Raw genomic sequence first — 72,089 nt, forward strand, 5'->3', positions numbered from 1 at the left:
AAAAACAAAAACCATTTGTGTCAGTGGCTCTCAACCCTAGCTGAAGTTCAGGGTCACTTGAGAGTTAGAACACAACAAAAATAAACAAAACAAGAGCAAGAAACAACGCCTGGGTCCCTCAGCCAGAGATTCTGATTCAATAGGGCCCAAGCATCAGTATTTCTTAAGGCTCCCTACGTGCTCGTAACGCGCACCTGAGAGCCACTGCTCAGTGGGGAAAAGATTAGTACGTCTATCGCCTCTGGGAAAGAAGAAAGCAGCTCTTACTTTTCTATAATCTCCACCACAGTGGCAGAGGGGACAGGACTAAAGATTATAGTTGCATGATTCCACTTATAATGTGAACAAGGCATTCTTATTATGAACTTGGATAAATGACTCATCATGTTAATCCTTTGGTTAGTGTCTTGGTTTCTCCTTTAGAGGTGTCTCATGAGAAGAGGAGTGATTAGAAATGCTCTAGGACATGAAAAAAGCTAGTCTGGAAATACCCAGTGAGGGATATATGTTGGCTTATAGGTATTTGTTCTGTGCCAGCCCTGTGCAAGCTTGCACACTTTCGGGCTGGTTGCTGATGTCAGGTGAATGTACTTTGTACTTTGATCCAGAGCAAGTGAAATGATCCCTGCTTTGGCATAAAATCTAGCTAATACCTAAATACTAGAGATAGTTGGTGACAGCTGGGAGTGTGCTTGGACATAAAGTACTAGCCTACCTCATTTTACTGTGCTTCACAGATATTGCTTTTTTTTTTTTTTTACAAATTGAAGGTTTGTGAAAATCCTGAGTTGTCAGATGATGGCTAGTATTTTTTAGAGAGAACATATTTTTTAATTAAGGTATGTGCATTTTTTAGACATAATGCTATTGCACACTTAAGAGACTGGAGAAGAGTATAAACATCAGTTTAGACACTATTGGAAAAGCAAAGAATTTGTGTGATTCAGTTTATTGTGGTATTTGTTTTATTGCAGTAGTCTGGAACCAAACCCATAATATCTCTGAGGTATGCCTGTACATCTAAAAACTGTAACTTTTTCCCCATTATTAAAGTGACACAGAAGCTCCTTCCGACGCCTTGGATCCGTTTCCATCGCTTGTGCCGTCAGGTCGTTCGTCAGACCCCCAGCTGCCAAGATGGTGAAGCAGATTGAGAGCAAGTACGCTTTTCAGGAAGCCTTGAACAGTGCAGGAGAGAAACTCGTAGTAGTCGACCTCTCAGCCACGTGGTGTGGGCCTTGCAAAATGATCAAGCCTTTCTTTCATTCTCTCTCTGAAAAGTATTCCAACGTGGTGTTCCTTGAAGCAGATGTGGATGACTGTCAGGATGTTGCTGTAGAGTGTGAAGTCAAATGCATGCCAACCTTCCAGTTTTTTAAAAAGGGACAGAAGGTGGGTGAATTTTCTGGAGCTAATAAGGAAAAACTTGAAGCCATCATTAATGAATTAATCTAATCATGTTTTCTGAAGACATGGCCAGCCATTGGCTGTTTAAACTTGTAATGTTTTTTTATTTACACAAAGGAAAGATCAAGTATGAAGATTATATACCTTAGTGCCATCTGATAAGTGACAATAAAATATTAACTCTAAAAAAAATAAATAAATAAAGTGACACACAAAAGAAAATAAAGAAGAGTACTGTGCTAAGTCACTTCAGTCATGTCTGACTCTTTGTGGCCCTATGAGCCTGCTAGGCTCCTCTGTCCATGGGATTCTCTAGGCAAGAATACTGGAGTGGGTTGCCATGCCCTCCTCCAGGAGATCTTCCAGACCCAGGGATCGAACCCACGTCTCTTATGTCTCCTGCATTGGCAGGTGGGTTCTTTACCACTAGCACCACCTGGGAAGCCCAAAGAAGAGTGGAGAAACAGAAAAATACAATAAAGCCAGTAGAAACTAATGATAGAATTACATAGCGTTACAAGGTGCAAGGCATGGTTCTAACCCTTTACTATGTAAATGCATTTACTCCTCTCTACAGCTCTACGAGGTAAATAACTATTTGTGACTCCACTTTACAGATGAAGAAAGAGGATCTGGTGCTGTTAGGTGACTTGTCCAAGGTGGCACAGCTAGTAGAGGGAGAGCCATGGTCTGGACGCGTGTTGCATTCACAGGGCATGGTCAACCTCAGAGACAGCGCATAATATAAGCTTTATTCACGGATTCAATACCACTTGCTAAAGTTTAAAAAGTTACTCTCAGTTGCCATTCACTCATCCATTTATTTCACAAATATTTATGGAAGGCATCTATGGGCAGCATACTGTTCCACACTGGATTATCAAGATATTGAAGAGTAACAGAGGCTAATCGTCCAGTCATCCCTATAGCACTAAACTCTCAAGTGTCTCCCCAGAATAATTACACAGTTATAATCAACAGAAGTCTTAAGATTAGAAATGCAGTAACTATTCCCTGAATACAAAATCCAACACTGATAACTTCAAAACTTTTGGAGTGTTACTAGATGGAATGTTTAGCTTACTAGATGGAATGTTTAGCATGACCCTCTGTATTTTCATCAATTAATAAGTACACCTGGGACAATAATTTAAGTTGAATCTCATAAATTTCACTTTGGAGTAACATGCTTAATATAGCAGTAGTGTCTTCAACTCAGAAATTTGATGCTTTTGGATGGATGGATAGATGGATGGATGGTTAGATGGAAGACAGATAAGTGAATTGTTAGGTGAAAAGGCATGGCAATGTTCTAGTTGCTTAAAAATTGCATCTTTAAAAATAAAGATGCGTTTTCCAGTTTTGTTAAACAATAACTATTACTCAGGAGAAAAATCAAGATTTCTGCCCTTTCCATGGACTAAACATGTAATTTCAAGCAAGTCATTATGGTGCCAATTCCATCAGATTGTTGTGAGGATTAAATGAGCTAACTGAAATGAATTATGTAGCACCTAATTCATGTTAAACAGCATATTTTAAACTGCCTTTAAAGTGAGGTAATATAGGTGAAAAAGCAAAAATTCAAATGACATGAAAAGCTATACAATGCAAAATAACTTTCTTTTGGCAAAGTTTTCCCACTGTTATTACTATTACAATACTATTATTAGAGATCTCCAAGCAAAAATAACACCCTGTTGACTGAGAAGGGAAAAGTTTACAGACCAGGAGATAACATCCTTTGAGTCAGAACCAAGTGAAATAACACATGTATTCTGGCTAAATTCCAGCATGAGTGATTAACATTCTCCAACTTCAAATAATTTTTATTATTAGCCAACACTTGTCCATCCCCAATAATACACACGTTGCATAAAGGCCACAGAATGAGGCAGCCTCTCTTGGCATGTTCACAATCTGTGCATACTTTCCACTGAGGGTTTCCCTTTCTTTTTGATTGCTATTCCATAGCTGAAAACTCCCACTGCTTTCACCCCTGGGATGTTTGCCGACACTGACTGCCAAGTAGTTCCCAAAAACAAACAAACAAACAAAATATAAGCACAGGTACAATCACAGAGAGTGAAATAAGTAATATACATTTTAAACATATTTATTAATAGTTTTGATGTTTGTGAAGCGATTGATATTTAACTTTGAGGCTGGAATTAACACACATATTCTTCACTACAAGTCTTGATGATAAGCAGGGAGAAGAGGACTGTTCTGCAATTTAGTTTCCCAGTCTATGTAAGTGGGATCCAGGCCACAAGAACGACAATAGCCGCGGTGTGTCTCGGTCCTTTAGTCCAGTCCTGAGTATTTTGAGCACTCAGGCCCTCCTGCCTTTTTTTCCGCCTTCTTCCCAGTAGAAGGAAGGGGTTGGGGAAAGGGAAACAATTCAAACCCTCTTTGTAAGCGTGTGAATGAATTTCAAGAATGCTAAACACCTCAGTCTTCCAGCCTAATTAGAACACGTAGAAAAGAGGCATTTTTAGGACATTTAAAACTTGCAGCATAATAACCCATCTGGAGAGCGCCACAGTGCGTCCCAGTGGTTGGGGGCGCCCAGCAGGTCTTTCCGTGGGCTCCCGCTGCGCTGTGTGCCCCGGATCCCCGGCGGCGAGCGGCGTAGCCCGGGGGAGCGACCGGGGCTGGCGGGGTGGGGGTAGGGGGTACAGCCCCTGCCCATTACATTGCCCGGAGCCAGTGTTGCTTTTCTCTGCAGGCAGCTTCGGAACTGCCTGGATTTTTAACCCGATAAACTGATAAAGGACTAACATGTTTGGAGTCTTCCAAAGACGGAAAGAAAATCACTTTCTTGTTGCAACAGTAAGATTTTGTTACGAAATGCAAAAGTAAAGGTTAAAGCCTGGGAGATAACCGGTAGAATATGAGGCGGGGGGGAGGGGAAAGAGGTGGTAGAAATTGTGGATGTCGCGGCCCAACTATCTCGATTCGAATCCCGGGTTTCCCATTTGAGCGCCTACTCTGGGCCAGGCGCTCGGAATACCGTGCTGAACAAGATTATCTACGTTGTGGTTTTCTTGGGGGGCATTAACATTAGCTCGGTTGCCTTGGTCAAGTTTCTAAACTGTTTCTTCACCTGTAAGGAGTGTCTGATTCATAGAATTATTTTAAAGATCTGAGACATCCTGTATTAAGATGTGAATGACTAACGCGCTGTCCGACACAGTAAGGACTCGGTAAGCATTTGTTCCTCTCTAAATCTGAGCTCACCTGGTGTGAGGGCGGCGCAGAGCGGAGACAGGTGCCACGGTTAAGAGTGATTCTTTGAGCAGTCTTTTAAACAAGCGCTGGACTGTAAGGATACTTAGCTGCTGAGAAGAGATCTGGTAGGTGCCCTGGAAGCAAGCGTTCATAAGCTAGAACATTACGGGAAAGTGAGTCCCGCATAAGCGGGGATCAGCAGAGAACTCCGGAGGGACTTCTAGCCAGGGTTTCCCGCTCAGGGTCTCAAGAAGGCGTGATTAGCATTCGCCCCGCCCCCCATAGCTTCCCGGCCGGCGATTGGCCCGCGCTCCTCGGCTACCCGCTCCGGGCTGGACCCGAGGGCTCCTGGGGCGAGGCCGAACCGGCGGGGCAGTGGGCGGGGACGCACGGAGAGTGTGGCGGGGCGGCCCACCAACCGAGCCCCAGCGCGAAGGGGCGGGGCCAGGGCGGAGTCTCCCGGCGGGCATTAGAAGCAGGTGACCCGGGCGGGGCGGGAGAGGCCAGTCCGCCCGCGACCGTGACTCTGCTGTGGCCACCGCCGCCGCCGCCGCGTGCAGTTCAATACCGGGCGGAGGTGGGCGAAAGGGTGTTAGAGTGCGGGGGAGGAGCCGAGCCCGGCGCGTCCCGGGAGCGCCGCCACCGCCCCCAGGAGTCCGCTTGGAGCGCGGAGCCCCCTGCAGGGGAGGAGGCGAGCGGCGGGCGGGCGGGACGCGGCGGCGGGCGCGCACCGTGCAGTCCCGGCTGGGCCAGCGCTGGCTGCTCGCGGTGCTGTGAGGCGGCGGGATCCGCCAGTCGCCTTCCTCTCGCCCAGGTGCAGCCAGGCGCACTCGCCCCTCTGTCCGGCTCCCGGACCCTGGTGGAACGCACGGCGTGTCCCCGCCCTGCCCCCGCCCGGATCATGCGGGGGACCCCGGAGGAAGAGAGGGCGAGTGACCGGTCTGTGGCGACCTCGTTCAGGGGGCGACCCCCTCTCTGAGACGCCCCCACCTGCTGCCATGTGCTGCTTCCTCGGATACCCAGCCTCTCGCCAAACTTTCCCGATGCCAGACCGTCTCTGAGAAACGCGGAGTGTCCCAGAGACGGGGGACCCAGGCTGGCTACGGACTATCTGCTTCTCTCGGGATTCTCGGAGGTGAGAGCCCGCGCCTTTCCCTTCTCCTCGTTCTTTTCCTTCTCCTCGTTCTTTTCCCTATCCCTCAGCCCTTTTCCTGGGGGGCTGAGCGCTATGACCTCGGCAGGCCCAGGGAAAAGGGAGGAAGGGTGAGGGACGGGGAGTCTGTAGTTGTGTTCCAGGAGGTGAAGGGGAGGGAAGGGAGAGAGGTTAACTTAGAGATTTGGAGACCGCTTGCGGGATTGTACCGTTGACGCCCCTCTAATTGGGAGTGGTTGCCATTTTTCTTCTCCCCCACCTTTTTTTTTTTTTTTTTTTAAAGAGTACTTTCCCCAGAATCGGAGCCTAACCGTCCCTCTCCAGCCCTGTCCAGCGAAGAGCTGAGCGCTCCCTGCGGAGGCAGCGTCCTCCCGAAACAGTTGGTCTTTGGACGGATTTCTTGAAAAAGAAACCAACAGGTTGCCAGCCCCGGCGCCACACAAGTCCGCGGAGAGGGAAGCTCCGATCCCGGTTTCCTCCTGCCTGAGCTGGCCCCGAGCGGGCTGCGGGAGACGCGGGGAGGGAGGGGGCTATGGCTCGGCCTGACCCGTCCGCGCCGCCTTCGGTGCTGCTGCTGCTCCTGGCGCAGCTGGCGGGCCGGGCGGCCGCCGCCTCCAAGGCCCCGGCGTGCCAGGAGATCACAGTGCCCATGTGCCGCGGCATCGGCTACAACCTGACGCACATGCCCAACCAGTTCAACCACGACACGCAGGACGAGGCGGGCCTGGAGGTGCACCAGTTTTGGCCGCTGGTGGAGATCCACTGCTCCCCGGACCTGCGTTTTTTCCTGTGCTCCATGTACACGCCCATCTGCCTGCCGGACTACCACAAGCCGCTGCCGCCCTGCCGTTCGGTGTGCGAGCGCGCCAAGGCCGGCTGCTCGCCGCTCATGCGCCAGTACGGCTTTGCTTGGCCGGAACGCATGAGCTGCGACCGCCTGCCGGTGCTGGGTCGCGACGCCGAGGTCCTGTGCATGGATTACAACCGCAGCGAGGCCACCACGGCGCCCCCCAGGCCCTTCCCGGTCAAGCCCACCCTCTCCGGCCTGCCTGGGTCGCCGGCCTCGGGGAGCGACTGCGCCGCCGGGGGCCCGTCGGTGTGCAAGTGCCGCGAGCCCTTCGTGCCCATTCTGAAGGAGTCACACCCTCTTTACAACAAGGTGCGGACGGGCCAGGTACCCAACTGCGCGGTGCCCTGCTACCAGCCGTCCTTCAGCCCCGACGAGCGCACGTTCGCCACCTTCTGGATCGGCCTGTGGTCTGTGCTGTGCTTCATCTCCACCTCCACCACAGTGGCCACCTTCCTCATAGACATGGAACGCTTCCGCTACCCGGAGCGCCCCATCATTTTCCTGTCAGCCTGCTACCTTTGCGTGTCGCTGGGCTTCCTGGTGCGCCTGGTGGTGGGCCATGCCAGCGTCGCCTGCAGCCGCGAGCACAGCCACATCCACTACGAGACAACGGGGCCTGCGCTCTGCACTGTCGTCTTCCTGCTGGTCTACTTCTTCGGCATGGCCAGCTCCATCTGGTGGGTCATCCTGTCACTCACCTGGTTCTTGGCGGCCGGCATGAAGTGGGGCAACGAGGCCATCGCGGGCTACGCGCAGTACTTCCACCTGGCCGCGTGGCTCATCCCCAGCGTCAAGTCCATCACCGCGCTGGCCCTGAGCTCCGTGGACGGGGACCCGGTGGCCGGCATCTGCTACGTGGGGAACCAGAACCTGAACTCGCTGCGCGGCTTCGTGCTGGGCCCGCTGGTGCTCTACCTGCTGGTGGGGACGCTCTTCCTCCTGGCGGGCTTCGTGTCGCTCTTCCGCATCCGCAGCGTCATCAAGCAGGGCGGCACCAAGACGGACAAGCTGGAGAAGCTCATGATCCGCATCGGGATCTTCACGCTGCTCTACACGGTGCCGGCCAGCATCGTGGTGGCCTGCTACCTGTACGAACAGCACTATCGCGAGAGCTGGGAGGCCGCGCTCACGTGCGCGTGCCCGGGCCCGGACTCCGGCCAGCCGCGCGCCAAGCCCGAGTACTGGGTGCTCATGCTCAAGTATTTTATGTGCCTCGTGGTGGGCATCACGTCGGGCGTCTGGATTTGGTCCGGCAAGACTGTGGAGTCGTGGCGACGCTTCACCAGCCGCTGCTGCTGCCGTCCGCGGCGGGGCCACAAGAGTGGCGGCGCCACGGCCGCGGGGGACTACGCCGAGGCAAGCGCCGCGCTCACGGGCAGGACCGGGCCCCCCGGCCCCGCCGCCGCCGCCGCCTACCACAAGCAGGTGTCCCTGTCGCACGTGTAGGAGGAGGCGGCCAAGGGACGGGGAGCCGGGCGGGAGTTGAGGGAGCTAGGTTGTTTTCGTTTGGTAGCTTTGCCAAGGTCACTTCCGTTTTACCTTCATGGTGCTGACGCCCCCTCCTGGGGCAACTTGGAGAGGAGGGGAAGGGGCTGTTTCCAGGGGGGCACCTGTCCCAGGACTTCTCAGAAGGGCTCAGCTGACGTCTGCTCTATCTTCCTGCCTTTTCGAGGGGAACCCTGTTTTTAATTTATATGTCGTTTTCTTAATTTTTAACTTTGTTGCATTTTGGCAACAAAATTTACCTTTGCTTTGGGGGGGGGGGGCTTTACAATCCTGAGGTTGGCATTATAATGAAGGTCCACTTGGTTCAGGGTTCTGTGAACTGTGTGGTCTCAATTGGGAAAATGTATTTCCTATACTTGTGTCTTTAAAAATAATGTGAACAGTGAAAGTTTAGGTTGCTGTGAGCGGGAAGTTTCCCGTGGGCTTCTCCAGCTTACTTCTCCTTCCACTGCTTAAAGTGTCCCAGATGCTTTAAGATGAGCTGCTTGGCCCTTTCCCTAACTCTGGGGACACCCTAAGTCATACTGAGGAGGGGGAGCATAATGGGTTTACGCCTCCGGAAAGTGACAAGGTTAGGAAGTGTTTGGAGTTTCTGTGTGCGTCCTAGCTTTGTTTAGCAAGCTTGGGTTTCTTTTCTGTAGTCCTTGTAATCATTCTCATTCTTAACGGTGCCAGCTTTGCTTGAATGACTTAGAGGTAGCATTGTAAGTGTCCAGAATAAATGTTTGGAATAGTGCTAACCTAAGGGATGGCGATTGGTTGAACTTCAATTCCAGACTGTTAAGATGGCAGCTTTGTGCTGGAGGAGTGGGTGGTTCTTAATAGACTCCAGTGATCTTACTTAAAAAAAAAAAAAAAAACTTGTGTTATAGTTTGGTAAAAATGAACCCACTTCCTTCTTCTGAAAGTACTTAGTGATAGAGCTGAAAGGGTCTCCTTTTTACATTTAAGGACTAAACTGGATATACCTCCTGTAATTAAGTAAATTTCCAACACTTCTCTTATCTGCTCCACCCCCATCCCACCTCCTTTATCATGTTAAACAGTCCTTTTGCTTTTCTTATTCCTCCTCTCCTGGAGAGCTGTGATTAGAAACCACACCCATCCTTGAATGAGGTGCTTGAAAGGGGGGTGGGGTGGGAGGGAGGCTGGCTACCTGCGAACAAACATTGGCAGCAATGAGGGAAAATGACTGTCCCTGGACTTTGGACTAGATTACAGCCAGATATTTCAAAAGCAGCGAGACACTGCTCTCTGCAGCCTCTGACAACAAATGAGACCAATAACACACTTGCTTAAGCTTTTGAAACGTGAATCAGTGTAGCAAAAGGAAAGCCGTTTTCCCCACCCCACCTCAATATATTTTTCTTTTCCTCCTCTTCTGAGAAAGCCTGTATATTGGTGAGCACACCCTCACACACTTTACTGTTAGAGAATTCTGTTTGCTTTTCTAATCTGTTGAACCATTCCCTCATTCATATATGAAAGCCTGCGTATTGTTGAATACATACGTACACACACTACACACACACACTTTACTATTAAAAATGCTGTTTGCTCTCCTAATCTGTTTAACCATTCATTCAAGAGGAGTGTGAGGCTATAGTTGGGGAAGGGAGTGACAGTGCATTTTCCGGTAAAATACTGGTGACTAGATTTAAGAAGCTAAAATGGCAAATGCAATTAAAATTTGGGAAGGCCTCTCTAGAAAAATGACAAGTATAACGATTTGCACTTCATTTATACCAAAGTTGGAAAAGTAAGATTTAAGCCCAGGTCAGCTTCTACTTTATGGATATTAAGTAAACAAGTGTGTATTTTCCACAGTGGATTTAAGCACTATGCTGGTGGAAAGAGGCATGATGTTAATAGTTTTCATGAACTTTCAAAGGCTGTTCATGTTTATAAAAATGCACTGCTCTTACGCACTCATCTAAATCAAAATTAAATTTCAGTATATTTGACAAAACCTGGTACAGCGAGCTACAGAACGTTCTGCACATCTAATTTGTCTGCTTATTCTGCAGCTGCTTAGAACCTTGAAATAGATCCCCTGCCTGCGGGCCAGTTCCTCTCCTGTTTTTCAAATGAGGACCTTTTCTGATCACCTTGACCTCTTCCCAGAAAGTACATAGATTATTCTGCTGCCTTCAGTCATTGTGTCTAATTTGGGTTGTTCCTTTTCCTTTTTTTTTTTTTTTTTGTGCAAGAGTGTAAAGATGATGCAGAATTTATCTAAAAGTTGTGAGAGGATGTGGTTGAAGTAATTTAATTCTTACTTTTAAAACAATTATTTTTTTATTTCGGCAACATACCAAACCTAAAAAGAGCAACCAGTTTACTTTAAAAACTATTTAAGACAGTTAAGAGAAAGGATACTAAGGCAAAGAGCAGTAATAGAGGTAATGCACTGGAGGTTTTTTAGGTTCATCCCAGTTCTTAGCGTTGCCTGTTTTCAGTCTCTCTCTCACCCCTGCTCTCCCTTCCCTCAAAGATTAAGCCCACCTGCTTCCTGAGGTCTTGCATCAGCCACCCCTCCCCCTACCCAGGCAGAGAAGCCCATCTATTTATGCTCACCCCCTGTTTCCATCTCATACTCAATTCTCTCCTGATTTTTATTTTCATTAGGCAGACAATCCATACTCATGAAAGCAATTATACAATGAAAGGTTGTGAGGTAGTTTAGCAAGTTCTTCACAGCTAGCTCTGATTTTAGTGAGGATTTAAGGCCCAGTTTAGTCTCATACACAGCTTTTGGGCTGTCCCTTTCGTGGTTCAATTTTAAGCAATGTCTCTCCGCATAGATAGGAGGGTGAAGATTTAGAAGGAACTAATATGTGACCTATCAGTGAATCAGCTGACAAGAGCCTTAGGAAGTCTTTTTACTATGTATTATTAACCTCACATTCTGAAGGTGTCTAAATTGACTGGAAGAAAGTCCTCTTGGTGCCTTATTGGTTTATCCGTGCAAACCTTTGTCATACTTTCTTGCCGTTGCTTCCAACGACGGGCCCATGTGTGTGTTGTGTGTCACTGTGCGCATGTACAGGCTTAAATAATGTGCCAGCAGCCCTGTTTCCAAGTTGGTATTCATTAGGCCCTTTCCTCCTGGGCTAGGGCTGCACTAATCCTGACACCGGCTGCCAGGAGAAAACCTCATGGATCCCACACGGAACCTTAGTAACAGCATCCGTGACCCGCAGTCTCAAGTACAGAATGGGAACCCCAGAGCTAGGAGACGTAGTTGTATATTTTAATGAACTGCCACCCCTGCTAAAGAGGCTTCTTTCACTTTTGTGCTCTACAGAAGGACCAAGGGGGGTAGGAGGGACAAAGCTTTGAATCACTGCTTTCTAACACCGAATGGGGCCAACAGGACAGAGAACATCACAAATCTAGGCAGGTGTGAGGTACAGTGGCTGAGAATTGCCTGCTCCCTCAGCGTGCCCTTTCTTGCCTCCAAAGTCCAATCAAGTGATCCTGGGAAAGAAATCTGCCTGGGTTGAGGAGGGTGGTTCTGAAAGAAAAAGCTACCAAGACATGAAAGCAGGGTGAAGGGTAGGCAGGATGAAAGCAACTAAGTAACCCGACTCAGAACTCTCAAAAGCTTCTAGCAGCTTGATGACAATTACAGGATTTATTTCAGCCAGGATAATGTCTGTGGTACATCATTTGAAGACAATATTACTTCATGTTGTTAAAAACTGTATGTATAGTATGTATGTGTTGTGGGTGTATATAAATAATTTATATATATGGGAGATTTAGTGACTTTTGATACGGGTTTGGTGCAGGTGAATTTATTACTGAGCCAAATGAGGCACATACCGAGTCAGTAGTTCGAGCCCAGGGCATTCACTACTTTTTCTGATTTCCACATATGTGTATTGCCTGTCCCATGAGGTATTGTCGATGTCACGTCAAATCCAGAACTCATAAAGCAATGCCAGTGGTATTTTATTTGTAGACAATCAACTCAAATCTATAAATTATTACTGGCAGATGATTATAATATTGAATCTCCTAACACTAACAAAAGGAAACCCAGAGCATCTTGATAAAAAGTTTTTTGTTTTGTTCCTGGAAGTCAGTAGAACAGCAGTTGTATGTGGTTATGTTAGTGTCAAGGTACTTAATTTGCTGACACTATTTCAGATAAAAAATCTGTATGTATTATATTTGTGGGAAGCTAAAATAATGGTTTGAGATTTTTATCAAATATGGAGAGTAGTTATTTATGAAAAACAAAGAAATGTCTATTTTTGTTTCTTTGTTCCCAATTAATGTAGATAAATTTTAAAGTGCATTAAAGCAATGGTAAAGTAAATAAAAAGATGCTATACAAGTATTTTTCTCCTCATGCTTTTACAAAGAGACACACTGCTTTCTAAGTGATTCCCTGGAGTAGGAAATGGCAAACCACTCGAGTATTCTTGCCTGAAAAATTCCAAGGACAGAGGAGCCTGGTGGGCTACAGTCCACGGCATCTCAGAGTTGGACATGAATGAGCATGCGCTGGCTGAAGGCGCTATGTGGATTCTAACTTAATTATCAGATTTCTCAGATATGAGTGGCAACCTTTTTATTGATAATGCAATCAAGCAAATTCCAATCACAGAAGCAGAACTAATGAAAACATGTTTTACTTGAATATACTTCTTAGGTTTCTCCTGCCAATCCTGTGATTGTTTTATGATTCACTTGAAGAAATGAAGGGAAATACACAAGAACAGAGACACTGCCTGACACTGTGTTCTGTTTCGTCGGCTCTGTCTAGACTGGTGAAGCAGTTTGGATGGAAGCGGTGCTGTTCTGTATGCCTGCTTGGCAGTCATGAGCTCCCCAAACTTGATCATTCAATTTACAACTTGGTAGTAAGGCCTCCCAGGTGGCTCAGACGGTAAATTATGTGCCTGCAATGCTGGACACCTGGGTTCAATCCCTGGGTCTGGAAGATCCCCTGGAGAAGGAAATGGCAACCTATTCCAGTATTCTTGCCTGGACAATTCCATGGACAGAGGAGTCTGGCGGGCTATAGTCCACGGGGTCACAAAGAGTTGGACTTGACTGAGCAACTAACACTTTAACTTTCATTAAGGTCTAAACACCAGTCAAGGAGCCCAAATAAGGGGATATATATTCTTCCTCTGTATTTGTGGAGAATTGGTTCTAGGAACTTTCCCTCCCGCAAATACCAAAATCCACAGATGCCCAAGTCCTTTATGTAAAATGGTGCAATATTTCCATATAACCTACACACAGTCCTTCCATCTTCCCCCTGCATCCTCCCATATACTTTAAATCATGTCTAGATTACTTCTAATGCCTAATACAAATCCTCAGTTAAGGAGTTGTTTTTAAGTATAATGCAAATGGTTGGTGGTATGCAGCAAATTAAAGTTTTGTTTTTCGGGACTTTCTTAAATTTTTTCCCCAAATATTTCCAACCCATGGTGATTGAATCCACTGATCAGAACCTGTGGATACAGAGGACCTATTGTAAGTTGATTTAAAGTTGCCACTTCCCTGACAATATGGACAGATGCTTAGCAAACCTGAGAGAACGTAGTGTCAAAGTAAGATGAGCATTGTTAGATTGGCACACATTGGGGCATTTGAGAGAATAGAAAATACAGCAGTTGAGCTGGATCCTGGTAGAAGAGCTACTGTGCCTTCCCCATACAGGTCTCCATAGTTGACACATCTTCCTGATGCTTTCTCATTGCTTATTCCCCACCAGTAGAAAAGGGGCCTGTTAGACTTGGGTGGCTAGAGAAGTAGGTCATGATGCATTTTTAGTGGCTTAGTTGCACAGCTCTTTAATTGGTCATATCCAACAGCAGGAGAGGCAGTCTAATTGTTCTATGCATAGATCTGGGAGCTAGACTGACGAGGGACTCAAATTCCAGCTCCATCAATCACGGGCTGCTTGATCCTAGACAGATTGTTTAACCTTTTAGTACTCTCATCTTAGTACTTTCTCATCTGTGAAAGGGCGATAATGATAGTATTTATATTTTAGAGCTGAGGGGATCTGAAGGATTAAACCAGGTTAAGGTAAGTATCAATAAAATGAGGAGGAAGCAGCCATTCAGGCATGGGATGGGAGAGAATTGAAGACTAGTTTTCAAGTTTGTGTCTGTGTAAGAATCATTGGGGGTTCCTATTAGAAATGTAGATTTCCTGGCTTCGCTCCAGGAACTGAGATTCGTTTAGTCTAGGGTCCAGGAAGTGGTTCTTTTTTTGTTTGCTTGTTTTAGTAAACTTTTAGAATTATTTTAGGTTTACACAGAAGTTGCAAAAATATATACATCTTGCCCTAATATTAACATATTATCATAGCACTTTTGTTAAACTGAAGTCAAGATTATCATATTACTTTTAACTCCAGACTTCATTTGGATCTCACCAGATTTTCCACTAATGTTTCTTTATCTGTTCCAGGATTCCACTCATCTCTTACAGGCTTTCAGCCCATGAGAGGCAGATGGTCTAGGGACCACATCTTGTGAAATACTAGGACACGTAAAGGACCAAGCAAGGTCAAACTGCCCTATCCTCATGTTGGGAAGATGAATGAAGGGAATAAACTGGCGAGGCTTTGGAGGGGATGGGGGTGGATATAGAAGTTTGATTTTAAGCCTTGGGATGGAATTGCCTCTGTTGGATGAGAGGGGTTACCTTCCTAACGCCAGGTGAAACAAGTTGTGGAGTTTGCAACGTAGGGTTGCTGCTTAGCCTGAGGACACACGTCTAGAATTGTGGGCAGGTCAGGGGACTGAGTGCAGCAGATGGGGAACAAGCACCTTGAGGAGGGCCCAAGTAGTTGATTAAAGGGGATCACAGGGACCAGTTAGCCTGTGAGCCATATAAATCCTGTACTTCCTGGAACCTGCTGATAAGGCTTTGGAAGTCGATCACAGTAGTAACCAGCATCAAGCACTGCCACATTTGGCACTAGCAGAAAGTCAGAGGGTGAAGCTGAGATGATCGTCTTGAGAGAGGCCAGTGGGAGGTGACCAAACACTGAATCTCTGCCCTTGGAAGAGTCAGTTCCCACAGGGAGGAAATACAGGGCCACCGTCTGGGGAGCCAGAAGTAAAGGCTGGAAATGAGAATGCTAGGATGAAGGAATAGATGTTTTAAGAAAAAGTTAAGAGAACAATCTGAGTAGGTATGAACACATTCTTGAGTACCTTAGGTTCTGAGGCTGTCACTGAATTTTCCTAGTATTCAAATTACTAGCTCCCTTCACATTCACCTGGGCCTTTTTTAAAGAATGTTAACCACTTTTCATTTGACTCTGGATTCCTCTTAATTTCTATTTCACTTTCCTAGTTCTTTCTGCATCCTAGAGATCCCTAAACCACAAACTGGTATTCTTAAAATTTGTTTCACATTAAGTAAATTTTTCTCTCATCTGCCAAACCCATTTAAAATAGACTAAATTGCCTCAGAAACCAGACTGCACCTGTGTACAAGGGACCAGACTTTGCTGAAGGGCTCCTGGATTTTTATTTTTGTTGGCAGTGTCAGGCTGGCCAGGGTGGTAAGTGGCCAACAGTTAAGATCTTAGGTGATCTAATCCTTGGTAGATGCTGGGATAATCGACAGATTCTGCACAGAAACTAGCGCTTGCCTGAGAGGCTCTGCAGCTGTCAAGTGCTTAACCAAGTAACTCTGAACTCACAAGACCACAGCTTCTGGGTGAGGAGCAGTCCTAGTCACTCTGCACGTGGTTAGAAGGCTTGTGTGATCAAAGAGTTCAGGTAACCTACATGCTGTAGGGAAACACTTCCCAAAACATTGCATAACCTGAAATATAGAGTGAATGATTTTCCAGTAAATACTGACTTCATCAGCACTTTTAAAAAATCAATGGTATATCTTATAGAATGGGAAAACTAACAAATGAAACATGAGCTGTTATAAAACCAGGATTTAGTAATGTTGAATTTCAATAATGGGCATACAGGGTACTTTAGATGTGATAGAATAGGGTCATGATAGAATCTGATACAGAATGGAAGAAACTTCTCAGAAACCCTGGGCCCTAAGTTGTCTTAGGGTGAACCACGTGAATTTAATGTAGAAAAATGACAATTTCATTTGGTTCAAACATAGATTTGAAACCTTTGTCTTTTCCTTATAAAGTTCAGTTCACAGTACTCCAGTTAAAATTGCACCGTCAGTATATTCCAAAAACTAAAAATGAAAATAATCTTGAGTTGAGGTATTCTTTTATAGTCTTAGTACTTTAGGGAACAAACCCTTCCTAGGTATGAAATCTCAACACGACCCTATTGCCCCTGCTAGGAGCTAGTTTTCCTGCCCTATAGTATTTATGAGAACCTGTAAGTTTTCCATTTATCAAAATGGCTGTAACTGTCTCTAGAATTAACATTGAAAGAGCAATTTTTAGTGATTCTAACTTGTCTTCAAACTACAGTCGTGTCCAAGCAGTGTTCCTACCCCCACTTTTTTTTCACCTTTGACCACTCAAGATGTGACAGCATTTCTGCTTAGTAACTGGCATATTATCACATGGTACAAACTATCTTAGTAACAATGATTTGTCATAGTTTTTCTCTCCTTCTGCACTAATTCAGATTATTTCTACTAATCAACAACTTACCAAGAACAAAGTAAGAAGTTCTGACCTTAGGTCGTGAATGAAGGTGGGTGAAGACACAACAGCACTACCAGGAGTGATGGAGTACTGCGCGAGTGCAGTGACCGGGGTCCCAGAGAAACCTGATGGTGGTCTGGTTCATCACATGCTTGTTTAACATCACCCTCTTCATAACACCGCAGTTCTACCTCCTCTTATTCCATCTTCTTTCCTGTTCAGTGGCTTGAAATCCTCAAGTAACTCATGTTCTGATTCAATAGCATTTCTGTAACTCCTTTCTGTGTTTTACCTTTTATCTTCCAATGTGCTTTTTTCCCCTGTTGGTACACCACCACACAATTCCAAAAGTGCCATCTAATGCACCATGCCACTGAGCACCACAGCCAGTGATTTTAAGTGTACTAAACTATCTTCTGGTTGAAAAGAACATAAGCCGAAGAAATAAATGCCTCTTAACTAAAGGCAACGGTCAAAGAAACTTTTGAATGGGTAGTCGGAACATGCTTTCAGGCCTGCCTGTCAGAGCGGAAGGAAACATTTGCGCTACGCAGAGCCGTGATGTTACGTGAGCAGTGAGAAGGTGCACAACAGCCATGTATTTTAATTAAAATAGAGTTTATTAGCTTTTCTTTTAATATAAACATGAGGAAGAAAAACCACATAAGTTGTAGCATTCTTTTCAAAATAAAACTGCAATCAATACTTGAATCTCCAAGCTCCATAAACAATATTTTTTGAGGTGGTAGATTGTAATATTTTATATCCATTATTTATCATTTATGTCTCTGTCCTTTAAAAATGATGGAACCTGTGGCACTCAATATAATGTGAAGCCTTGCTATAAACAGAGAAAGTATTTCTGGCCCAGAAATGCTTTGTTTACAGGCAAAATTCCTAGGATTACATTTGAGAAGGAAGGAGAAAGATTTTACATAGTTGAGAACACTTTTTTAATGTTTCAAGTTTAGGTGACATCATTATCAATTTCCTAAAAGACTGATTACTGGACCTCCCTGTCTTTTAATGGGCTTCCTGGTGGCTAAGTGGTACCCTGTGTTTTAAAAAGCCTGAGGTAAGGGTTCCTAAGATTTATCTTTCCTCAAATAACAACTTGAAGTGACACACCTACAGCCAGGTTAACACGCAGAACAGAAAAGCTGTTTCATGTCGCTTACTTTCCTGTCACTACTACTAGGGTCCAATTCCTTTCAATTTATTATAGGAGAACTAATGCTATTCATAATTCCTTTACCAAATCTAGAAAAAAGAAACTTCAGTGCTCAAGCAGATAAACAGCCCAGCCAGGCAAAGGACTATCTTAAAAACAGGAGGCCAGGTCTATAAAGATACAAGATATCCTCCTGAAGTCTTTGTGCAATTTGAAGCTTTGATACTTGTAGAAATATAAATGCTACAAACTTACAAAACATCACCTGAGAGTTTACTTGAATTTCTTCTAAACTCATTTAGTTTTGTAAATTTTAAACATTAAGCTCTTAATTTTAATCTTTTGTTTCAGCCTATTGTTTGCCATCTTCAAGAGGGACTGAAACAAAAAATTCAAATTAAAAGCTTAACATCTAAGATTTACAAAACTAAATGAGTTTAGAAGAAATTCAAGTAAACTTTCAAGTGATATTTTGCGTCTGTAGCATTTATACTTCTGCGGCAGTGTCCTGGAGTGTCCAAGCACACTGTATTAAAGCTTAAAATTGCACCAAGACTTTTGGGACACCTTCTATTTCACTATCTGCTTATTCCTGGACTAACAGGTTGGCTGGAATTATGAAAATATCCTTTAATACAAGTATTTAACAAAGAGGACAATCATCAGAAAATGAGAAGCACCATTAGAGTTAACAAGAAACGCAGCACGGACCCAATAGAAGTAGGTAACAACATACTTTCTCTGCTTATGATCCCAAACATGCTAATATGCTAATAAGTAGTGCTTGCAAAAAATCTGAATGACAAGTGTTATTCAGCAGCTTTTTGGTTTAAACTGATTGCGAAAAATGACTAGCAGCTTCAATGAAATAGTAGGGAGGAAGAATCCTTCAAAACCTAACAATGCTACAACAGTCTAAGTGGCTTTATGGGTTGTCAGGAGTCCCATGTTTGAATGGCAATACTGCAGTGATTCTAAAGGAATATGCAGCAATATGGGCGAGAAAAATAGGAAAAAGTAAAAGTTATATAGTTAGTGTCTTTAAAGTCTAAAAATTTAAACTATTAAAAAAACCTCACATAGTTCACAGTTATCGGCCTACATAGTAAGCAAATAATCTGTGGGTGGGTTGGGAGCTTTTAGCTTTGGAGTGGTTTTTGTAACTCTGTTTACATTAAAAAGGACAGAAGAGTGTGTTGCCTTGACAAGGTCCAGTTTTTTCCTATGACCATAATCTTTGCTGTCCGCAAGTCTCTTGAATTCAGTGTCTTTCTTCTAGGTGAAAATACTAGTGTTGCTGGTTTCTGAGCAGGAGAGGTGGTATTTCTCCAGTCCTTGTTACGAGGGGTTCATGATGTTACAACCCCTCACCTCTCTCTGTTTATGAGAGGATGGCATTGGAGCGCTGAATACCAATGAAATTATCAGCGCTGAAAGACCTTCTCACAGCAACTCTGCACAAGTCTTTGTATTTGTCTTCACACAGTCTGGAGATGGCCTAAGAAAGTCAATCAGACAGAACATAAGTATAATTGGGGGAAAAAAGTTCCAACCTTAAAGAAAGCTGCATTGATAAGCCACACATCTGCATTCATTTAGGTTCACAGTTGCTGCTACTTTGGATAGCTCATATCTACACTGCTGATTCCCTAAGATAATATTCTTCAAGGGCTATGATGAGATTGCTGGGGCAGGGAGGAACATATTTAAAAACTGGGTTCCCAAAATAGGCCCCATCTAACAGCAATATGATGTTACCTACATACTAGATCCTTAAACATAATGAACACACCTGAGCAAAATCAGTGTTTACCCAGCTATTCAACTTCTATTCAGTCTTCATTATTTACTACACACTCTAAGAAAATTTTAACGAGGTAGGTGTGTGTTGAAGGCAAGAAAGGTCTAATGATGAAGCACTACAAGGTGCTATTTCACATGCATGTAAATTATCATAGAAAAATGTCTTATTTCTAAAGTACCAAGGTACCAGAAAAAGTGTCAACTTTATATGTATTCATTTCAGTTGTAAATTTTGCTGTATACCCACCAGAAATCACAAACTACTTCAAATTACTCTTCAAATCACTACTACGAATTACTTCATCCCATATATGTTACCACTTCCATTAAAAACCCACCTACACTACCATCCAGTTTCTGAACCCACATTATAATTTCCAAGTATAGGTCTCACAGGTTAGCCCCTGATGCTTCTGGTCTAATAAACTCATGGGGCTGAACTGTGATACACACACACACTGCAAGCTCAGACAGTTAAGAGTGGTAAGTAATTATCAATGTACATATGATTGGGGATACAATTATAAGAAATTATTTCTGTATGGTTATATACATATATATAAGTGTGGAGGTTCAAATAGAAAACCATTAAGAACAATTAAATCTGATTTAAAATATTCTGAATTATGGTTACATAAGAGATATCTGTAACTTTTTTTTTTTTAAATAATGTGAGATCCCTGTCTAACCCATAAAAGACACAGGGAATAAGATGCCAGTGGGTTAATAAGCTCTTCAAACTGTTAATTTAACAGCTTTCCATTTTCCTAGTCACTGAATAGTGTAAGTTAGCCACAGATGCTGGCTTTGGTGGCTGACAGAAAACCCAGTTAGTGAATCCACAGTCTTACCTCTAGGTTCTGTGCTCTTTCTTTGCTAAGAGGAGCAAATAGAAAACTCAGGTTGTTGTCATCTGCTAAGGAGCGAAGGTCAAAGTAGTATTTGGCATAAACACTGGCGGGAACATTAATATTAAACTGAAGGAGCTCCAGAAAGTGCCTTTCCATCTCATTCCTGGGGGAGGAGGAGAAGACAAAACCGACATAGGACAATTTTAGTCAACTGGGTTATCTTCAGAAACCCCATTCTGTGCCACGACAGCTCTAAATACAGTTTTGAAACAAATAATGGCTCCCCAGCTGGATTAATACACTAATGTTCAAACAAGGTGCAGCTATTTGTGGTTCTTCCTGCGTCCTGGCACTTGGAGTTTGGGACAAGGGAGGGAGGTTACGGCCCTCTTATGCACCCGTGCTGCTGACTCGGGGGCTCATTCTTCAGAGTTCCATTAGTGCAGCCGTGCATTCATGCTCCACGCTCACTCACAAGGCCCCGCTATAGTCATCAGATGAAAGGAATGATGTATGCTGTTTATTAGCTCTGGAGAACTTGCAGACATTTTCACCGGGCGATAACAGGAAGGGGCTTATTGAAGTAGAGACACGCCAACAAAAGGAGTAGGCACATCACCACGGCAACAAATGGGGCCATGGAGAGCCACTGCTATTATCTCTGAGGGGAGAAGACTCTTGAGGCAACAAGGATTCATCTCAGATAAATAAATAAATAAGCTACACTCGATGCGAAAGGGAATCCCCTCCCCCCGCTCCAGTGCAGGGGACTGCGGCAAAGGGCAGAATGCAAGTTTCTGTTCCTCTTAATCCCAGTAGGACCAGAAGGTGTTCCTGGGACAGGATGGGATACACTTTTTAAGCTATGGGAGGCAGTAGGATTAAGGGGAGACGTCTTGGCTAGACTAAATGCACCTGAGCAATGACCCCGATGGAGCAGTTCCCCCTGTGCTCCGTCCGCCAGCCCTGACTAGGACAGAAGGTGCATACGCACGCAGGGGGCGAATTCAATGAAGTGGGAAAGTAGGGTGCTGGGAGCAGGTCTTTCCTATGGGACCATACACAGTCATTAGCTTGTCTAATGTTTAATAAACAAAATCACAGTAAGTCTTACCACTTTCACAGCAATCACTTTAAAGAGTTAATTATATAAAAATGATAAATACACAGACAAATGAAAGTGACTTATTTTTCAAAATATTTGTTTCCTGGTTTTAAAGTGTTAATATTTTATCCATTGGTAAGTCATCAAATGTTTGATGTTCTCCTGCATGGAGAGCAGAGTGTGAGCAGAAATGAGGTTTCTCATTTGTTGAACTTTAAACCTAACTGAACCTACCTCCAAAATTAATTTCCTGTTCATATGGCCGTAAGTCTATAGAAATGTAAATCAGATAATGTTTTGATAATCAGCTAATCAGGACTTAATTTACTACGGGAATAAATGCACTTCACTATCCCTTTTATATTCTCTTCCACTAATACATTTTAATTGTGTGGAAATACAGTACTTCATAGGATTAACATGTCTATTAACAGAGCTTTACTTACTGAAGAAAAAAGCATTAGGACTACAGAATACGCTTCTGCGTTGTTTTTTTTTTTAAATGACTAGATGACTGAAGAGCATGCCATTTATAGGCGCAGCAAATTTTCTGAACAGCAGCTGCTCAATATATTCAAACAAGATACATGGATGTTAGAAAACTTTTAAGGAAAAGCTGATAGATGCCAATTTTTCAATTGAGACTCAAAATGAGACCATTACAAATAGCAGCCAACAGCAGGGGGATGAGACAAATGTGACTTGAACACTTGGTTGTAATGCTTTCCAGTTTCCAAAGATCATAAACAAAAGCAGCCTATTATGAACACAGCTCCTGGTGATTCTGTTTTACACAGAAAAGTGCTGTTTACAATTAGCTTCTTCCTGTAGCTAGACACTGCCATCAGTGCTATTGGGCTCACATCTATGAACACCCACACACCTCCCTGCATGTTCTCTGATGCTGTAACTGGACCCAGAGCCCCCGTCAGCTTAGTTGCAGGTTCTGAGAAAATTTCAGCTGCCATCATGGCAGACCTGGTGTTTATAATTACACATTTTCCTTCCTTCAAGGAACCAGTTTAAAGATGGATGATAGTGGTGCTCAATGTCACTTTAGTTTCTACAACTTCCAAAAGTACTTCTACTTATCTCGAATTATCTGCCGTAACACTAAGGTGGCTACCAGCAATATCACCATGACACTTTTTATCATCAAAGTGGACATTTTCACCAAAAGCCACTTAGACAGCTACCAACAATCACTGGTCCCTTCTCTTAGTCACAAGCTTCTTTGCTTCAGTTGTAAATATGCACTTTGGTAAATCTGAATTAAGAGTCAGGGGCAAAGGTAACAAAAACAAACTCTTGCCACTGCTGCCTGCCATGACCTTGATCGTCCTCTGCTGTTCACTATAATAAAGAGGTACCCCTTTACGTCTTCCTAAATGCCACCCACAAGGACATTTTCGCTGTCAAGTGACCACTTCTAGAGTCTGCTGCAAATACCTCTCTGGTTCCTGCTGCCTCCCACCCTCGGGGCCCTTCCCCGCAGCCAGACTGCAAGCCTGATGTTTCATGCCTGTGTAAGCGTGCCATCTGTGAGGAACCCCCCAAATTAACTCGAGGCCCCACCAAGTACCGCTGTGGTTGTTGAGTGCCCTGGGTGAGGCCCCACTGACACTTCCTGGGCTACCTGAGACAAAGGAGTTTCCTAACTCACAGACCTATTTCTAAACATGGGGAACACTCCTGACAGTGGAGGAGACAGAACACTGAGATCTGAAACCTTTCTGTTTGGTCACCTGTACCATCATGGTTTCCGTAACAACAGAACCTTAGAGACAACCTCAGATTACAAAAGAAGAAAAGACCTGAAAAAACAAATATACAATGTGTGACTCAAGTTGAAGTTATAACCTCAGTAGTCTGGAGGTGCTAAGACCTCAGCAGTGACCACTTAACTTCCAAGGCCAGACATGTGTCTCTTAAAAACAGACTGGACCTGGTAGACAGCTTTAAGAAAGACGTGAAGTTATTTACTGCATCATGTTGTTCTGGTAGTGAGCTTGTAAAATGGCAAAAACCACCAGAAAAGTAATTTCAATTTATCAAGCAGAATATTACAACAATAACACACCAAGATTTAACTAATTAATGATGCGAAATACAAATGGTTATACTACAGCTAGACAGAAAGAAGTCTAATTTTATATTTATACCTAATTCAGCTCTCTGCGCAATGTAACCTTTCTTAAAATGTAACATTTCTTAAGATGTAAACTTTATGGGAGCAAATAAGGTATTGGAAAATGGTTAGACAGTTCACCGTAACCTTACAAACTCACATGTCCTCAACTGTAATGTCCTTGAGGATCTGGCAGTAGTCCACATTCCAAACAGCCTGATCGTCCCAAACCTTGGAGGCAAGAAGAATGGCTCCCAAAACAATTCTTTTCCAGTTAGTGGGGCAAATGTCGATCTCAGCATAAGTTAAAAGCCTCTCTAAGTAAACCTGCAAAAGTAGAGGACTGGTCTTTGATTTTAGTTCCGTTTAAGGGCGGTGATAGAACTGTTAGGAGCGATAGGTTTCATCTGTTTTTAATAAGCCTTTTATTCTTTGGTTCTGCAGAGACTTTTGCTTGGCCAGCCAAGGCCAAAGGCCAGGTCACAGTTGTAAGGCAGATATTTCTGTTAGTCTGGTATTTCTACTCTGCCCATGTGAATTTCCAACCCAATTCTGGTCGCAGGAATGAAAGGACATCTCAGCATTCTAAAGACAGGCATTGTGTTATTACCTTCCCACTTGTAAAAGGCAGCATGTATAGCCCAGCATCGATTCAACCGTTCAGTAAATGCTTGAGTGCCTACCGTGTGCAATGTACCTACCATACTGGTGGTGGGTACGTGGCAATTTTACATAAAGCTTGAGTATGTAAAACTCTGGTAAGACTGAGCAGTTCTTTATCTTCTCTTCAGAGGATGAACTTGAAGATAATAACTGGTGGTCAAGAGAGCCTCCCAGTGGCTGCTGCGTGGCACAGCAGGACAGGCGGTACAAAGCAAGTTTTACTTTACCACATTTAGTGCCTTTTTAGGGAAGATTCATGCACAAAAAGAGCTTTTTGTTCATATCCCCTATTTTTCACATCTCCATTATTTCATAACTCATTTGTCTTACATATTCTGCAACTTAGCCAATTTGTTTGGTTCTAAGGTGGTTAAGAGCTGCCGGTGTCTGAATCCCTGGGGCTCCTCTAAATCTGCCAGGTAGTTTGTGGGATGACTTCATGGCTTCTTTTATATGTGTCAAATGGCTATTCTATAAAGAACCAGACCAAGTTAACAGCTGAGTAAAGATTAAAGACATAAGTTGTGATGGTGTTACCTCTGCAGAAGAGAATATATGCCATTTGACAAAAAGAAAAAAGTCCCGTTATCAGACTGACAGCTCCGATCTGCCAAAGCTCTCCAAACTCAATTGTGTTTCAAACACGGTTACTGAGATTATATACCCTTAGTGAACTTCTGCCCCCCACTCCCCAGAGAACTCCGCATGCGCCAGTACTCTCTAAGAACGAGTCTCCCACAGGGTCCGCCCCTCTACTTTATGGCACTGATAGAAGCAGTTCAACCTTAGGGGCATTCCCTCAGCTTCACTAAAGGCAAACCTGGTCTCATTTACACCACTTGCCCTCCTGTCTCAGTGGAAGTGACATCTCTTTCTTTTCCCTGAAGCTAACTCTTCTATGAATGAAGTCAGTCCCACCTCTCATTTCTGCAGAACACTGTTCCCACAATTCATCTCTTCTCGAACAACCCCCCTTCTCTGTCAGAGATTTTCTCCAATGTTCTCTTACATGTTCTCAGCCCATCCGTCACCACCCCTTAGAACACTTCCCTCAGGAAATGTTCTGACACTGGCTCCTCATGACCCATCCTCTCCTTAGCCCACTTTAGTCTGCCCCTGGCCGCCACTGCCCCGCTGAAACTACTGAGGCATGGTCACTGCTGCCTTCATGACAAACAGCCAGCGCTCTTCATTACAGTGCCCCACTCCCCAGGCATGCCCTCAGAGCCGAAAGACACTGCCACACGCCTGGCTGCCGGGACCAAAGACCTCCACTTGAGTTATCTCAGTCCCATCTGTTGGGAATTCTTATCTCCACTTTCACTGGTCACCTGCCGGCTCTGCTCTTCTGTCCGTCACTTCTGGCTTCTATCACTGCCATTGCCTCCTAACTTCTCTGCTTCCACTGACCGCCAACCACAGTCTGTTCTCCCCAGAGCAGCCAGGAGAGCCTCTCAGATTAAGTGCGCTTCACGGGCCTGCTCAACATCTGCCAGGGCTCTCCCATCAAACAGGTCACTTCTGTGGCCTGCTAGCTACGAGGCCCTGTGTGAGATGCCATCGTCCTTCTGTGCCCTCATCACCTGTGCCTTCCCCTCATTCCCTACTCTGATCACAGTGGCACCCTGCTGACCCCTCAGCACAGAACCTTCTGTGGCCTGCTAGTTACGAGGCCCTGTGTGAGATGCCATCGTCCTTCTGTGCCCTCATCGCCTGTGCCTTCCCTCATTCCCGACTCTGATCACAGTGGCGCCTTGCTGATCCCTCAGCACAGAACCCGCTCCTGTCTGTGCCTCGTGCTCTGCCCCCTGCCTGTGCTCTCAGGCCCCTCGTCTTCCTCAGTCCAGCCAGGTCCTGGTTCAGAGCTCACCTCTGTAAAAAGGCTCTTCCTGGTCTTTCTAGCGTGCATGCATTAAGTCGCTCAGTCGTGTCTGACTCTGACCCCATCGACCCGTCTGGCTCCTCTGTCCATGGGGAATTCTCCAGGCAACAATACTGCAGTGGGTTGCCACTCCCTTCTCCAGGGGATCTTCCCAAACCAGGGATGGAACCCGAGTCTCCTGCCCTGCAGGCAGACTGCTTCCTGTCTCAGCCACCGGGGAAGCCCCTCTAATCTCTCCATCCCTCTACCTTGCTTTCTCTTTCTAGCTTTCACTACCACTTCCAACAGTCATCTTTTTAAAAATACTCATTTTAAAAAGTCTTACACTCTGTGGTACACCTGATACTTACACACACTGTAAATCAACCATACTCCAATAAAAACTAAAGAAAAAACAAAACCCTTATGTCTGCTATACTTACCTCAGAAAGGCAAGAACAACTCTCCTCTATGCCCAGCACTTAGAACCGTGACACGGGCAGGCATTTGGTGCCTATGTATGCCCTAAGCAGCTCCTCGGCAGCACTCAGCACGTGCACCATGCTCTCCTTCTTCAAGCTCTCCTGGCAGCTCTTCTGATTCTCTCCTGGGTTTCCTACCACTCCGGCCACTCCTCTGGGGATGTGTCCTGTAAGTGCTGACAGTCCCCACAGATCTATCTTCTCCTCAACTTTTATTTAACGTACTTTCTCTGCATTTGAACAGCTACACGTAATTCCTGCCTCTCGCTCAGCTTCAGGCTCCAATCCCATACAGTCGAATGACTGCTAGACACTGTCACTCTGCTGTCTCACAGGTCCATCGGGCTTAACTTGTCTACAAAGAAATGCCCCTCTTCCAACCCACATACTCTCTCCTGCCTGCATTTCCCAGCTCTCCACGTGCCAGCGCCACTCCCGCCTCTCTCAAGCACATGCTAACTGAGCACTGTAACTGGCTCGCAGCTCCAAGAAAAGGCCTGCGTCTGAGCCGGGGCCCACTGAGGGGAAGCCTCCTCTCCTACACTCTGCCTGCAGGGGGCAGGCAGCGGTGGACGCAGGCCCTCCCTTCAGACCATGCAGCTGACCTTCCCCTATAGGTTTGCTATAGGGAGGAGTTAGGCAATCCCAACTACCTCTCAGCTGAATATGGTATGTTATTCAAATGATAAAATCTTACCACAGGAATTCAGTATGGATGACAGAAAGGTCCTCACATAGCTGGAGCTTGGCAGGCTAACTTGAGTAAAGCCTTTCTAAGCACTACTGAACCCCAGTCCTGGGTACCTTCACACGCCGGCACCAGAGGACAGTAGAGATGGTTAACACTATCGCCCAAGGACAGGGAGGTGAAGGCAGTCGGTCTCAATCAAGACACACATCACAACTGCCTAGGCAACACAGCCTGAGACTCAGAAACACACTGAATCTACACCTGCCGTGGGCCAGGAAGTTCAGTGATCGCCTCCATCCTACCACCCAGCACACTTTGCCGGTGTGCACCTGTGTGCCCTGTGTGTGCATGCGTCCTGAGGTGTGGAAGGAGAAACCAGAAGTTTCTCCTGCTGCCTTTAACACCAACTGTTGTGTGATGAGAAAAGCAATGGCAACATTTTAAATCATGATGATTACTAAAGCTCAAATCTATATTTTACTTCTTTTTGATACATTTCTCTTTAATAAAGTTCTGATGATCATTTCAGGAACCTACTTTCATTTGAAAAACAGGCCCATACCTTATGTACAAGAAAAAAATTTCTAGAGATGCTTCTATTAAGAGAAAAATATATTACCAAAGTCACTATTGCACATTCAGCAGTCAGCTGGGCGGCACTGAAAAGAGTACGAACAAATCTGTAAATGAATTTGTGTTCAGGATCATGCTTAAAGTACTCCTCCGGAACCTTTTCTCGCTGAAAGAAGAAAAAACACATATTAAGTATCCACTGAACAAAAACACTTAAAAGTACCCTCAAGACAGCAATCTTCACACGTGGGCCCATGTGCTACTTAAAATAATTTTGACTAGGTGACATGTCTTGTAGTCTTTTAAATATAAACAATGGGATCCTAAAGTACCATAGTGATTCAATACTCACTACCATTCATTAAAGAAAAATGCAAGCACAACCTCAGAAAATGTATTTTCACCTTCTTCCCCAAAGAATTCTAACCAAATGCAAACTATTTTTAGGCTCAAAAGTCTTGCTGATCATTGTACGTCATCTGCAGTCAACTATGAAAACACCTTTCTAGTGTCCTGTAACCAGAGGTGCTAAGGGTGTGCTCTCTTACACAGCGGTCACCAGTCACATGTGTCTACTGAGCACCTGAAGAAGTGAGTTTTTAAACCCTGTCATTTTAATTAGTTTAAAATTTAAACAGTTTTTAAATTTTCTCCTTAGAGGTCTTACATATTTGTTAGGAAATGTTTATATTGTGTGATGCTATGGAAAATCATCCTTTAAAAAGCTACATTTTCTGTTACTTGGGTATGTTTACTTACCTGCTCACTCGTCATACAAAGCGTAACTCAGTTCTTATCAGTCACACCCCTGACACAACATGCCTTTGGTAAAATGATTAGACATAACATGGGGTGGGGGAAGAAGACTTAAAGGAAGACAATCTTGGCTTTGAGCTGGAGGCAGTAATTTTCTTCTAGTAATTAATTTCAAAGCAAATCAGCATGAAATAAACACAACTGTAATAAGAGAAAAATACACCTTCAATAAAAGTGACACTTACTGTGAGTGGATGTGATCTCTCATCAAAAATGTCCAAGGACCTATTGGCATCTCTATAAAATAAGAATGTGTATTTTAAAAATTAATTCAGGAGTTACTAGCTTAGTAAAGTATCTGCTAAAAGTAGAGAGAGGAATAGAGGAAGCTTAATCTTAATAAAGCAAACAGTTTTACATATTCTCCTGGATTCTGCCCTTAGAAAGGTTTTCTGACCTATTTTATACTCAGCACATCAAGTTGCATAAAATCTCTTCTACAACCAGCCAGAGCTGCCTTTACCCACACAGACCCCTTCTAACAGGCAATGTTCGTAGACCAGTACATTTCCACTTCACTAACCTCACAATGGAATATACAAGAACATTTTATAAAGTGGTAGTAGTAGGCAATAAAGTCTTCTAACTTCAATGAATGTAAATATCAGATTCATGCTTTTTGTCTCCACCCCCTTTTGTTCTTTATATTATATTCTTATTATTTCTTCTTGTCTCTTTTAAATAGTTTGAGTTAAAAATGTTAACTGTCTTTTAAGAGAGACCAGGCTTTTTATTTTAAATTCCACCACACTACTACACTGTGCCCATTTAAACAGCAGTTCTGCAAATGTGGTCTATAGGCCTCTGGGAATCTCCCCTGGCCCCTCTTCAGAAAGCCTGTAAGTCCAAGAGGTCAAAACTGTTTTGTATAAGAATACCAAGACATCACCTGCCTTTACACTGTTTGACACTTAACTATGATTGTATAAAAGCAAAAGTGGGTAAAATTGCTCATTTCTGAGTATGAATCAAGGCAGTGGTATGAAACTAAATTAGAAGTCATTCAGTTATTCCTGGCCAAATGAATGTAAAAAATCTGCTTCACTTAAGAACATCCTTGATGAAAAGAGTAAAAATTAAGTGTTCTTAAACCTTTACTCTTCTTCTTCATATTCTGAGTAAGCAGAAAGTATGCATTAAGCACTTGTATGTACTGAAATATGGCTGTGCTAAGGAAGAGCACTTGTAACTTACTGGTAACCAAGTCACTTTTTTCCCCCTAGAACATCATATTTAAACCACTTTTTTCATGAAACACCAACTGACAGTCATTTTTTCAAAAATGAACAAAGTGAGCCTGTCACTTCAAAGAAAACTCTAAACTATTTGTTGCCAATGATAAAATTCAAACCATCAAGCTAAAAGTATTAGGATTTTTGGAAAACTTGTACCTTCCAGTGTGAGCTTTATTTATGGTGAGCTTGATTTCTCCATACTTAAAGACTTTTCCAATAAGACTGGTAGTGATACTAACAAGAGTGAGTTTTTGACACTGTCTAAAGACATGTGAACCAATACTTTGCAAATGACAATGTATAATATTATAAAATCATGTACAGATAAAAAGATCCACTCAGTATGCATGACAGATCAATGGGCATTAATTTAACATAGTATCTACTTCAAGTTCACTGATAATGACTTAGAACTCCATCTTAACTAATTTAATAAACTAGCACATGTGGATTTTGGGGACAGTATCAAAGAATATGTCAAATTATCTCAAGGCTTTAAAAATTCACCTCTTCCCAACTATATGTCTGCATGTGGCTGGATCTTCATATTGCGTCTTCAAAGCAAATGACTGAAGACAGTGTTGACATGAGAATCAACTGTTTCCTATTAATGAGATACTCTCCTCTCCACTATTTTGTTGTGGAAAATGGTTATTTTTCATTTAAAACATGACTTATGTTCAACACTGGGGTCCCCAGTCAGATGGTGATCTCATCCCTCAGGAGACAGTTTTCCTGTCCTAATGTGGAGAGAAGCACAACACCTTACTTGCACCTACAGAGCAGAGGCCGGGGTGCTGCTAAACACTCTGCGGCACACAGGGTGGCACCCCACACCAAAGCCTCATCCAGCTCAAAACTTCAGCAGTGCTAAGGAAAGCCTGTTTTAACATACAGTGGATTTAATTTTTTAAATTTTCAATTTCAATTTCTAATACAGTAAATATCCATATAAACCACATAAAACTTAAAGAACTAAGAGTCCCAAAATAAAAATAAATGATTCACTTCAATACTGTAATAAAAGCACTCTAACAGTAAAAGCTTACTCTAATACTGTCTATAGTTATTAACACTAAACTTGATACTGTGTAAATTAATTAGCTCGAATAACAAGACAGGTTTTGAAAGAGCTCACCTGTTCTTTATGTGGTAATATATTGCTAAGGTCACACTGTGGAGGAAAAAAAAAAATATTGTAGTAATTGGTTTTTATCACATTAGGCCTGAAGACATTTTAAAGGGTTGGCAGAGAGGTAAGACCTTCCAGATGCCCAGTGGCCCCCACACCCTCTAATTCAGAGCAGTACCCATAGGTGCTATCCCCCATGTTTTAGGTTCTTTGGCTTTTAGCAAAATTAGGAGACCCAAAATGTAGATGTGCTCTTAGAAGACATGTTTAGGTTGATTATTATAATATATAAATTATTATATATTTCCCCGGTCATTTGTCCTCCTATGCACAGAATCTTTCATCCCATACAAGTTACACCATCTATCCACATGGTTAAATTTAAGCCATACAGCAGATTTTGTGTGTGTGGCTTTTTGTTAGGCACTGTATTTCAGTTGATTTAGTTTGGTACCCCCCTAACACATCTATTTTCCATTATTTCTCTAAAAGTAAGTAATACAAGTGCTCCATATCAAATAAAATTGATTTAAAATCATTTTCACACTTAATTAGAAAATTTAATAGCAAAATTTTATAGTCACAAAATTGATGATAGGCCTAGTTATCCTGAAATAAGCACTGCTAATAAGGCAGCACAATACAGCACAGTACACTATTAATGACAGGTATTTCCACATTATTTTTAAAAAGTATTAACTAACCAACAGGAACAAGTCCTCAGATACTTTTTACATTACTATAGCCCTAAGTTATTCACAGATGCTGTGTATCAGGCAATTAAGGGGTTCTCTGGTTAAGTTATTTGCTTCCCTTTGTTCTCAATATCTAAAATGAAACTCAAAATAATAGAGAGAAGGCAAATCTGAATTTTGTAACTTGTCTATACAATCTTAGCATTTGCAGAAAGGCCTGTAACACTGTTAGCATCAAAGATGGATACTTCTATAGTGCTTCAAAGTTTCTTCAAATTGATTTTAAAGTCACAGAATTAAAAGTTACATGATAAAAAGGGCAACTGAACCTAATATGACACTTAACCCATTTTACAAATAAGAGAATCAAGGCTTAAAATTGACTTACTCAAGGTCCCACCAATTATCAGAAGTAGTTCTCTTTCTCCTACCCTCGAAACAGAGAGTGGTTCCCAAGGTCAGCTGCACACTGGATCACCCGGGACGCTTTAAACACTGCCTGGCTTCTGCTTCAAAATGTTCTGATTTAACTGCATTAGGTACGACCTGGGCAACAGGATTGTATTTAAAGCTCCCCAGGTGACTGCAGCGTGCAGCCAAGTCTAGGAATGAATGAGTCAGGGTTAAGATCAGAATCTCTCAGGATGCTTTTGTCTATGAAAACATGCCTCACACATCATTCCCCAGCTTGTCAAAAGGGGTGTGTGTGTAAGAGAAAGAGACAGAGGGACAGACAGAGAAGCAGGTAGACCCACAGACTCTGTGTCTTGGGGGCAGGGAGGAAAGGTGGAATTCATGAATGTGTTCAGAGACATACATCTTGAAAAAGTTGCACAAGTGATTCTAATAAGGCTCACCTACCCCAATGAAAACTAATCCCATGGTATTTTTCAAAATCATTCCTAAAAGCCAATTTGCCCTATTAATTTTCTCAGTAAACCTTTATTTCATCAATAATGAATGTGCTGAATGGTCATTTTTAAAACTTAACGAGAAAAAAATTTACTGTATTTCCAAACACTAAGACTAGGTTGAGAATAAAAAGCATGAAACCTACTCGTCTGAGCAAGGTTAATCTTTAAAACTACCTCTGAATTATATACTGGAACATCAGGCTCTTTTGAATTCAAAAGAAGCTGTGAGTGTAGCCACAGTGAGAGTAGTTTTTAACCCACAGATTTAGAGTCTTGGCTGAATAAAAACACTCAGTGATTACGAGAGAAGTGCCAAAGCTCAGGACTTTAAGGAGCAGTGGGGCTCAGTTTTTGTTGAAACACGATTTGACCAAAACTAATATTATAGGAAAGTTACATACATTATTATGATTGTGAACTGGTTGTTTAAAAGTTAGAAGTTACTGATCATTTAATTAGCTAAAAAATAAAAAGCCTTGCACATTAAAAATGAAATTAAATTTATAAGCTAATTATATTTTTAAGACAGAAAAGTAAAATTAATGATAAGGATACTAATATTTTCAAGTAGCATTTCCCAAACTGTTCTGGAAAGTCAACATTCATATGCTAAGAAGACATTAGTTAATGTTCCATGGACAACCCCAAGGGAGGTAGGAAGGTCTGCATCCTGTTTGGTTTTTAATTTTCTCTCTTAAATAAACTTGAACGTTCCCATCATTAGGGCGTTCTGAACTGTGCATCTCCAATTGTGGAACATGAGGGGCTTCCAGAAATTGAGGAATAGTTTTCGTCATCATAACACTGTTCGTGTCTTCTTAAGTATAAGCCTGACCACAGCCTTGTTTCTGAAACTTCATCTCTTTTTTTGTTCTCTGCTTTGATTGATACAGTGTGTTGGAGATACACATATATAAACAAAAATTAAAAAAAAAAAAATGTGTCTATTAAGTTAAAATCTCAGTTGAACAAATTTCATCTATGGAGAAATTAAGCTTTTGAGAGTATGCCCCTTAAAATGGTTTTGATATATTTTCCCCCTCTTTAGGGGAGAGGAAGGAGAAGTAAAATTTCATACAGAAATATTGCAGGAAAAAATGCACGGTGGGATAAATCTGACCAAGTCCAGTTAAATTTAACTGTAGATTCGCTTTGGTGCCAGTAGGGGACAAGCTGTTCCTTCTTCTAACGGTAGCTTCCAAACTAATATACATTGTTGTAGGACTCTCCCAACTCATAAAGAAATAATTTTTTTCTAGAAACATATAATAAAAAGGTACCTCTGTTTCTCATTATGGTCAACATTGTCTTAACAATAGAAATGCATCAAGTAAGATTTACATCGTTCCTGGGATTTCTCACTTGCTAACTGACTTTCCCTTCTATCATGTACTCTGTGATTAAAATGGAAACTCAAGACTCATATTTGGAGGTCCTTGAAACCAACATAGAGTTGACACCAGTTTCTTAACCTGATCACTGAAAAGGACAAACCAAATGAATGAAATTATGTATGGCAAGGATGCTTTCAGCAAGAAGGGGGTCTGCCACTCAGCCTTGGCAACCTAGTTGTACTCACCATTTTATTGTGGTTCTAAGATTAGGCTGGCTGACTGTGCTGTCATCTAGAAATATGGTTGAGCATGAGCTATACTTTTTAGTAAGCTGCCCTGGAGATACCTGAAGGGGAAGGGAGATAGAAGAAAATGTCACAGTAAGTTAAACCTATAAAAGTGTGTTTTTTCCTTGGTTAAAATGTCAAACGATAAAGCATTAAGATTTTCCTTACACTCCATGAACTGCTGAGTGTTGCATCACGTGCAGCTCCATGGGAAACCTCTGTACTCTAACTTCCACAGGCAAGACCTGAGAAATGTGGTATAAACTGCTGCTCTTGAAAAAGGACCCACAAATGAACCTGGCAAGCACCTATTATAAATTCCCTTTATAGTAATGAGAAAGCTTTTAGTAAGACTTCAGTGTTTCTTCCTTAAGCAATGAAATGCAGCAGAGATTTCTATTTCTATTCATTTACTACAATAAAACACAATGCTTTATATAATATTGATGTGAGAGCATTTCACTGCAGTAAATGAACGCCAATCATAAATGTATTAGTTTGGGAGACAGTGTGAGGAAACAAGCGTTTTTGAATCAGAGGCTGGGCATGCCAGGGCTGCTCTATCACTAGTGACCTGGAGGCCATAGATCTCTTTGAGCCTCAGTTTCCTTATCTGGAGGATGAAAGGGTACAGCTTTAAGATTCTCTCACAGCCAAGAAACAGACAAAGCAGCTCTGAGAATTTAACTTCTCACTTCATGGTTAAGTAAGACAGCCATTATATTATACAAGGGAGAGCCTCAGAGAATACTTTCCACTCATCTCACAGTTTTATTAATTCTACTCTACATGTTATCTGACACTCATCATGGCACTCTGCTGCCTTGTGCATGCTGCTCTCTGCCGGCAGTGGCTTCTTCTTCCTCCTTGTCCCAGCAAGCTTGACCCCATCGACCTCCAGCAAACCTCAGCCAGCAGCCACACCACCAAACTTCTACCTTTCTGTACACTTACACCTGTATTTCACCACCTGCTACATGGTCTCAACTGCTTGCCTGGTATCCCCCTCCTAAGTAAGCAAGCAAGCTCCTCCAGGTTACAGAAGATTCTTACTGCTCCTCCTCCAGCTGCTGAGCACAGAATCTGGGACAAATTAGGACTCAACAAGTGTCTGACCAATTATTTAAGATCGATTACAACTGGAAGGTAATCATGCTAATGATACACATTAGAACTATCTGCAGTGGTGCTGGATAGGTGACAAAAAACTTTGTCAGACCCTCTAGAGAATAAGCTATCTTTAAAACACTTTAGAAGTATCCATTTATTTGTGAAGAGCCCAAAAACACAGCCATAGTCAAATACTAAAACAGCCTGAACTATGTGAGGACAATTCTCTTCCTTTAAGTAAAGGCCAATAATCAAATCCCAGTCACTGTCAGTAGCTCTGAGTAATAGCATTCTTTAATACCACAGAACACAAACAGTTTTAACACTTGGTTTTGTTGGTTTTTGTTTACTAATTCAGATGAGCCTTCCTTCCTATTAAAATAAAGTCGTTTTCACCACGCTGTCACACTCTATCCGTGTCCTCCACAAACGCATCAAAGGTGAAACAAGGAGAAAATCTAGTCAATGTTTTTTTAAAATACAGAGCATTTAAATAAACATTGCCAGTAGCCAATAATAAGAACTATCCAAATGGGTGTATAAGCCACCATTTTGCTTGTTTCAGATATTTTATGGCAAGGCCACTTACTCCTTATTAACAAAAAGTTCTAGACATAACATACCTGAAAAGTACCACTATTTGGAAGAATTTCTCCTTCAAGCTAGAAATGATTTAAACTGAAACTCATATACTCCTTAAGCTATCTGGTTAATGTGTAGTTTTAGAATCTCAAAAGAGACACAGCATGAAAACTGAACATTCATTCAAATAGTTATATTCTCAATGAAGTTATCTTTTAAAAGGTCACCACTATTAAGAGTATGACACATTACACATAGTAAAAGTCAGTTCTGACTATAAAATCTATCTATGAGGGGAATAAAAATAGTAAGAAAATGCACCAAAATATAGACTAGTTTGTAGAGCTTTGGCTTTGGGTAACATTTATCCCATTTTCCTCTATTAAAACTTTTTCTTTATTATGAATTATATCTGCTCATCTTTGGAAATATTAGTGCTGAAACATTTAAGAAGTTTAATCAGACATGGCCCTACAGACTATGGGTGCTCATTTAGTCTATCAGCAACCTACAGACTACTGGCTAGATCCTACCAGAGAAACAGTGAACACTTCTCCAGGCCTACTCCTGAAGCGATTCAAACTTTTGGCATCTACTATTCACTAAAGGATGGCAGAATTAAACCCTCTGAGCAAAGCCTGGATGTATTAGCTGCCAACAGGTTACTTTCCCCTCATCTCACTTTAAAATTTAAGGTAACTGTCCTTTATGATTAAAGCCTTATCATTGCTGGCTCAAAACCTCAATAAACTACACTGACAAAGATTAATGATATAAAATGCAAATACAAAAATCAAACAGCAAAACCCACTGATAGTTTAATGTTCAATGAAGAAGAGTATTTACCTTCATTCAGAGCTAAGGACAGAACAGATGGACTTTTACAATCTTTACAAGAAGGGAAAAGGCTTACTTAGTAGACTTCAGGTTTAATGGCAAAGACTAGAAAATCATCATACTGGAAGACTAATAAGTAACAATCCCCCCCAAAACTTATCATTAAAAGTCAAGCACCTGTTGAAATTCTGCCCCCACCCAGTGAATCTTCCCATCCTGCCTACTGCCTCTGAGTTTAACCCATCAAAAATAATTAAGCTGAAATTCACTTTTTTCCTCCCCTTTCCATAAGCTTTAGATGTGTTTATTAATTATTCAGACTTTAATTTAAAATTTTGTAATACTCTATGCATTAGCGTGGGGCTTCCCTGGTGGCTCAGTGGGTGAAGACTCCACCTGCCAATGCAGGAGACGCAGGTTTGATCCCTCAATTGGGAAGATCCCCTGGAGAAGGAAACAGCAACCCACTCCAGTATTCTTGCCTGAAAAAGTCCATGGACAGGGGAGCCTGGTGGGATACAGTCCCTGGGGTTGCAAAAGAGTCATGTCTGACTTAGCAACAAAACAACAAGAAGTGCATTAGTGTAAACTACTCCATCCACATTACTGCACATTAATGGACAACGTGGCAGGATGAGTAGTTTGGACAGGATTCTCAATCAAGGCCTTAGTAGAAATGTGCAGTATTCTAATTGTAGGTATAATACAAAGTATTGTCTGAATCAGTATCATTAATTATACCGAATTAAAACTTTTAAACTTAGAATTTACATTCAAAGTATAAATCCAACTTTGAGTGGACTAACCACAAATCTACTTCTTTTCGCCCTTCCTTCAGAGATATCATCTCATTGCAATTAAAAGTATTTTTTTAAAAAGCTGTATCCAAGACAGGATAAACTGCAGATGATTTTTGATGTTTGAAAGATGAAAAAATGAGATAAAGGAGTGGTAACTGACATGGCAGAACAGAGGAAGCACAACCTTGGAACCTACAGAGTGACTGGGCCAGGAACAACAAAACCAATCTGTCTTACAGAACCCAAGGCAGGTTCAAAATTCAGAGGCGTGGTTGCCAAATCCGTGCAGTGAGGTCTATCAGTTAATGAGTTAGCAAAGTGATGCTTCCAATTAGATCTTAACAGACAGCAAGGGACCATCACATATTTGAGGGAAACCTCCAAGAAGTCACAGATCAAAGCAGGAAGAAGGAATCGATGGGAATGATAAAAATCAAGGAGCAAATAAAAACTTAAAAAAAAAAATCTTCAACATCTACAGAAAGATGAGAAATTGCATCAGTGAAAAAAAGAATGAAAGGATGGAAGGGAACTCTATAAAAAATAAGGTAGACAAAACAATATATTCAATAGAAGGATTAGAGCAGAGTCAAGGAAACCTCCATGAAGTAGGACAAGAAGACAAAATGGAAAACAGGAGGGGAAAAAAATCTGTGCAGAAATATTGCTCTAAAATTTTCAACATCTGACTAACAGGAATCCAAAAGAAAAAAAGTAGAAAATACCAAAGAAGCACACAAAAAAATTCACTAGAAGAAAAGATGTTCTGCATGTTTAAAGGTCCCAATAGAGTGACAAGGTCTATACCAAACCATGTTATGAAATTTCAAAACCCCACAAGGACAGAGGGTACTACGAGGTTCCACAGGAGGAAGGAATGGAGAAAAGACTAACTTGGTAATATACAATGCATCAAATTCAATAGATTTAAGAGCAACACTGTAAATGAGAAGACAAGAGGGAAATGTCTCTAAAACTGCAAAAATTAGTTTCAACCTAGAATTCTACACTTTATCAAACAGAAGGAGTTTCACAGAGGCTAGGTCTTTATAAAAGTTTTGCCCATGTGCCTTTTTCCAGGAAAATGTGCTCCAGTAAAACAAGGGAGCATAACAAGACAGAGGGAAACAGAATCTAGGACACAGGGGATCCAACACGAGAGCGCAGTGATGTGAGATCCGAGGTGACTTCACACAGATCTCCCAGGAAAACAGGCACAGAGCCAGCCTAGGAAGCATTAGTATGTAGTGGGTAGGAAGGCAAAAGGTTGGCGAAGAGTGTCTCCAAGAAGAAATGGAACAGATGTGGTTTTGTGGATGGTAAATATTTTTGATAGGCATGTGACAAATGTTTCAACATTTGGGGGAAGAAATAGCTGTTAGAAAACAGGCAAGTGAATATAGTCAGGAAATTAATTCTACAGAAAAAAACGAAGAATGTGAAAACAGGGAGACTGGCCAGGGAGCTACTCAACTATGTTTGGCTGTGTGAGATCATGTTTGCTAGAAAAAGCAGAATTGGATTATCCTGAGAAGTGTAGAAGTGCTCAGATTTCATTAATATTGAAGAAAAAGAATGAAAGGCGTACAAGGAGGTAGCACAGAGAACTTATATGGCTCAGCAATAAACAATACTTGCTTAGTCATAATAATGTAAACAGTGATTCTGATTTAATAAAAACTGATGCATGCAGAAGGAGGGAAATAAAATCACAGTGGATGAGGAAGTTAAGCTTTCACCTGTTGTGCCAAGAAGTCAATGGACGGTGCTAAAAATTAAATTATCTATTACACTTTTATTACTTTGGTTAAAAACTAAGATAAAAAATTTAAAGCAAAAGAATTTAAGGTAGATCTTTATACTATAACCATATTATTGAAATTTAACTTAAATGTCAGGACCCTTAAAAAAAAAAAGGGAACTACTAAGTCAAAAACCTTTCTGAATATACTTGATAATTAGGAACTAGAGATTCAGAAAATTTATAAATAAGAGGTTAATGCTAACAGTATGGGATCCATCATACTTTTTAGGAATCATGGCAGACATGCTTTTAATTAATCAAACTATTGATTTCTTAACTTTTCAACTATTTACTTACATGGTTTAAATGGTTGCTCTTCCTCTTTTCTCGCACTAAGAATAAAAAAAATTAACTGATGAATTCTGATACAAATACCATAGAAAAATAAGTCACTAATTATCTGATGGATTACCAATATACACAATGAGTTAAAATTTCATTCTATTTTTTAAAATAATTTCCAACACAATTTATAATTTAAACCACCCAGCAAAATGAATCCTATAAATAATATCTAAAAACTTAATTTTACTATTTGACTAATATTAACAGATGCTCTGTATTAGGTACAAATCAAAGCTCTCCATTTACAAAAGAAAAGGACAAAGCAAATTAGGCCACGTGAGATATTTAGCTAATAAAAAAATTTACCAGCTGCATAGTATGTAGTATTTTCTAGTTCTACATGTACTTTAGTCACCAGGATTAACAGATGACAACTCTAAGAACCAGTTTCTGGTCAAGCACCGTGTCTCTGGAAGCATCCTGAACCACTTATTGGTTACCTACTCAAACACCCAACCTAAAAAATACAGGTTCTTATACACTGGAAAGTAATCTATAAATTTTAACATGTGTGCTGACCTCACTGAACATACATGACAGCACATAGAACTGTTTTGCTCCAACAAAGGCCAGAAGAATATAAGCTCAAAGAGGGTCTTAGGCCACACACTTTCCCACGGCATCAGAAGCACGAATTCCTTCAGACTGAGGAGAGACAGGGGCACGGGAGAGTGTTTCTTTTCCTCTCTCCACCGTCTCTCTACAGTGTGAGCAGCTCAGGAGTCTGGAAAAGACTGAGAAATACAGTAATCCTAACTAAAAATAACTGCCTCAAGACAAAGTACACACACTTTAAGAAAATGCAAACTAGAAACCCCAGGAGCTCCCAGGTTGGAGAACATGTGGTACACTCTGGGCCCTGCCCCCATGCCTGGCCCTCTTCCGTCTGGCTGTTCCTGAGACAGACCCTTTGATAAAAACCAGTAATCTAATGAAAATAAAAGAGGAAAAGAACCCTCTATTTTTCACTGCGCTGCATTACTTCAAATATTATAGAACGTTCACTTCTTGTATTCCTGCTCTCATAAACAACCGAAAAACCTGATCACATATGGCTTTTTAGCAAAGAAACTAGGATTTAACATATATTAAGGAAGACAAGCAGGCAAGACAAGCAGGAGTGCAAAAACTTCTGATTCTCATCTTAAAACAAGCAGGACACTGGAAATTTACACAAGGTTTCCCACACTGAGGATAACCTTCTGGAAAATCCCATATGGCAGGCACATTGGTCTGATTACCCTGACCCAGCACTACATCAGGATGAAAGAACTTTGAAGAGCTAAAAGTTCTTATAAGAACTTTTAAAAGAACTTAAAAATTCACATGAATCTGGATGTGAGAGAGGTTCAGCTGGTTGAGCACTGTGCAAAATGGTGCCAAAATCACAAGCCTCGACTCCCATACATAACAACTGATTATGAAAACCTAACTGTGACCTAAACCGTATCATTCATCTTTAACTCATGTGCTCTTGGAGCGAAAGGAAAAAGGACAAAGTAGCATGGAAAAACAGACCACAACTAAATCATGTGGCAAGCTGACTGCTGATAAAGAAATAGCAAAGTGTATAAACAGATGGTCTAAGTGTTTCTCCTCATTAAAACAGTGACACCTAAATGAAAAATGTATCATCACATATTAAAATAAAACATCACATATTAAAATATTATCACATATGAAAAAAAAATATTTAAACCATTCTAAGTGTTTTTCTGTATCTTCCCATAATACACAAAACAAAAACAGTTTTCAATCTTTTTCTCAGGGGGGAAAAACACTGTCTTACCGTCCGTTTGAGATTTGCTCAGGAAAATTGTGCTTGCCCTTGGGTGGTCAGAAGGGTTTGATTCCAAAGCTAAGTCTGCACAGGAAAAAGAGAAAAAGGTGTGACAATTTAGTTGAGTAGAAAAAGACATGACTTTTAAAACAGCTACATGTTGATTTTAATCAAGTTCAATAGTCTTAAGAAGAACGTTTAGTAATGACAAGAAGGAAACTGTAGTAAAGGCAACAATACAAAAATTCTATTGGGAAACAGAAAAATTGTAGAAATTCTCCATACATGTGGAATAAAACCAGGGCTATGTCTTAGGCTTTTTTTTTTTAAGTTGCACCTAATCTATGCCACTTTTAGGCGAATCATGTATGTGATTCCCCTCCTACTTATTGATTAAAAATTCAGTCAGCTCTCTTTAAGCTGATATTACTAGCACATTTCAGAAAGTCTCAAGAAGCAAGTTATGCTGTAGTCAATTACTATCAGATACCAGCTCAATCAATCAAATATGCTATAACCAAATGAGCTGCTTTTGGCAAACGTCCTTCAGACAATCTAATGGCTAATTCCAACTAACCTCAACAAACGAACTCATTTAGTTGGCTGCCGTTTATCCAGGGGCTATTCATCATGGCAGATTTAAGAGGATTACGTAAGAGTTCAATGTTCTGATCCACAGGAACACTTCCAGGTTAGTGAGTTTTAACTTTGCCCTCTATTTCCAAAGCTCAACTCTCACTTCTTCCTTTCAGGCTGCATGATTAATAGAGGGCTTCAGTAAGAGTACTTCCTGGAGCACATCAAAGGGCTGGTTGAAAAAAATTTTGCCCAAACCTACGTAAAAAAGGTGGGTCTGCTGGCAGTTCACCTTGCACCAAGGTGGGACAGTCTTCTATTTAGGCAGAAATATCAAGCAAGCACAAGCTGCCACGCTGGACAGTAAGGTTGTTGTTTAAAACAAACGTAAAAGCCCTATGGGCAGTTACTCAGTGAAGTCCACCTCAAACCAATTAAACAACCTTTTAAGAAACTGGACCAAGATTTTTAAAGAGCAACAGTTAAGACAGTATTTCCCAAACTACATAATAATTGGCCTATTTTTAAAGGGGACTTTGGTGGTCAACGTGATTTACACATTATCCCTGACAATCAAAAGAATATATACATTGATATATTAGAAACTAACCATGTGTTCCCCATCCCGTATGGCAAAAACTACTACAATATTGTAAAGTAATTAGCCTCCAACTAATAAAAATAAATGAAAAAATAAATAAATAAATAAAAACTAACCAGTCCCCCATAGTGAATTCTGTCTAACCCAGCATTTCACAAATGTTATCTACCTAGAATCCTTTTCTTCCCCAAAGAAAGAATTTTGCATGAACAGTAATTTGGGACTTTCTGGTTTAATGGGAATTTTAATGTTACTGCCAGCACTAGAAATTTACATAGCTAAACCGACTGCTTTGTTCTTCGTGAAAATTCCTTCACTGCATTTGGAGTTTATTAAGCTGTTTTTGGAGAAAATATTCTACTCAACAGTTTTATGTAAAAGACCCATAAAATTATTTTAAAGTTTTTTCCCCCCCTACATATTTGAAAAGTGGGACACTGGGAAAATAAATTATTTCAGTTATACACAAAGTTGACAGGCAGAGACTTTCGACCTAAGGCTTCTGAAAGGATTCATGACTACTTACCTGTACCAGAAAGTAAACAGACTACACTGGAATCTAAAAAATAAGCAGAAGTGCTTGCAAAGTAGCCATATTTTTCATCAGGGTTTATGGAATGGTAAAATTTAACAAGAGTCAATGGAAGTCCAGGAAAAATAAGTGTCAGGATCAAAGAGAAGCAAGCTTTAACATACACATACACACACACACACACACACACACCCCACCCCCTGCCAAAGCAGGGTGTGCTACAGGTATGCCATGATGTGCTACTACAGATCTATACACAGAAAGCAAGAAGGCTGGGATTAAAGAAATGACAACACGCAGGAAAAAAGTAAATTTGCCCAAGTGATCAGAAAAGAGCTGGCATTCCCCCTACCCTACCCTAGAGGTTTCAAGGGTGGGCACATGACCCAGAACTGGCTGATAGATCACAGCTTTCCTGGAACTTCCCAAGAAGCAGAAAAAGGCAGAGCGGTATCCTAGGATCCTTAGCTAGTCTGGAGCTGCTGGACACTCCTCTTGCCATCATGAGGGGAAAGGCTTTTCAGGAGAGATCAATAGAGGAGAGCAGAACTGAGACAGGCTGTGAGGTCATTGAACTCCTGGGTCAAGTACTGCTTAATTTACTCATTCAACTCCAGTTATATAAAAGTCAATATATATTATTTTTTAATTTAAGCTATTCTGAGACATTTTCTCAAACTTGCAACTGAAAGAGACCTGGTTAACCAGCAGTACTGATGATCACAATGAAAGCGGGGAAAGGTAAAAGTCACTTGCTCATTCCTGTAACAAATGTCATGAACAAAAATTTGCATGAGCCAAAATGACCCTATTTAAAAATTAACCCACAGATTTACAACCCTTACTTTTAGTTGTTTTCCTTATACATTAGAAAAAGCTCTAATTAGTGTATAATTTATGTCTTCTTGTTACTAACAACCCTTCTACATCTGACTGTTGCATATTTACTGTTTAATAAATACACAACAGCCCATCAAGCGTTATTCCTGTGCTGTACTTAGCCAATCCCCTATTGCTGGGTTTAGGTACTTACAACGTTCTATTCTTTGATGAGGAAACTTTTCATCTATTGTTATGCAGCTTTTTAAATAAATAATGGTTTTATCTCCTTAGCAAAGATCTTCAAAAGTGGGATGTCTAAGCCAAAAGGTTAGATCATTTTCATGGCTCAAGGTACAGTGCTAAACTGCTTCCTGAAGAAGGTGGGGCCACATTAATGTATAATACTACCAATCATGACAATTTTAGTTCCTACCCCTGCTCTGTATAGTTGAGAGGCGGGGTGGAAGTCCTACTAATAGAAATAAGGAACAGCACTGTAGATCTAATCTGTATTTCTTTCGATTACACAGTTTTTACTACTTTCCCATAATTATCAGCATCATTTCCACTTTGGTGAGCTGCCTATCATTCATACATACTAAACATACCAGGGCCTTACTGCTGTCAATTTGCATGAGGTTTTCAGAAAATATTAATCTTCTGTTTACAGCCTATATAACAATTTTCTATACAACTTGCACTTTTTGCCAGTGAAAACTACATCACTATTTTATAATAGACTTGACAGGTAAGCCATTAGACAGTAAACTCATACATACACACAATATTTCTGCACACTCCATTGACTGTTTTGCCAAGAGTCTAAGGAGACGACGAAAAAAATCTACCGTACTCTTCACTGTCACAAAGGTAAGACTGCCAACTCTGAAGCAAAGCATTACCACCCACACTTCTCCTCATCCCCTCTCCCACAAGCACACACAGTAATGTTAGAGGTATTTTGAGAAATTACTGTGCATTTTATATGTGAATTCTTCCTAAAATTACTTCTTTAGCAATCTTTAAGAATGTTTTAACCCAGGAGAAATATTCTTGAGCTTATGATTAGGGGTTATCATTAAAGTTATATTTTAAGACCCATCACTTTATTATTACCAATTTAAATTGCAACTTACTTGACAGCATGATAGACTTATGTGGAAAAAGGATGACTAAAAGAAATAAAGTTCAGGTCTTAATATAAACACTCCCAGGAAGAAACCTGTAAAATACCAGGTCACTGAACATTACTTTTCCTCCAACCTAACATTCTATCCATCGTGAGATCCATCTCAATTGCAGATGTTAAAAATATGAAAATAAAGGCAACTTATAACAAACAAAATGCATTACTGAATCCTAAAAGTGTTAAAATTATGCTGTCAAACTGTCAATAAATGATTTTTCCCTGTCAAAATATCAGAGAGAGGGTAGTGACCAAGAAATCATCTGACAGGAGGAGACTAATGCCAACATACTGACTTCAGTTCAGTTCAGTCGAGTCTGACTCTTTGCGACCCCATGAGTCGCAGCATGCCAGGCCTCCCTGTCCATCACCAACTCCCAGAGTCCACCCAAACTCATGTCCATTGTGTCGGTGATGCCATCCAACCATCTCATCCTCTGTCGTCCCCTTCTCTGCCTGCCCTCAATCTTTCCCAGCATCAGGGGCTTTTCAAATGAGTCAGCTCTCCGCATCAGGTGGCCAAAGTATTGGAGTTTCAGCTTCAACATCAGTCCTTCCAATGAACACCCAGGACTGATTTCCTTTAGGATGGACTGGTTGGATCTCCTTGCAGTTCAAGGGACTCTCAAGAGTCTTCTCCAACATCACAGTTTAAAAGCATCAATTCTTTGGTGCTCAGCTTTCTGTATAGTCCAACTCTCACATCCATACACGACCACTGAAAAACCATGGCCTTGACTAGACGGACCTTTGTTGGCAAAGTAATGTCTCTGCTTTTTAGTATGCTATCTAGGTTGGTCATAACTTTCCTTCTAAGGAGCAAGTGTCTTTTAATTTCATGGCTGCAATCACCATCCGCAGTGATTTTGGAGCCCAGAACAATAAAGTCAGCCACTGTTTCCACATCTATTTGCCATGAAGTGATGGGACTGGATGCCATGATCTTAGTTTTCTGAATGTTGAGCTTTAAGCCAACTTTTTCACTCTCTTCTTTCACCTTCATCAAGAGGCCCTTTAGTTCTTCTTCACTTAATATATTGCAATTAAACAGGACTGTCAGCATTTTCTAGGCCAACTTCTGGGCTCCAGTTTACTTAAAGGTTTACTCCATTTACTGAACTGCCCTATCACCCCTAGTAGTACAGTATATTAGTTTTATGGCTAATAATACATTTCATGTCTTACAGTCATCCGGTGATTTCATCTGAGTCCACACTTTACATCCTAGCCAAGCGGTTCTTGCCAGCAGATGCTGACCTGGGCTGTCTCACCAGAGGGCACACAGCATGCTCCTGCAACCCCCTCAACTGACCTGCTTCCCCAGCTTCTGACCAACCTGCCTTCCAAACTGCTTCTCAACTTGCCTCTAACTTGGTTCTCAGTCCTGCCTTACCTTAATCCTCAATCAATGCTGTAATGATGATGACCAAGAGATTATGATAGACAGGTAAGTATACCTGGCTTTATGTATTTCTAAAGAGTACTTAGCTCAGGCTTCTTGGACTTTTAAGAACCTTTCTGGGTTGCAAGCTACGGTGATTTCATTTCACGTTATGCAATGTTACTGTTTTAACTCTTCAAGTTTTATTACTTTAATACCCTAAAAATAAACAATTTTTTTAAAGGGGGCGAGAAAAAAGGTAGTATTTCAAAGCAGAGCACAAAATGTCATCAATAAATTTTATTCCTATATGTCATGTATATTGAATTTACAGTCCTGATCTATCAAGGTTTTAAAACTGAGTAAAACCTTGGACAATTCTATACCTCAAAGAAGAATCCCTACACTGCCTAACTCAGAACATGATAAGAATCAAATGAAATTCAAGAGCAATCTATACACTATAGCTTCACTGAGTTACACAAGCCCCTTCACCATGACAAGGCTGCAATCCATGAGGGGATATACTATATAAAGCATAATAAATGACACATCAAAGCTTTCACAAATTAACTCAAAAGCCAAAAGTGAACATTTAGCATTTCATAGGAAAACTGATGTCCACTTGTCACCCTCAGCCAAATAACATCTTAAATAAATAGTGCTTTGTTGTTGTTCAGTCACTAAGTTGTGTCTGACTTTGCAACTCCATGGACTGCAGCACGCCAGGCTTGCCAGTCCTACACGATTCTGTTTGTGCAAACTCATGTCATTGAGTCAGCCCACCCACTAAAGGAAAGAGGATAAGAGTACCCAAGGGCAAGCATTTCTCCTAGTGTTCTTCCTTTTTCTTCTTTAATAAGCAAATACTTATCATTTCTCCTGCTTCTGTCATGGAGATAAGTGTGTATTTTCTCCCCATTTTATTTTCAGGTTAACATCCCCTGGAGATGAAGTCATTAACAGTGGAGAGAGCTCCTTCACAGCTCCCTAATTCTTCAGTGTCTGGATGTGCTAGTTTACCAGTCCCTTACTGGGCATCTGAATTATTTCCAATATTTTGCTACTGAAGATAATGCAACATTTGCAGCCTATACCTTCAGAATAAATTCCTTTAGTAGGATCTCTGGATTAAGTGAGACTGTGCCAACTTCCCCTTCAAGGGGTTGACCGATTTCCCATTTCTACCAACAATATATGAATGTAACTTTCTTCAGTATCACCAAAGAATGCAGTGCCAAGTTTCCGAATTTTCTCCCAACACAAGCTACAGTAGTTGTATTTTCATTTCTCTTATGTGTGAGGATATGTTTAAAAACCATCTGCATTTCTTTTTCTGTGACTTGTCCCATTCATATTATTGTTAGCCTACTTTTAGATTCACTCAGTTTCTTCAAGTCAGCCTATTTTAGGCCCTTATTAATGTTGCTTTTTTGTTCAAACCACTGTTGGCTCTCAACTGAGTGACTACACCAGCCTCCTAGCTTGTCTCCCTGCTTCATTCTACCCCTGCCCACGTTAGAGTAGCTGGTCTGATCTCCCTCCCCTCTCCCCACGCCTCCTTCCCCTTAAGAATTATCATCATTCCCTTGCATATAACCTTTCAATGGTTTCCCATTACAATCAGACTAAAATCCGTATTTTTTCTTGTCAAGGCCTACTAGACACAAGGCCTTAACCCCCTGATATTCCTCCTGGCATTCTTTCACTCAGCTGCAGCCACCCTCTTTCTGTCCTCGGCCTACACCGAGCATATTTCCTTCTGAGGACCTCACACGGCTCCCTCTCACTCCTAGGATGCTCACTGTCACTTAAGGAGACCACCCCCAGTAACACTGCCCCCCTCCCCAGTCCATGACCATCATTTTCTTTCTTCTCAGTGTCTCGCTACTTGACATTATTCCTGTGTCAACAGGCCCCAGGTACCTCTAGGGAGTAAAGACCAGAGTTAGGGTTTGGGTTTTGTCTGTATAACCTCTGTTTGTCCTGCCCCTAAATGGTGCCCAATAATCATCCATTTCAGTGTACTCCAAATCATTTATGCTTCTCCCAATTTTCCTTCATCATCTAAGATTTCTTCTAATGCTGTCCTTTGATGTGTCTGTCACCCAAGACCAGCATTAATTTCAGATCTCTTAGAGTGGTAGTTTAGTTACTCAGACTCAAAGACACCAACAGGTTACCAAGAACCACAAAAACCTAAGAGAGGAAATCTACTGTTCAGTGAAAAATCAATGGTAACTTTAATTTGGAGAAAGAACATTTAATGTTAAAATACCTTAACTACAAAATGACTCACCCTATGAATTTAATTAAGTCATAAGACAAAGTCATAAGACCAGAATTCTACAGGGAAGTACAATACATCACTTTTTATGTCTGTGCCCAGAATAAAGCAATATAATGAGATTATAAAAGACAACCATAAAGGGTGGGTAAATGAATGATGCTCCAACCATTAAACAGGTGGTAAAAAGCAGACTGTACAGCTACATGCAGCTGCGTGGAAATACATCCTGGAGCACGCTTCAGGTGTCAGCACGGTTCCAGGAGCTTCCCGTCTTCACTTTACTAGAGAAAGTTACAACGTGGCACACAAAGAACAATCTCATACAATAAACACAACGTTCTGTTTATTCGTATACAAAAGGTTCAGGAAGAACCAACACCAAAATATTAATGAAAATTCTGGATATTCTGAGTATGAGTGAACGACTTTTTAGTATTTTACAAATCTTTTACCTAAAATGTTTACTGTTATCAAAAAAGTAAAAAAAAAAAAAGATTATAATAGCTACTGAAAGGAGGAAAAACCTGTTGCTCAGAGGTTTTCCCCCATTATGTTGTCAATTCCTTCCCTACCCACTCCTTGGAGGATGGAAGGAATCACTTGAGAGAGCAGCTTGCACCAGAGAATGAGCAAAGTTCCTAAGAGGAGAATATAAAGGCTGTTTGAAAAGCTGATGCATAATAATAAAATCAGATAATAGGACCTTAGCATCTTATTTTCTATTATTGACACTAACATCAGTTACATTAGATACACTGTTAAAGGCAAGATAGCGACAAAATTCTTTTGAGTCTATCTGATATTTATACTAGGTTCTTAGGAGTTACTGAAACAGCTTGAAGAAAACATGTTCTTCTCAAAGGTTTCTGAAGAAAAAAAACACAGCATCATTTATGTTTGGTTTTGTCTAAGTAACCAAATAATTCTTCATTGCAGAAAAGCCAAAATGTTTTATATCAATGCAGGTATTTCTCAGTTTCCAGGGAAACTGATATAAAATTGTCTGAAATAAAAACATTAAGAGCAAACTTCCAATGTGCTTGCACTTTACATTCGTGTTCTGACCTCGTATCTATGGAAACTTAATAACAGGCAAATGCTGAAATTGAGGTTTCTCTCATCACTTTATTGAATGCCAAAAAAAGAGAGACAAATTTAAGTAAAATTTTAACAATCATGTCAAACATAAAAAAGTAAATTCTGTGCTCATGAACTCTCTTTTTCTAGTTCCCGACCTAGCACTCCTCCTCACTAAATGCTTCGTACCTTACCTGCCCGCTTACCAGTTTCTCCTAATGTCCCTCTGTCCAGGGCATTCTCGGCTTCAATTCGAGTAAGCAGAACAAACTCTTTAAAATATACCAACATGTTTACCTGACTGGTAAATTGAGGCTATTTCACAACTTCTTTTATTCCTATCCATTGTAATAAATGTACAGACATAGAATGGAGAGCTATTGTGTTGCTTCTGAGTTGTGAACAATAAACTCAAATGGAAATAACCAAACTGAAGTTGAGTTAGGCCTATCTTATGGATAAATTATAAAATAAAAAGTGCATTCCAAACTTTTTTTTAAGCACCCAACAACTGAATTTGGTGTATCTACCACTCTCAAGTCTGTCTCTTCTGTTCAGTAGCTATGTTACACAGTTATTTCAGAGCTCTAAGTCTTGGCTTCTTCACTGGCAACACAGGGAGAATATTCACAGGTCTTATTTATAGATGGAAGGGTCAGGTGAAATACACCCGAAAATACGTTGTAAATCGTAAAAGAATCATACGAAAGTCCAACTTTGGTTTCCCTACACTAGCCTACTACTGTTTTTTAACATCACTTAACAGGCTTACCTTATAGCAACAAGCTGAGCAGTTTTCACAGGTATGCACAAGCTTTGTTTTTAAAGCTACAATTAATTTACATAATTTGTTCTTTCACAGTATCTGACTATTCTGAAAAGGGAGTACTTTCCACTTACAAAGCCCTGTCCATCATATGGGTGAGTTCACAGGCTTACCTATTCTAACTTCGAAAGAAATTACGTAAACCCAAATAAAACTTAAATAGAAGAGCTATAAGACATTTCCTCTATGAAATAAAGAAATACTCTCTGGCATTTAAATGAAACAAGTGGGCCAGTGGGCCTTTAACATCTTCACGGACCAATGTTTTCTACTTTAAAGAACACAGTCTTTATTAATGAGCCACAGTGTTATCCAGAATCTTTTTTTTTTAAACCTAGAGCCGTCCAGTTTCAAAATTCTAGAGGAAAAAAAATCAAACATTTCCTCTCCTCTTCTCCATGACAACCCACCCCCACCCCCAGCCATTTCCTCTTCAGAATTTTACCTGAACATTCTAAAAGTTGAATAGGATTCCACTGGCAGGAGGGGGTTGGAAGGAGAGGTAGCCATGGAGACAACTTTTCTGCAGGATCTGCCATCTTAACTGCCAAATCTTTGTATTACAAATTAAAGTCTGAATTTCTTTTTTCTCCTTTGAAACTTTTGACCAACAGTCTCAGGAACCACCCCCAATACTCCCTTAGAAGAGGCAACATGCAAGTGAAGTTGGTTAAAGCTGGGGAGCTGAAGACATTTTTGTGTCAAAGTGGGAATCTTAATCAGAGCTCCGTGGGGTCGTCTTTGGGTAAAAACAACAACAAAAAACTATTCCCTGCAGCCGTTGCAGTAACGTTTCACACCGTTCAGTTATTTTAAGCCCCCCTCTAACCTTTTTCTTTCTTATCGTGTTCAGATTATAGTTAGAATAAGGTCGCTTCAATCAGGACAACTCTAGACAGAATTTTACTTAACGCCACACTAACTCTGTCGATATCAGTTTTGATTTTAAATAACAAATCCTAAAATCTGTCTTAATTGTCCCGAGTATCAACTACCCTAACGAGTGGAAGTGTATCTAGATCCTTACCTCGTTCCTTCTCTTCGGTACCATCTGGATAGGTAAGGATAGGAAGATGGGATGGATATCGCCGAAGTTGGGAGTATTTAAGTTTTCATTGAGAAAAGAGAGAATACATCAGAAAGTCTTTACAAAGTCCCATGAGATGTTAAATAGAATCACGAACAAGAGGAGCCACAGACTTGAGGGTCTTGGGTCGGGTTGCGAAAAGGGAATGGGGAAGAAATGGGCGTCCGGGTAGAGAAGAGGGAGAAAGACTGGCCGGACGCGACGGGGAAAGAATAAGGGGTGGGGACGCCAGGCAGGGCCAGCCTCCGTCCCCGGTGCCCAGCCCCGAGAGAGCCAACTCCAGGCAGGAAGGAGCCCTAGGCGGCGGCTCCCTCCCGGGGGACCTGGGGGTCGGCGGAGGCCAGAGGTAAGCCCGAGAGCAGACGGGGCCGGCCCCGCGAGGGGCGAGGCGCGCCGGCCGCTTCCTTACCTTCGGGCATCTCCCGGTCGCTAATGTGCTGCAGGTGGTGGCCTTCACCCGCTCGGAAATCCAACTCGGTGGGTTCCACGGCAGCCGGCGCCGGTGCTGCGGCCACCGCGTCTCCGGCTGCCGCCTCGTAGACCTCAGACTCGTAGTCTGTCTCCGCCGGCCCCGCGCGCCGGCCCAACTTGGGGCTGGCATTGGGGGACACGCAACAGGTCAGCGTGTTCCCCATGGGGCGCCTCCGCTCCTCGCCGCCGTCGCCTCCGCTCGGCCCCGGACTCTGCCGAGCTCAGAAGCCGCCCCCTCCCCCAACAATGGCGCGGCGGGCACCAGCAGCCCCGGGCTATGCCGGGGCTGCGCCGCGCATGTAGACGCGGCCTCGCCTGCCTCTCGCCTGTCCGCCCCGCCGCCGGGCCCGGGGCAGGGCTCCGGCCCCGGCCGCACCCCCGCTGTCTCGCCGCCGCCGCCTCCCCGGAGTCAACTAGTCTGTGAAGGCGGCGACCAGCCCGGCTTATTTAAAAGGGGTGGGGACCCGACAAGCGCTGAGACGCGCAGCCACTGCCGGGAGAGAGCGCGGTCGGAGCTCCACCTCCTTCCGCCGCCGCCTCCCAACTGAAAGCCGCTCGACTGGCCGGCCCTTGCCAACCGGAACGCGTCCTTCGGTCACCTGGTTACGACGGACCAATCACACACAGAGTTTCCTCCCAGCGCCAGCCTCAGAGAGCAGGCACGTGACTCACAATGCCCCGCCCCCGCCCCGCGGCTGCTCCGCCCCTCGAGTGGCGCGCCCCGGACTCCTGTTTCCATTCATCATGAGGCACTCGGAGCTTTCCGGTCCTTCGGGAAGCGTTGCGGGAGTTTGTGAATCGAAGCTGTTCTGAGTCAGTGGGCTCTATGAAGCCTTGTTAGTAAAGAGTCAGTTCCGTTAGCAACTCGGTTTCACCGGGTCTGACAGCTGACTCATTTAATGCATTGCTCAACGAACTTACTTACACCCGAATTGTTGACAGTTTTTTGTAACTAAATGCTCCTCTCGAACTGACTTCGAAAGAGTGTTAGTTTCCGCCTTCAGTTTAACCATAGCAATCCCCCGAGTCCTCAATAAAGAGCTGTGTCCGTGTCTTGAATGAGACTCGAGGACACGTCATCCCTCCGCTTCCTCATCGGTAAATTAGGGACCGAACTCCTCCCTCCCAACTCTGAAACGCTGGGATTCAGCAACTCGATTTTCTCGCTGTTTCTCTCTTCCACGGCACGAGTCTCCAGATTTCCCTACTTTCACCAGTAACATAAAGCATAAAGCACGATTTTCTCATACAAAACTGAAGAGTCGCAAAGTGAAGTACCACGGTTTTGATTTAATGGAGATGATGGTAAAGATATGTTCCCAAGGTCATATGATTGCTCAGGGGTATGGCCAGAATTTGGTCTCCGATTGTGTGGATCCCCAAAGGCATCTTATTGTGATTATCAGAAAATAAAGGTAGAAGTCAAACTTGATTGGAAATGGCATAGGATTTTCTCTAAGGGAGAACAACTTTTTGAAGTGGATTTTAAAATACTTTCCCTTCTTTCAACGTTGGTTAGTCCCTCCTACTTTCTAGGCACTGTGTTCCTGCAATAGCCCTGCCCTCGATGAGCTCCGTCAGGCACAGGAGACAACAAAGGCTTAGAAAGTCCAGTTGTCTGAGGTCACTCACACTGCTGCCAAGTACTTGAACCTGAAATTCAAACCCTAATCTGTCTAACCCCAAAGTAGGTTCTGGGGTAAAGAGCTTCATTTTTTCCCCCCCAGAAACATGAAAGCCTTTGAATGTTGTGACGTTAAGGAGTCACAATCAGGTGGTTTCTAGTGAGGTCACTCTGGACAATAAGGAGGACTGATGGAAGAAACAAGAGCAATTAAGAGACTTAATATTCATCTAAGAGGGGAGTGAGAGTTCAAACTAAAGGCAGTGGCAGAGACTGGTGTGGTGGGAAAGGATTTGAGGTCATTTGGTGACTAGACACGGAGCAAGAGGGGGAAAAGAGAGGCAAAAATGGCTGCTAGGGTTCTGACTGAGGGAACTAGGGAGAGCACAGTGACTTTTTCCTAGACAGTGCAGAAAGAGGAAGAGGTTTGAGGAGGAAGATCATTTGGGGCTCTGTTAATGAGAGCATGGAAGTAGAGCTCTCAGGTTGAAAGTTAGATGTAAACTTCTGTAGGCTAAGTCCATTTTGTGATATCCCATCTTATGTTTTTGAAAATAACACATACTAAATCAATTTTAAAATGTAATTGGGGAAATCCCCTAATGCTGTGCTGACAGTTAAGACTATAATATTTTTCATGGAGCAACTTGGAATCTATGGTTTTAGTAAATGACATGTCCTATGTAAAATAAAACTGCTAAATGAGAACAATATTAAAATTGTCACTAGAGTACATACAAAGTAGTTGAAGCCATGGGTGTAGAAGTAATTGCCTTGAGAAGATATGTATAATAAGGAAAGGAAGGGAGGGAAGGAGAGAGGGAACTTCAAAAATAGGGAAATTTAAATGGCATTTAAGTAAACCTGCCAAAGAGAGAAGTGGAAATCAAGGGACCTGTGTATTAATCAGAAGTGGCTGATCAGCTGAGTTCCATGAGGGTAGAAATCACATCTGCTCTTTTCTGGAACAGAGCACCTAGCACAGTACCTGACCAGTAGAAGCTCTAATTTGTAATTCCCTAAACAAAGTCCAGTGTTGTCCAGAGGGCAGGAAAGTTACAAATACCACTGACTGTGGTACATGGGTGACTGGTGATGGGTGCAAACTGGAAGGCAAGCAGTGAGTAAAAGAAATAAATAGGAGGTGATAAAGTGGAGACAAGGATTTTCTTCCCAAACATTTGACTGAGAAGAGAGATGTGCCAGTCATTAGAAGGACATGTACAGTTAATAATTTTTTTAAGATGGAAAAAAAATGTGAGTATATTTATATGTTAAAGGGTATGAGCCGATGGAGAAAAAAGGAGTTTGAGGTTAGAGGAGATAGGAGAATTGACAGAGCAAGGTCCTCAAGAAGGCAGAAGTGGATGTCCTCCAGGGCAGGCATAGATTAGCTTTGGATTGAGAGAAAAGCAAGGAAGGAAACAGGACCTGGGTGACAGACGCCTGTTCTGGGTCTGTCAGAACAGAGGCATTTCTGATAGAGAAGATGTTTAGGAAGAGCTCATCTGATGACCTCTATTTTTCTCTGTTATAATAGGCTTCTGTTTGGAGAGCTACTCCAGGAAAGTGAGGATAATGTGTAAAGAAGTTTAAACATTAGAAAACCTTGATATACCTAATAAAAAGCAAATGATAGCTTCCCTCAAAATCAGAAAAGTTGAAAATAAATTTGAGCAAAAAACCAAGGAGCTAGGGTATAAAACAGGTATGTCACAAAAGTGAATGATGGGAACATTTGTTCCTCCAAATAGTAAAAAGAAATAGCAACAACTTTGAAGGGGGAAGAGTTTTTTAAAAATTAAGAAATAACATGTAATTGCCAAAAATGTGAACTTTTACAAACCCTTTCATCACACATAAGACCAAAAGGAAAGGAAAAAAACCCAGAGGGTGTATTCTCCTTTGTTAAAAGGATACCAGGATGGAAAGGTCACCTCAAAAATCAAGGAAGCAAAGATGATTAATATTTAATTTAATTGTTTAAAAGATATAAGTAAGGTTTGGATACAAAAAACAGGTAATATATTGAAATGTGGGAAACCATGGTAGAATGGGAAAGGATTCAAGGAAGTTCAGTTTCAGTGAACAACGTCTCGTTAAATCCTTAGGACCTAGTGACTACATTCCATGACAATAATAATATTGTCTGAAGTCCTAGGAATGTCATTAGCTACCATTTTGGATGATTCTTACAGACTTGGGACAACGCCTAAGATTAAGTTTCAAAACACTGCCTGCATTTAACATCAGGCACATACAAAAATAGATATGCATGACCTTGAAAATTAAAGAATTTTAAACTTGCTAAGCAGAAAAAATATTCAGAAGCACCATTATGAAAGTATTAATAGATTTGAAAATATTTTGTTTTAGAAGAACATTGGAGGGCAGTGAGAAAAAACCTTATCCTGTTATGACTGTGGCAAATCTGGGAGAGAAAAGGGAAGCAGATCAGTAATGACGTTTGAATTAAGCTATAGTCTGATTCTGTGATAGAACCTGACATTTGCATATGCCAACTGATGTATGAACATTCCCTGTTTTACATGGATCTGGAGTAAACGCATTCGTTAATTCAACTTATTCATTTAATGGCTGTTCAATACCCTGATGACTCAGAAGGTAAAGAATCTGCCTGCAATGTGGGAGACCTGGGCTTGATCCCTGGGGTGGGGCAAAGAACCCATTCCAGTATTCTTGCCTGGAGAATTCCCATGGACAGAAGAGCCTGGCAAGCTATAGTCCATGGAGTCGCAGAGTCAGGCATGACTGAGCAATTAAGCACAGCATCTGAACTCTTGGGCTTCCCAGGTGGCGCTAAAGGTGAAGAACCTGCCTGCTAATGCAGGAGATGCAGGTTCAATCCCTGGGTCAGGAAGATCCTCTGGAGGAGGGAATGGCAACTCACTCCAGTATTCTTGCCTGGAGAATCCCATGGACAGAGGAGCCTGGCGGGCTACAGTCCATATGGTCCCACAGAGTGGGATACAACTGAAGAGATAGCATGCACGCTCCCGAGCTCTTACTGTAAGCCACACTTTTTAGGTTCAGGTTTAGAACGGTTGCTTTGACCCAGAAAAACAAGGTCCCTGTTCTCATGAAATTTATCTTCTAATAAGGGAGTCCACAAACCAGTCTTATCCATCACCCCTCAAACTCATGGCCCAGGATGTCTGTTTATCTCCAGCTATTGTGTCTTCATTCTAGACAGCAGGGTGGAGGAGTAGAAGGGAGATATTTTCAGAAATCCACATAGCACAGTGCTTACATATCATTGGCTTAAAGCTTAGTCCCATGGGCATACATAGCTGCAAGGGAGGCTCAGAAAATTTAATTATATAGCTGAGTAACTAATGCAGAAGGGAGACCTAGACATTGAAACTAGATATTGAAAACACGCTTTGTAAGGAAAGATTAGAGAAATTTCAACTTAAAGCAAGAATGATCATGATAAAATTTCATAGCCTTTTGCAAGCATATTTGAAAAAGTTATACAAGGAGTTCTATAATGATCTTTTAAGTTAAAAAGACAAAAAAAAATGCAGAAAGACAAACTGTAGAAACTAGGTCAGATGCAATAAAGAATCTACAATGGTCAAGTAAACAGGATTATATATTATATGTGTGTGTTGTGAGTAATTGGATTCTATCCTGAGTATTACAACTTGCTGGTCTTATAGAAGAGGATTTTGTGTGTAATAGGTACATTTTTTTCTGGATGTAGAGTCTACCCTTATCGTCATATTCTCAGTGGCATGTGTGAACAAAAAAGTTGAGAATTACTATTATACCTGATTTCATGTGGAACAACTTGACTTCTCTCATTCCTGACTTCAGAACATTATAATCCAGATTTTGGAGTAAGTGGGGGCATTAGACAATACTGGGAGTCATATTGTAATAAACTACCCCGTGTCTGTTCCAGTTCTCTTCCTTCCCTATCCTTCTGAACCGTTCTCCCACCTTCTTTCTCTTCTCACACCATCTAGGTTTCCTTCTGCCAAGTGAGTATGTTGAGATGAGAATGCGAATTTAGTTGAAATGATGCTCTAAAAAAATGAAAAAGTCGTTAGTTTACCATACCGTCAGGGCAATGAATGCTCACTGGACAAGTCACTGTCCCAAATATTGAGGCATTTTGTCAGACAAGTTCTAGGAAAAGTCTGCAGTTCTAGAAGAGTCAAGGGGTTTCCTTTTGCCTTCTTGGGGCCATTATTTTCCTCTGCCATTTAATGGTTTATTTACTTCTAGTTCCATTTGTCTAAGTATGATAGGAAATCTAAAATCTTGCTCAGCCCACCAGTGCTTCCTCTGATCACCTCCAAGTGAAGGCAGAGGAGCCGTTCTCTTCTGGAAGTGCCTTGTTCAGGCTGCTGGTTTCCTAAAGCAGATGCCAGCTGCCCCTAGCTCCAAAGACTGTAACAGTATGTGGTCTATACTTAACTGGTCTCATAAGAGAGCTCCTCCCCTCTATACTTACCCAGGAAATAACTCACTGCCAAATCCACTTAGAACAAGGCAGAGTGTTTTTTAAAAACACTCACATTAAATGCTTTCAGTGGTTTGTTCTTAATCATGCCAACGCTCCTTTCCCCCCAGCATTTCCAAATTTCACTATTTCCACTTGTTTCCCTTGTGTGTTATCTTGGGATGTTTAAGATGTTTATTCTCTGCACTTCCGTTTAATTTTATACTCTTAAAACGGAATCCTTGGCCAAGTTGCCTTATTGAAGTTAGAACCATTTTCTTGCAGTGGTTCACCATATTCCCCTCAGTGTCTCCTAGCCTTTTTGACAACGGCCTCCTGAAACAAAGTTGATGTTAGAAACACTGCAGAAAAAGGAGTTTCATTAAACTTGGCAGTAGGGAAAAGTTTGAAGATGTCTTTTTCACCAAGTTTGTCTCCTAGAAACAAAGCTCATGGATTTTTAGGACATGAAATTTTTCTCATATGAATCTATTGCCCTTTTCCGGAGATAAATCAATTTTTATCCTCATAGCATGGCATTCACCATGAAGTACTTCTAGAACTTTTCTATCAAAAGGGATTAAGACAGCAAACTGGAAGGAGGTAGGGGCCAGGGAACTTGTCTTAAGAGTCAGATTTGAATAGACAGCACACTTGAAAAAAAAAACAATAACACAGGTTACATTGGGGGTGGGGGTGTATGGGGTGGGGAGGGCTAAGGCCTTGTCCCCTCTGGTGAGTAAGTTTAGCTTATGTAGGGCACTTGTTTGACAAGCCTAGGTTGAGTAAGGCCATACACCCCATGACCTATGTTTTTCCAGTCATACTTACCATGCAGATAAAACCAAATACTCATCTGAAAGTAATACTCTGGTTATGCAATCAATGCTTTGCCCAGGAGACGCAAGGAAAAGTCGAGACCACAGGAGCAGCTGAAGCTACTGTCCAAAAAATGAATTCACTGTTCTTTGTAGTCATAGAATTTGCCCTGTCCCACCTTGGCCATCTGGTAAACCTCTACTTATTCTTTTGAGGCTTATCTCAAGCAGAACTTCCTCTGCAGTGCTCTCTGACTCTTAAAGCTACGAAACGCCTGCATCTTCAGTGTAATCACTTCCTTCTCTAAAGCAGCCTTGTATCCCATTGTATGGTAATTGCTTGACATCCTCATTAAACTAGCCATTTCCCTGAGGACAGAGCTATTTTATTCAGCTTTTTGGTATCCCCAGCACAAAGTATAATGCCTGGCTTGTAGCAGGCTCAATATGTTTTTTTTTGAATGACTAAATGAATGATAAAAGTTGGAAAAATGAAAAAGTTGGACTAAGAGTACCAGCAATCACAGTTTGAGAACTGATACAATTATTCTTTACTTTTCAGCCTTCTCTATTTTTTTTGTGTGTGTGTGCCTCTCCTTCTAGTTTCTGTTCCTCTAGAGCATTTTTTAAAAACAATCGTCATTCTCTAATGGTATAGATGACTATATTTACAAGGCAAAAATAGAGACACAGACATAGAGAACAGATGTGGGGACGCCAAGGGGGAAGGGGAGGTGGTGGGATGGGTTGGGAGATTGGGGTTGACATATATACACTACTGTGTATAAAATAGATAGCTAATGAGAACCAACTGTGTAGCACAGGGAAACCCACTCAATGCTCTGTGGAGACCTAAATGGGACAGCAGTCCAAAAGTGAGGGGACATATGGATGCATATAACTGATTCACTTTGCTGTACAATAGAAACTAACATGACATTGTAAAGCAACTCTACACCAATGAAAATCTATTTAAACAACAGTCGTTTTCTAATGCTCACAATTTTGTGGGTCCTCAGGGGCAGGGCACGGTGGGGACCACTCCTGTCTGACCCAGAAGAGTTCGGGCCTCATTTGGAATGGATCTAGCTGCTGGACACGGTTCATGCAGGGCCACGCAGCTGGAGGGTCTGTTCTGGCTGTCAGCTGGGTTCCTCACTCTCCCGTCAGATGCCTAGTCTCTGAAGGCTGGGACATCTGGGACTAGCCAGACAGCCATCACCACGTGGTGGTCTCAGGAGAGTCAGACTTCTTACTGGATGCAGGTATGTAATCCCGCTGTATTTTGCTTCCCTAGTAAGTGTATTAATCTAAAAATACAGAGGAGGAAGGGAGAGGTATGGTGAGCAACATTCCTTAAATCAGAAAAAAAAAAAAACACACCTCAAAGTTAACTTATTCACCGCAGTTCATCAACCTCTGAAGATCATCCAGACCACCAGCTTATAATGTATTATGCTAAACTTATATTATAACCAAATCTAAGTCTTATGCACTATTTGCCATTCAAACAATTCCTTTCCCCGCTTGGTCTCTGAGTTTTTTGGTAACTAGAAAGAACACAGATTTGTGCAGAAACAAATTTGCCATAGGTTATGTTCATTTTGTGATGTCTCCACTTATGTATTTGAAAACAACATGATGGTAGTGGTTAGTTGCTCAGTCGTGTCCGACTCTTGCAACCCCCATGGACTGTAGCCCGCCAGGCTCCTCTGTCCATGGGATTCTTCAGGCAAGAATACTGGAGTGGGTACCCATTTCCTTCTCCAGGGGATCTTTCCCTCCCAGGAATCGAATCTGGATCTCCTGCACTGCAGGCAGATTCTTTCTTGAAAACAACATATAGTACATTAAATGGAGAAGAGTAGTAGGAGAAATTTCCTAAAGTTTATATGCTAAGAATAGCTTATTTTTCTAGCGATTACCTTGACAGAGCAACTTAGAATCTACGGTTTCAGCAAAAAAAAGTGTCCTGTAAAACAAAACCACCGATGGAAACAAAACTCCAACCATTATTATTGCTGCTACTTTTTCCCCCTTTATTTACTTCTGACTGTGCTGGATCTTAATTGCTGCACAGGCTATTCTATAATTGTGGCTAAGAGGGCTACTCTTCGTTGTGGTGCATGGGCTTCTCTTTGCGGTGGCTTCTCTTGTCGTGGAGCACAGCCTCCAGGCACGCGGGCTTCAGTAGTTGTGGCTCCCCTGCTGTAGGGTACAGGCTCAATAGTTGGGGCACACAGGCCTAGTTGCCCCATGGCGTGTGGTATCCTCTGGGGCCAGGGATCAAACTCCTGTCTCTTGCTTTGGCAGGTGGATTCTTTACCACTGAACCACTGGGGAAGCTCTAGAGCTGCTACTTTTAACTAGCGATTTCCGTGTGAATGTATACTGTGAGGTGTTTGATGTGCAGAAGAAATATCCACAAACCACCCCCATAATACAGTAATATGAAAGCCCTTCAGGGAAACTCTCCACTTGGGACCAATGGCCCATCTGATCCCATCTCACGAGGATCTTCCCTTCTCCAGGGAAGTAGGTGGAATGAACACGCTGTTTGCTATTGCCTGTTTTTGAAACAAGGTGTATGCCAAGGTCTGTGTGCCCTTCCCCAGAAGCATCAGGGGAGGAGTTTGCAACATCTGCAAATTCTGTTTAGCCCTCTTTTAGGTAGAAATCCTGCTTTGCTGGCATTTTATGTTTCTATAAAAGAATAGGAAGAAACTTGCCCCTCAGGGTCTTCCACAAGATAAGGTTGTGTCTAGGTAGCAACTGTGATGAGGTATCTACTGAGGAGAAAGAAATAAATAGGATCAGAAAAATACACATTCCCTACCTTAGAGTCACAAAGAGTCAGACACAACTGAGTCCCTGAACACACACACACACACACAGAGGTATCCTTACAGGGCCTTGACTGAGGGCCAAACAATCACAAAAAGAGCAGTGCTCGTTCTGAGACTCAGGACAATTTAGATAATTAATTATAATTAAGTAGCAATTAATAATGATTTGAATAATTGAAGCTTCCCCACCTTCAGTCTGTGGGCTGGGAGCAGTGCCATGCTGAGCCATAATGGAGCCTGAAACAAAGGAGGAATTAGTAATGCTTATCTGTCTCTGTTGAAGTTGTTAACATGTTGTTCATTATAGACTTTTGAATATATATTTATTAAAAATATTCCATCCAAATATTATTTCTCTTGATCAGTGAGTGTTTTGAGGTCCTCTTAAAACTTCGGCACTTGCAGGAAGTGCTTCGTTATTTCCTGCTGCCTGTCTCTGCACAGCCCCAGAAGCAATGCATGGGGTACTCTGGATGTTGCCTGGCCTGTTCTTGACCAGAGACTAAAGAAGAGTCAGATCCTTGGATTGGTCCTTGACCTTTGGTGTCTAATCATTGAGCTCAAAAGAACCAAATTCCAGCCTGGGCCAGTGATGGAAGGCAGCCCCAAGCCCTATGTGTACCGTTGGCCCATTGTACAGACAAGAAACTGAGACTCAGTACAACTGGCAAGTATGCCTGAGATGACAAATCTAGAAAGTGACACATGAGGGCTTGAATCCAGGCTGGGCGGATTCCATGGGCTGTGCTCTCAGTCACTGGGCTCCAAGAGACTGCCCGTTCACTGTATTTCCTACCATTCCCCAGTGAAAAGGAAAAATAATGTTTTTTTCTCTCTTAACATAACAGTCAGTTACAAGTTACGGGAAAATATGTTCTATTAACTTTTGATAAATGTATTGTCTTTTTCCTCTTACAGAGGTAATACATATTCACTAAAGAGAAATTAGAAAATACACATATATGAGAAATCAAAATCTCACCTCCAGAGCCACCCACTATTAGTATTTTGTGGCATAACTTTTCAAGATTTATTTATTTTTGTTCTCTTAGCTTTCTTTTAATAAAGATAAATTATATGTGTATGATTTAAAAATGAAACCATGCTAAGCAGGCAGCTTTTTAAAGTGTGCTTTCCTCATTTAACAACATACCTTGAACATCATTCTCTGTCATTGTTTTTTGCAGAGTAATTTGTAATGTCTTCATAATATACATTCATCCTTTCATGAATATTTATTGGGGGCCTGCTACTTTCCAACTAGGCACTAGAGATACATCGATTAACAAAACAAAGAATTTGGCCCTTTAGGGTTGACACTGAGGTAGAAGATGACCTTTAAAAAAAAAAAAGGACAATAAATGTATGCCACTTAATAGGGACACTATTTTGGATGTATCAGGGAGTCTTCCATGATAAAAGGCTTGTGTGGATGCATACTAAGTCACTTCCGTCCTGTCTGACTCTGTGTGATCCCGTGGACTGTAGTCCCCCTGGCTCTTCTGGCCCTGGGATTCTCCAGGCAAGAATACTGGAGTGGGTTGCCATTCCCTCCTCCAGGGGATCTTCTTGACCTAGTGATCAAACTTACATGTCTCTGACATCTCCTGCATTGGCAGACGGGTCCTTTACCTCTAGCTCTACCTAGGAAGTCCATGTATGTGCTTATTAAAGAACAACAACAACAAAAAAAAAAAAAAACACTGGGAGAAATGCTTCTGGTTGTATATTCTTATCCTGCATTGCAGGCAGATTCTTTAGCGCTGAACGACTATGGAAGCCCATTATGGGCTTAACGGTTCCATAAAACTGTCCCCCTAAAATCTGTATGTTGAAGTCCCGACCGCCAGTACCTCAAAACGTGACCATATTTAGAGATAGGGTCTTTAGAGTGGTGATAAGCTACGATGAGATCATTAGGGTAACACCTAATCCATTATGACTGGGATCTTTTCAAGAAGAAGAAATTTGGACATCAACACACAGGAGGAGGACACTGGGACAAGTTGGCCACGTGTAAGCCAAGGAGAGAGAACAGGAGCTGATCCTTCCCTCACAGCTCTCAGAAGAAACCAGCCTGCTGGCATCTTCATCTTAGACTTTCAGCCTCCAGAATGGTGAGGAAACTAATTTCCTTTAGTTAAGCCACCCAGTCTGTGATATTCTGTCATGGCTGCCCCGGGAAACTAATAAATTTGGAGAAAGAGGCCAGAATGAGTGGGAGGGCACAAGCCCTGTGAATCTGGGGACCACAAGGGCCAAGGCTTGGTAGCTTGAATTAGAGAAAAGCGAAGGCATTTGGGGCCCTGAGGGAGGCTGAGGGGAGAAGGAAGTCAGAAGAGGCAGCAGGGCACCGCTGGGTCCTAAAGCACCCCGCAGACCTCAGAAAAAATTTCAGGTTATACTTTGGGGAAACAGGAAAGCCCTGGAGGACAGTTGAACCTGACATTTTAACAAAGGCCCTTGGCTCCTGAGTGGAACCCAGAAAAGATGTATCAAAAAGTTTGTAACCCTTATATTTTTTAAAGTTTTTTTTTTTTTTTTTTTTGTGGACCATTTTTAAAGTCTTTATTGATTTTGTTACGATATTGCTTCTTTTTATGTTTTGGTTTTCTGGCCCCTAGGCATTGTGGGATCTTCGCTCCAACCACTAAGGATGGACCCCTTGCCCCCTGTCTTGGAAGGCAAAATCTTAATCATTGGCCCACCAGGGATGTCCTTGTAACCTTTTTAGGGGTCCATAAAATGATTTATCAGTGCATCTTAGAGGAATGGGAGGCGGCGGGGGGGGGGGGGTTGCTTCTCAGACATTGGCCCCAAGCCCTAAGCCTTCTTTGTACCCCCAGCACCTCACCCCCCAATCTGACAAACTGTCAGCTGTCGCCGTAAACCAGCCTCAGATTTTGCCATGAGTCCTTCTCTACAGGCCTGTGGGGCCTCTCCTCCCCCAGGCTGAGGCCAGCTGGTTGCTGGCTGCTTCCTTCCCTGATGTCTGTTCCTGCTCACTGGGTCTCACACCCAGGGTCCCCATCCTCAGGCTCCCTCCACCAACTCAAACCTCTTAGCTCATGGGCACCAACTGCCATCTGCCAAGATTCCATCTTACTCTTCTCTCTGTCTCTGTTCCTCCTCCTTCTCTCCCTCATTCCTAGTTTTTCCTGGACAATGGAGACAGGGAAGCCACCTCTGATATCTGCAAATGAAATTTCACGGAAGTGGACAATCCCCAGGTGAAGTCACAGCTACTCAACCCAGTTGGAAACTTTGGGCCTTTCTAACAAACCAGAGGTAACAGCTGCATGGGCAATAACAGTGCAGGTTGGACCAAACTTTGATCAGTGTGCTGAGCACACTCAGGAGGTTTTCATCCGTTTCCAGACTCCTCTTACGCTATTGAGGGGTCCTCTCTCATAGAAAGAGCCCCCATCAGTAACTTCCTTTAAGAATATGTGTGTTTATTGTTACCTTCTGCTCAGTCTTTCCAGATACTCCACTACCTCCCACCCAAGGCCTATTGACTCCATCAGTGTACACTTGTCATTCTATTTTGGCTGCATTTTGACTGTTATTCATTGAAAATAAAGGATGAAATGGATCATCTTTCTCAAAGCACAATAAACACATAAAACTGAAAAGAAAAAAAAAAAAACAGATTCCATTAGTAAGTGTGCTTGTGCAGCCCAGACTTGAAGGTTAATCCCCTCTTTGACCACAGGAGAGAGTTGACATTAACAGGTGGATATATAAACTGGATATTCACCAGTGCAGATGCACTGGGCCTGTGGGAAAGGGAAACACCAGGAGGGTCACTAGTCCTGGTCCTCTCTGTCACAAAAGAGCCTCAATGCCACCCAGTTATACCTATGATTACAGAGAAGCATTGGCAGGTCTGAAGAAAGAAGACATAACTGCTCAACCTACCTCTGTGTCTCATTACTGGGCCACATCTGTTGTGTATCATGAATCAATATTTTTAATAAATCCCTTAATAACTCCTTTAATCATCTTGGGAATGGCGTAATTATACTGAACTGAATAAATACACAGGAGCATGTGTGGGTTGAAACAGTTCACTCCTTAGAAACTGACATTCAAAATATATCACAGCTTTTGTAACTCTGTTTTGCATTTCTTTTTCTTCTTTTTCTTTCCTTCTTATTTTGTTTTGATTTAATATGGAAGTGGCCTGTGCCTGTCTTGACCTCTGACACGCCCCATGAAAACCTGAAACCGAGGTGAGGTGACAAAGTCTGGTCCCTCAGCACTAAGGGCCTCCTCATGTTACTTCTTTACTTAGAAAAATAAAACGCTATCGCAGAAGACCCAGAGCCACAAATATTCTTCCCAGGCGAATTTGTTTCCAGAATTCTTAGCTTTTTGGTTAAATTTAGCCATCAGGGAATTGTCTAGACTGGAAATATCTAGGCACGACCAAAACAAAATCTCAAGTGTGCATCCGTCTCCTCCAAGCTGAGTTAGAATCAGATATGCCTTTAGGAAGAAGCAGGCGAGGGAACTCTTCCCACCACACACAGTCACCTCAAAATCAGATGGAAGGCGAGTAAACAGTTACGTGTCTGTTCACACATCTTACCAGAGTCCCATTTCTACTTTTTTGAGCAAAATAGCAAAAAGTATCTAATACATATCATTAAATATGTTTGCAAAACTATAATCTTTGTAACTACCGTTGCTAACCAGACACCAGCATGCCTTTATGCTCAGTATTAGAAATGACAGCATGAAACTTTTTAGCAACTCCTTCTATTTCATAATGACACTGGGTCATCTTGAGTGTGAGGGATCATGACACCGTCTGTATGTAGTTTTAGATTCCCTAGTGATGCCAAATATATTCATGTCAACAGATACCGTTCCAAAATACCCGAGTTCTATTTAGCTGAATACCAAAGGACTGACTCGAATTACTGCAGAGGAAATAAATATATCTTTAACTCAGATGGCTAAACATTAAAAACTCAGAAAATCTATCTTGGAAAGAGCTGGAAAGTAGTAAAGTAAGACCTTTCCAGAAAGGCCAGTCAATTTTGTGCTTTCCTTAACTATATTATTAAAACCCTTTTCAATTTACATCTTTTCTTAGCCATATGTGAAAAACTGCTTTTTTTTTTTAAACTAACGTTATGATAGCACCTAATTCAGTTCAGTTCAGTCGCTCAGTCGTGTCTGATTCTTTGCGACCCCATGAACCACAGCACGCCAGGCCTCCCTGTCCATCACCAACTCCTGGAGTTTACCCAAGCTCATGTCCATTGAGCCGGTGATGCTATCCAACCATCTAATGAATGAATGAATGAATAATAAAGTATTAATTAATTATGAATAATAAATCATTAGAAATGTAAAAATCTGTTTTATACTACTCGATACAGTGGTTCTCGTGGTGGTGGTTTAGTAGCTAAGTCATGTCCAACTTTTGTGACCGCATGGACTGTAGCCTGCCAGGCTCCTCTGTCCATAGAACTCTCCAGAGGAGAATACTGGAATGGGTTGCCATTTCCTTCTCCAATGTACTCAATATAGTACAATACCAATAATCATAGTAATAATAATCATTGACGTAATATGCAACTCTGATTGAGCACTTAGCACGAGCTAGAAGCTTCGGTAAGTACCTTTATGGATGGTCTTATATTAACCTCCCAACAACCTTGATAGATAGGTAAAATAATTTACTAATTCCTACTGTGTATGTGTGTGTGTGTGTGTGCATGCATGCACACGCGTGCACACACTCAGACATATTCGACTCTTTGCGACACTTCGGATGGTAGCCTGCCAGGCTTCTCTGTCCATGAGATTTTCCAGGCAAGAATACTCGAGTGGATTGCCATTTCCTCCACCAGAGATCTTCCCGACCCAGGGATCAAACTCATGTCTCCTGTGTCTCCTGCATTGCAGACAGATTCTCTACCTGCTGAGGCACCAGGGGCTCACTGCAATGAACGGCTAAGATTTTTATTGAGAATTTATGGTGTGTCAGGCACTGTACATGTATTAGGTGTTTTTAAGTATAAGTGTTAGTTGCTCAGTCTTATCTGACTCTTTGTGACCCAATGGACTGTAGCTTTCCAGGCTCCTCTGTCCATGGGATTTCCAGGCAAGAATACTAGAGTCGGTTGCCATTTCCTCCTCCAGGGGATCTTCCCAGGCCAAGGTTTGAGCCCAGGTCTCCCACATTACAGGCAGATTCTTTACTGTCAGCCACCAGGGAAGTTTATTTCTCACAGTTTCCCACAAAGTACCTCATGAGGAAACTGAGGTACAGAGTTGAAGTGACGCGCCCAGGGCTATTAAGCTGTAGGTGACGTAACTCAAGCCTCCAACTCCATTTGTCTAGCAGCAGCTCTTACTAAGCAGCTGCTCATCACCTGCTATATTTTCTTTGAACTTTTTGCATGCCAGCCACAGTATCAAATGGTCTTCATGTGTTAATAGTCTCTCCTTGAGGAGCTCATTGTTTGCTCATTTTTCAGATGAAGAAAGGAAGGCACTTGCTGAGGGTTTAAAACCCAGTCTTACCTGACTCACAAGGAAAGTGCTGGCCCCAGAAACAGAAAGTAAGGAGGCTGTCATCTTCAGCAGCCAGCGCTCAATAGCACCCATCAGTCTCCAGGCAAACCAGACTTTTTATGGGCATGCTTAGGCTGAGAGACACAGGGTCAGAATCTACCCTCCTGGGTCCTGATTCCAGTCCTTTCTTATATTTTTTGAGTTGGTTGTTTAGGCCAGTGGGTTTGAAAAGATTCAAGTCACAGGTGGGGAGTAGAAGCACAAGCGAAACTATTCTTGTCGAGTGAAAACCTTCAGCTTGTAGTTTTTCCTGTTATTCATTTTGAGCTTCCTCTTCCTTACCATTGAACATTGTTTGAGGAAATATTTCAGTACTAAATGGCAGTAATTTCTATTTTCTTAAATTTCTTCTGACATAGGTTCATAGCCTAAAGCTATTTTTTAAAATATCTTGTGCTTTTCTACCGTATGTATTCTTATATGCTTATATTCCAAATCAACTCCAAGCTACATGTATTCAAGGTCTATATCTTACTCATGCTCTTAATCCTTATAGAACCTCACATCTTATATTGCACAAAGTGGGTGTTTGAGAAATATTTGGTAATCAATATGAGCAGCATATTTGGAACTTCATTATGCCACATAAAACTATCCTAAAGGGCAAGCATCTATATTTCCAGCACATAAAATCACATATATAAAGATACAGAATCCATCTTTTTGATACATAGCTTTAGCTTTTGACAGCCACTGTTCAAAAATTTGGTGATGGTTCCAGCTCAGCCTGATGCACTGTGCAAAAGACACTTCCCTTGCAAAACGGTGTTTCACTTTTCTGAACTGTGTGCAGAATTGTCACTTTTCTTTGTTTCTTCAGAAATGAGTCCCTTCATACAATAAACCATTGTCATTTCTTCTCTCTGAAGTCATCTCAATCTATAATATTTAGTAGATAATATATATTCACAAATTAACATAATATAAAGATGTTGTTTTTATATGTAGATAAATACATAGATATGTGTGTGCTAAGTAGCTTAAAGAGTAGCTTAAAGAGTCTTGTCTGACTCTTTGCAACACTATGGACTGTAGCCCACCATGCTCCTCTGTCCATGGGATTCTCCAGGCAAGAATACTGGAGTGGGTTGCCATGCCCTCCTCCAGGGGATCTTAATGACCCAGGGATCAAATCTGGGTCTGCTGTGGCGCCTGCATTGCAGGTGGAATTCTTTACCACTGAGCCACCAGGGAAACCCAGATACATAGACAGACACAAATAGACTTACGGAGCTTGAGTCCTCAACCAGAGCTCACTGTGAATGGCACCCCCAGGAATATTCAGTGCACAAGTGCATAACCACATGCAGTGCCCTTGCAGTTAGAGCTCCGTGCTAGAAGAATTCTGGCTTCCCTGATGGCTCAGTGAGTAAAAAGAATCCTCCTGTAATGCAGGAGATACAAAAAACATGAATTTAATCTCTGGCTGGGGAGGGTCCTCTGGAGAAGAAAATAGCAAGTCACTCCAGTATTCTTGCCTGGGAAAGTCCATGGACAGAGGAACCTGCTGGGCTACAATCCACAGGGTCCCCAAAAGTCAAACAAACTGACCAATTAAACACTAGAAAAATCCAGCACTAGAGCAGAGAATTTAATAATAGGAATTTACTGTCCTTTGATTTTTTTTCCCCCTGCTCTATCTACATAATCCTTTACCTTATTTCCAGATTTTAGCATTCTGACTTTTAAATTCTTTTCTCTGCAATGCAGAACCTGAACAGACAAGCAGAACAATATATCTACCTATGGGTAAAACAGAAATTCAGGTGTTGGCCTATTTGAAAGAGGTTCAACTTAATTTTTTTAATTTGGATTTTTCAGGAAGTTCTTGCTGTGGGGTAAATTTGATTCATTTTATCACATTAGGTTAGTGTTGCTTCTCTGAGTTGAAATGTAATGAAAAGCTTAGAGTTTATATATGTGGCTCTGATGGGTGTATGCTTCAGATGAACAGATATCTTGGTAAGCGAATATCATTTTTGAATGTGGCTACAAAAGTTGTCATCAAATCCTAGAGTTATGATGGGAGAAATTCTGGGAAGGAAGTAATCTAATTTACCTGTTGTAGTACAGATATATTCTAAAGATTGGGGTTTCCCAGGTGGCACAGTGGTAAAGAATTCACCTGCCAATGTAGGAAACACAGGAGACTCCGGTTCAATTCCTGGGTGGGGAAGATCCCCTAGAGTATGAAATGGCAACTCATTCCAGTATTCTTGCCTGGAAAATTCCATGGGCAGAGGAACCTGGCGGGCTACAGTTCATGGGGCTGCAAAGAGTTGGACACGACTGAGCATGGGTAACTGAGCAAGCGTTCTAACTGGAGTTTTCTCTTTGCTGGCTTAGATCCAGGAAAGTAGGTGAGTTCCCTTATACATCCTCTTTCCTACTTTGTCCTTTTACACACACACACACACACACACACACTTGCACATGCATGTACAATTGCCAATTTTTCTACAGTGCATATGATAATTTTGACAATTAGGAAAAAAACATAGTAATAAGTGTATGGTTATCTGGCACACAGTAGATATTCAATAAATTTTGTTGAATGGAAAAATTACATTTGAAAACATGAATTATGAAATCAAGACTTGTCCCTTGATTCAAAAAAATCATAGATATAGCCTCAGGATATAGCCCCATAAAGCAAGATTTATGCACAAATGTTTATTGGAGAGTTTTAGCAATAAACTGGAAGCAATCTAATAGGGCAATAATAAGAGAATTATAAAATAAATGGTATATCCATGAGGAAATATTATGCAGGTCTTTAAGCTATATTTATAACAACTTTAAAGAACATGCACAAATGCTTATGATATAATGTTTAATTTATAAAATCAAGGGCTGGCTACATTATATTTCTGAACAAATATTTTCAGGATAGTGAGACTATTAGAATGTGGTGGGGTTTTTTTTTTGCCTCTTTTCCATATTTCAGAATTTGTCTCAAATATGAAGATGAATTGTTCTGATAATGAGAAAAGAGTTAAAAACTAGAAAAACATTTATATGAAAGAATTTATTCATATACCAGCTCAAAAATCAATGAAAAGCTTATGTAATTATAATCTAAACTCAACCTTTTTGATGATTTTAATAT

General features: G+C 41.9%; 3 protein-coding genes across 4 annotated transcripts; 2 read left to right on the plus strand and 1 right to left on the minus strand.

Moving 5' to 3' along the window:
- The first annotated feature begins 1,059 nt into the window (after window positions 1-1,059).
- LOC122698748 (thioredoxin-like) lies at window positions 1,060-1,636 on the plus strand. The gene has a single exon (XM_043910231.1). It carries the CDS (start codon window positions 1,138-1,140, stop codon window positions 1,453-1,455), a length of 318 nt encoding a protein of 105 aa, XP_043766166.1. The 5' UTR covers window positions 1,060-1,137; the 3' UTR covers window positions 1,456-1,636.
- Window positions 1,637-4,983: 3,347 nt separating this feature from the next.
- On the plus strand, window positions 4,984-12,495 carry FZD5 (frizzled class receptor 5). The gene is made up of 2 exons (XM_043910232.1): window positions 4,984-5,776; window positions 6,078-12,495. The coding sequence occupies exon 2, from the start codon at window positions 6,327-6,329 to the stop codon at window positions 8,088-8,090; it is 1,764 nt and encodes a 587-aa protein (XP_043766167.1). The 5' UTR covers window positions 4,984-5,776; window positions 6,078-6,326; the 3' UTR covers window positions 8,091-12,495.
- A 4,885-nt stretch (window positions 12,496-17,380) lies between these two features.
- CCNYL1 (cyclin Y like 1) lies at window positions 17,381-53,110 on the minus strand. Of its 2 annotated transcripts, XM_043910233.1 has the most exons (10): window positions 52,566-53,102; window positions 41,788-41,862; window positions 39,951-39,985; window positions 34,479-34,579; window positions 31,297-31,332; window positions 29,109-29,160; window positions 28,154-28,273; window positions 23,998-24,164; window positions 20,605-20,767; window positions 17,381-19,448 (listed from the first exon to the last, which is right to left on the minus strand). In XM_043910233.1, exons 1-10 carry the CDS (start codon window positions 52,789-52,791, stop codon window positions 19,332-19,334), a joined length of 1,092 nt encoding a protein of 363 aa, XP_043766168.1. In that variant the 5' UTR covers window positions 52,792-53,102; the 3' UTR covers window positions 17,381-19,331. The 2 variants fall into 2 exon arrangements, with proteins under 2 accessions (XP_043766168.1, XP_043766170.1); XM_043910235.1 differs by lacking the exons at window positions 29,109-29,160; window positions 34,479-34,579 and having other exon boundaries at window positions 52,566-53,110.
- Between the last annotated feature and the right edge of the window lie 18,979 nt (window positions 53,111-72,089).

Source organism: Cervus elaphus, chromosome 8 (assembly GCF_910594005.1).
Source record: "Cervus elaphus chromosome 8, mCerEla1.1, whole genome shotgun sequence".
NCBI classification, from domain to species: Eukaryota; Metazoa; Chordata; class Mammalia; order Artiodactyla; family Cervidae; genus Cervus; species Cervus elaphus.

Bases quoted from the DNA above. Each gene is read 5' to 3' on its own strand.
- FZD5 (XM_043910232.1), top strand. From the start codon at position 6,327: ATGGCTCGGCCTGACCCGTCCGCGCCGCCTTCGGTGCTGCTGCTGCTC.
- CCNYL1 (XM_043910233.1), bottom strand. From the start codon at position 52,791: ATGGGGAACACGCTGACCTGTTGCGTGTCCCCCAATGCCAGCCCCAAG. The intron at 34,580-39,950 runs GTAAGTAAATAG...CTTCCCCTTCAG, and splicing joins AGAGCAACCATTTAAACCAT to GTATCTCCAGGGCAGCTTAC. The intron at 19,449-20,604 runs GTAAGACTGTGG...TGACTTTCTTAG, and splicing joins AAAGAGCACAGAACCTAGAG to GCCATCTCCAGACTGTGTGA.
- LOC122698748 (XM_043910231.1), top strand. From the start codon at position 1,138: ATGGTGAAGCAGATTGAGAGCAAGTACGCTTTTCAGGAAGCCTTGAAC.